Consider the following 72,089-nt stretch of genomic DNA (forward strand, 5'->3'; position numbering starts at 1 on the left):
CAGGTGACTATTCAACTCCTGGAGCTACTAGGGTTTGTGATAAATTATCCAAAGTCCCACCTTCTTCCAGTTCAAAGACTAGAATTCATAGGAACTCTGCTGGACTCCCAGACTGCTCATGCCTACCTCCCCGAGGCCAGGACAGACAATCTTTTGTCCCTGGTTTCCTGGGTACGAGCGTCTCAGCAGATCACGGCTCGGCAGATGTTAAGATTGCTCAACCACGTGGCCTCCACAATTCACGTGACTCCCATGGCCCGTCTCCACATGAGATCAGCTCAATGGACCCTAGCTTCCCAGTGGTTTCAAGCTGCGGGGGACCTGGAAGACGTGATCCAGTTATCCACAGTTTTTCTCAAATCCCTACATTGGTGGACAATTCACTCCAATTTGACCTTGGGACGTCCCTTTCAAATTCCTCAGCCGCAAAAAGTGTGTCTCTCCTGGGGTGGGGAGCTCATGTCAATGGGCTTCACACCCAGGGATGTTGGTCCCTCCAGGAGACAGGTTTTCAGATCAACCTCCTGGAGTTACGAGCGGTCTGGAACACGCTAAAGGCTTTCAGAGATCGGCTATCCAACCAAATTATCCAAATTCAGACAGACAATCAGGTTGCCATGTATTATATCAGTAAGCAGGGGGGCACCAGATCTTGCCCCCTGTGTCAGGAAGCCGTCGGGATGTGGCTTTGGGCTCGCCATCGTGGCATGTTGTTCCAAGCCATGTATCTGGCAGGCGTAAACAACAGTCTGGCCGACAGGTTGAGCAGGATAATGCAACCTCACGAGTGGCCCCTCAACTCACGAGTTGTCCGCAAGATCTTCCAAGTGTGGGGCACCCCCTTGGTAGATCTTTTTGCCACTCAGACCAATCACAAGGTCCCTTAGTTCTGTTCCAGACTTCAGGCCCACGGTAGACTAGCATCGGATGCCTTTCTCCTACATTGGGGGAACGGCCTCCTGTATGCGTATCCTCCCATACCCTTGGTAGGGAAGACTTTGCTGATCGCTCCATTCTGGCCGCGCCAGATCTGGTTCCCCCTTCTTCTGGAGTTGTCCTCCGAAGAACCGTGGAGATTGGAGTGTTTTCCAACCCTCATCACTCAGAATGAGGGGGCACTTCTGCACCAAACCTCCAGTCCCTGGCTCTCACGGCCTGGATGTTGAGAGCGTAGACTTTGCCTCCTTGGGTCTTTCTGAGGGTGTCTCCCGAGTCTTGCTTGCTTCCAGGAAAGATTCCACGAAGAGGTGTTATGCTTTCAAATGGAAGAGGTATGTCGTCTGGTGTGACAGCCGGGCCCAAGATCCTCGTTGTTGTCCTACATAGACCCTGCTTGAATACCTTCTGCACTTGTCTGAGGCTGGTCTTAAGACCAATTCTGTAAGAGTTCATCTTAGTGCAATTAGTGCTTTTCATTATCGTGTAGAGGGTAAGCCTATCTCGGGACAGCCTTTAATTGTTCGCTTCATGAGAGGTTTGCTTTTGTCAAAGCCCCCTATCAAGCCTCCTACAGTGTCATGGGATCTCAATGTCATTCTCACCCAGCTGATGAAACCTCCTTTTGAGCCACTGAATTCTTGCCATCTGAAGTACTTGACCTGGAAGGTCATTTTATTGGTGGCAGTCACTTCAGCTCGTAGAGTCAGTGAGCTTCAAGCCTTGGTAGCTCATGCTCCTTATACCAAATTTCATCATAATCGAGTAGTCCTCCGCACTCACCCTAAGTTCTTGCCAAAGGTGGTGTCGGAGTTCCATCTGAACCAGTCAATTATCTTGCCAACATTCTTTCCCCATCCTCATACCTGCCCTGCTGAACGTCAGTTGCACACATTGGACTGCAAGAGAGCATTGGCCTTCTATCTGGAGCGGACAAGCCCACACAGACAGTCCGCCCAATTGTTTGTTTCTTTTGACCCCAATAGAAGGGGAGTGGCTGTCAGGAAACGCACCATTTCAAATTGGCTAGCAGATTGCATTTCCTTCACTTACGCCCAAGCTGGGCTGACTCTTGAGGTTCATGTCACGGCTCATAGTGTTTGAGCCATGGCAGCGTCAGTGGCCCACTTCAAGTCAGCCACTATTGAAGAGATTTGCAAGACTGCGACGTGGTCATCTGTCCACACATTCACATCTCATTACTGCCTCCAGCAGAATACCTGACGCGACAGTCGGTTCGGGCAGTCGGTGCTGCAGAATCTGTTTGGGGTTTAGAATCCAACTCCATCCCCCTAGGCCCTTTTTTATTCTGTTCCAGGCTGCACTCTCAGTTAGTTGTAGTTGTTTAGGTCAATCTCAGTTATGTCCTCGCCATTGCGAGGCCCAATTGACCAATCTTTGTTGTTTTGAGTGAGCCTGGGGGCTAGGGATACCCCAATCGTGAGAACAAGCAGCCTGCTTGTCCTCGGAGAAAGCGAGGTTACTAACCTGTAGCAGGTATTCTCCGAGGACAGCAGGCTGATTGTTCTCACAAACCCGCACTCCTCCCCTTTGGAGCTGTGTCTTCCCTTGTCTTTGCTTTCTACTTGACTGAGGAGCACGCTCGCGCTGCGGGCAGGAAGACAGTCGCGCATGCGTGATTCACACGGGACACGCAAGAGCTAGCAAGCTTCTGTTGCTAGGAAGATCTTCCGATCCTGGGGCTGCCGTGGACGTCACCCAATCGTGAGAACAATCAGCCTGCTGTCCTCGGAGAATACCTGCTACAGGTTAGTAACCTCACTTTGGGTGCACGCTGCATGCTTACCACTTGGGTAGCACGTGAGACCTTACTGCTAAGTCAGTGGGTGGCGGTAAGGTTTCTGGCAGAAAATGGATGCACACTGGTTTTTATTTTGCCACACATCCATTTTCTGGTACTTTAAAAAAAGGCCCTTTTCCCAGGGTGCGGCAAAACCTGGCCCAGCGCGTGCCCAAAAGACGTGCTCGCACTGCCACAGACCACTTTTTGCCACGGCTTAGTAAAAGGGCCCCTTAGTTTTTTACGCTTCTGATGATTTTCAATCCATTCTGATGTTCAGTTTTGCTGATCTATGATTTTTTGGTATTATTTTATGCTGCTATTATGTTTTATAAATTTCCCCTGGTTTTTATTACATTCTTTTATTTTGCTAGTATCCCTTCACTTTATTAAACACATATAGGGCTAGATTGTATTTCTCCGAGGACAAGCAGGTTGCTTATTCTCATACATGGGTCGATGTCCGTGTCGGACCAGGAACTGGCATTTTGCCATAGCAAAGACAAAAAAAACTTTGCTAGAGTATTCTGGCGTGCGTTCACCACGCACCGCGCATGCGTGGACTGACTTCCCACCCGCTGTGTGAGCGCATACCTCAGTTTTCTTTTTTTCTGCGACAAGGTGTGGCAGGTTCCTCCTGTGCTCCTTGTTTTGGCCAGGGAAAAGAGTCTTATTTTTTCTGCGATTTTTCGCATCTGTTTCTTCCCCTTTTATTGTTTGCTTAAAAAAAAGAGATGTGGAGGGGCATAATTGAACGAAAATGTCTATCTCCATGGGCGTTTATCTCCGAGAACGGGTCCGTGAAGGGGCTGACCGAACCGTATATTCGAAAAAAATAGACGTCCATGTTTTATTCGACAATTTGTGAGCTGGGCGTTTTTGTTTTTCAGCGATAATGGAAAATGAAAGCGCCCAGCTCAAAAACGAATAAATCCAAGGCATTTGTTCGTGGGAGGGGCCAGAATTCGTAGTGCACTGTCCCCCCTCACATGCCAGGACACCAACCGGGCACCCTAGGGGGCACTTTTACAAAAACAAAAAAAAAGGTAAAAGAGCTCCCAGGTGCATAGCACCCTTCCTTTGTGTGTTGAGCCCCCCAAATCCCCCTCAAACCCACTGCCCACAAGTCTACACCATTACTATAGCCCTAAGGGGTGAAGGGGGGCACCTACATGTGGGTACAGTGGGGGGGGGGGGGTTGGGGGGTTGGACGACTAATAAGCATTAAGCAGCACAATTGTAACAGGTAGGGGAGGGATGGGCCTGGGTCCACCTGCCTGAAGTCCACTGCACCCCCTAATAACTGCTCCAGTGACCTGCATACTGCTGCCAGGGAGGTGGGTATGACATTTGAGGGTGAAAATAAAAAGTTGTGAAACGGCATATTTTGTGGTGGGAGGGGGTTTGTGACCACTGGGGGAGTCAGGAGAGGTCATCCTCGATTCCCTCCAGTGGTCATCTGGTCATTTAGGGCACTTTTTGGGGCCTTATTTGTGGAAAAACAGGGTCCAGGAAAAGTGCCCTAAATTCTCGCTAAAAACGCATATTTTTTTTCCATTATCGGCGAAAGGCACCCATCTCTGATCGGCCGATAACCATGCCCCAGTTCCGCCTTCACCACACCTTCGACACGCCCCCATCAACTTTGTCCGCATCCGCGACGGAGTGCAGTTGAAAACGTCCAAATTCGGCTTTTGATTATACAGCTTTATTCGCTTTTGTGAGATAAACGTCTATCTCCCGATTTGGGTCACAATATAGGCGTTTTTCTATTTCGATTATAAGCAGGATAGGATTCCTTTTTAAAAATCCTCAGTTCTTGTTTCCTAGTTTTAAGTTTTCTTTCTTTTTCGACGCGTGGTCAGGTTTTCTCCTTTTTTTTGTGCCCTTTTTTACTGGCACAGTCGAGTCCTTTGATTTCGCCGGATCCATTTTTCCTTCCATGTCATCGAAGACACCCAGCGGCTTCAACGTTGTACTACAGTTGAGGATGCCCAAAATCGGCTTTCGATTATACCGATTTGGACGACCCTGTGAGAAAGATGCCCATCTTCCGATTTGTGTTGAAAGATGGGTCTCCTTCTCTTTCGAAAATGAGCCTGACAGTGTCAAACGTAGGTCCCTGTTTACAAAACTGCAGTAGTGGTTGCTGGTGCGGTAATGCCAACACATTGCCTGTGTCAGCATTGCTGTGTGGCTTTGTAAACAGGGGTGTTAAAAATGAATCTTTGGCCAGCCTGCAATAATGCCCTATAAATGTCTCCACCTTTGCAATGTGGATGAATTTGTGATACCACTATGAAGTGTAATTCATCAAATTTATGTTAATAAACCACTTCTCTTTTTATTAATACTGGTCTGCTACTCTTGATGTTACTGATGTAAATTTGGCAGTAGAACTGTGGAACGCTACATTGCTAAAATCTTTAGATTCAGTAACTCCAATGCTAGAACATCAGCCTTTTACTAAGCTATGGTAAAAAGGGGCCCTGTGCTGGCAGCAGTGGCAATTTTTGCCATGCGCCAGGGCCCTTTTTACCTCAGTGGGAAAAAAGAACAAAAAAAGAAATGGCCATGTGGTAAGTTCACACTTGTTGCGCAGCCATTTCAGAGGGGAGTGCTTACTGCCACCCATTGAGGTGGCAGTAAGAGCTCCAGTGCTAACTTGGCAGTAACCGCCAACACGTGATGCTGCCCAGTTACCTCTGGAAATGGTGCACACTGGGGGTGGAACTACTTCTGGCACCCACATTGGGCCAGTGGTAGTTTTAGTTGCCTTGCTCAACCTTTTTGATATTGTAAGAAAGTTGATGCTCGGCTCCTGATGAAGCATGTAAAGTGAAACGGGTTTGGCCATCGTTGAGCCATAGCTAAGTGCTCAACAGCTTTTCATTTTTATTAGATATATAAAATACAAAAAGAAGAGAATGTTTGAGAATAAAGGAAGATTTGGAACTTTAAATACATCGTGTTGATAAATTTAATACACTGGACTCTTCACTTGTTGATGTTTAATTATTTGCGTTAGAGTTACAGCAGCCTTCCTCTTTTTGCTACCACGTAGTTAATTATAGGCCAATATCATCTTTACCCTTTCTTGTAAAACTTGTTAAAAAGCTAGTTTATGAACATTTTAGACATCAGAACATTTTAGACATGCATCAATTTGGCTTTCACTCTTTCCATGATACAGAGACGTTGCTGATTTCAATTGTTGATACAGTCAAGGAGAGTTTTGATAAGGGAAAACACTTTTGTTTAGTAAATGTGGACATTCCCACAGCATTTGATACAATTGATCACAAAATATTGTTTAATTGTTTGAAATCCATAGGTCTGAGTGAGCTTGTATTGACATGGTTTTCATTATTTTTAACAGTGAGGAAATTCTTAGTTTTAAAGGAACAGGTTAAATCCTCTATAGTTAAGTGTACATCAGGAGTTCCCAGCAATGTTGTTTAATATATTTTAATACCTCTTTGCAGACTGTTAAACTGTTTAGGTTTGAAATTTAGATTGTATGCTGATAATATTCAATTTCTGAGCAAAACTGATAAATCCATGGAGGATGCATTTCAAATGCTAAGGCCTTATTTAAGCGCAGTGAATCAATGATTATATGGTAATCATTTACAATTCAATATTGCAAAAACAGAATAGGGCCCTTTTACTAAGGTGCACTAAAATGGCTTACAGTAGTGTAGGCGCGGGATTTGGGTGCATGCCAATCCATTTTTCAGTGCGTCCGTATATTTTTTTATACACGTGTATCGGACACTTGCCAAAAATGAAATTACCATAAGAGTCACATGGTAGTTGGGCGGTAAGTCTATTTTGGCATGCGTAGACACTTATGTGGCTTAGTAAATGCTCTTATTGACTAGTTATCCATATGATGATATACCTAGAGATTTTGTGATTCCAGACTTAGCAGTCCCTATCATTAATGTAAATTTGAACTTAGGGGTTCTTTTTGAGTCTTATTTTTGTTGTTACATTTGTACCCCACACTTTCCCACTCATGGCAGGCTCAATGTGGCTTACATGGGCAATGGAGGGTTAAGTGACTTGCCCAGAGTCACAAGGAGCTGCCTGTGCCTGAGGTGGGAATTGAACTCAGTTCCTCAGGACCAAAGTCCACTACCCTAACCACTAGGCCACTCCTCCACTCTATGAAGCCACAAGTTACTAAATTGATTAGTCAAGTATTTTAAAAAATGAAGATGATAAAAAGATTATGGATCTTCTTAACTCTTCTAATTTTCGATTGTTTGTTAAAGTGTGGTGATGCCATGCTTTGACTATTGTAATGGTTTATTGGTAGGACTGAATAAAAATCTGTTAAAAGATTTACAAATAGCTCAAAATACAGTGGCAAGAACTGCGTAAGGTTTTTCATGGTTTCCGTCATATTGTGCCTTTATTAGTGGAACTTCATTGGCTCCTGATAGAACAAAGAATTATCAGCACTGATTAGCTTGTTTACCACCTGGAAATCTCAGTGCTATATATAGAACCCGGGACTAATGTTCTTGCATCAGTTCCGAAGATTTTTAAACAGAGTTTGCTATTAGACAACACATAATGATTCCAACTTTGTGAAGCTTTCTCTGTAGTTGGATAGCATGCAAGTGATGAGTTATGCAGCACTACTTCTAATACAGATGATAGCATTGTTTGCTATATAGAAGTGGCCGGTTCGGGTTCAAATCTCACTGCTGCTCCTTATGATCTTGGGCAAGTCACTTAACCCTCCATTGCCTCAGGTACATAGTTAGATTGTGAGCCCTCCTGGGACAGAGAAATATCCAGTGTACTTGAATGTAACTCACCTTGAACTACTACTGAAAAAGGTGTGAGCAAAATCAAAATAAATAAATAAATTTGAGTTGCACACTGTAAAATGTAGACATGCAGATCCATGTATAAACCCAAATGATTCCAATTAAGACTAATTATTGATTGTTAATAGCTCATTAACTAATTCATTTATACACAGATGTATGCTTCTCTTTCTATTTGCAGTCTTAGGCATTTGTGGATGATTTACTTGAAACAGCCATAGAAAAGTATTTCAGAGTAGCAGGGGATGCATGAGCGGGTGTCTGAGTGGATGGTTGAGCATAATGAGGTCAATTCTATAAAGGGTAGCCTATATTTAGGCATCTAGAGGGCACCTACTTGGAGACAATTCTATAAAAGAAAGTAGGCACCAACTTTTCTTTATAGAATAATAGCATAACTGTGTATATACACTCATATGCGTTTAGGCTCGAGCACATGTGTCTGCCATAGAGCTCATGAAAATGCTCACACATAGATTTGGGACATACACATATGGGGCCAGATTCTTTATATGGCACCAAAAAAAATCAGCGCCAAAAAAACACAGCGGTGTTCTATAGAATACGCATAGCAGCCGTTCTGTGACTAAAATTTAGGCACGAGCGGCTCAAGACGTGTTGGTGAGGAGCTGCTCAAAGGACCACCCCCTAACTCCCACCAAAAGGACTCTTTCATAACCTTAAAACCAGCACAAGCCGTGGGCAAAGTCTTCCTTACTCTTATAGATGACTATGGAGCTCATTTTTGAAAGAGAAAAACGTCTAAACAGTGGCATAAAGCAGCATTTGGACGTATTTCTCACAAAAACGTCCTAATCAATATTTTCAAAACCAATTTTTAGACATTTTTCAATGAAGTGCATTCAAAACATGGGGGGGGGGGGGGGGGGTGGGTGGCATGTCAGGCGTGTGTTAATGGCGGGATTTGGCCATTCCTAAGACTTGGACATTTTACAGCCATAATGGAACAAAACAAAACTGTCCAGGACTTAAACTAAGACGTTTTGAGCTAGACCTGTTTTTATAATGAATAAGTAACAAAAAGGTGCCCTAAATGACCATGACCACTGTAGGGAATCAGGGGTGACCCCCCCCCCCCCCCATACCCCCAGTGGTAACTGTGAATAAAAATATGACTTTCCAGCCTCTGGCAGCCTCAGATATTAGAGCCAGGTCTATTAGAGTGGCATACAGATTCCTGGAGTAGTGTAGTGGTCAGTGCAGTGCACCATGGCTTGGGGAACTCAGGTCCCTATTTCCCTCTACCTGTCTCATTTGTAGTGGATACTGTGAGCCCTCCAAAACTCACCAGAAACCCACTGTACCCACATATAGGTGTCCCCTTCACCCATAAGTGTTACTGTAGTGGTGTACAGTTGGGGGTAGTGGGTTTTAGAATTTTTTTTTTTTTTTTTTTGGGGGGGGGGGGCTCAGCATACAAAATAGGGGAGCAATGGTAAGATGTGTATCTGGGAGCATGTTTTCGAAGTCCACTGCAGTGTCCCCTAAGGTGCCCCATTTATCTCCTGGGAAGTCTGGAGGACAAGTCTACTAAAAATGCTGACTCCTTCTACATGCCAATGGCTTGATTTTGTGAGTTTTGCACTTGGACATTTTTTTTTTTTTTGAAAATGGATCAAAAAAGCCAAAATGTCCAAATCACAAAACCTTGTTCAAAACAGTATTTTTTTTAAATGACATTCTTTTTCTATTCAGATTTTGGACATTTTTTTGCAAAATGTCCAAAGTCAGATGTCATATCGAAAATGCCCCTCCACATCACCCGCTCCTCTCAGCCGCCATCAGGGAAATTGCCGCGAACAGAGAAAGCTCGATGCCGCGAGATAGAAAACAAAATGGCTGTGCCGCTGGCTTCCTCGCAATAGAGTTTGAGTGAAGCCCTGATTCCAGAACTGCCAGCTGCGGTAATTGCAGCACTAGACCTTTGCTTCACGCAGCTTTCTGACAGCTTGTACAGTTAGCATCAGAGTTGGCTCGCAGAATGGGAGAACTGGAGTGTCGGGTCTCTGATGTGGAGGACACCTCGCTAGCCCACACAGCCTACTTGGTCTATTTGGAATCATTGGTGGAAGCCCAACAAGCCAAAATAAATGATCTTGAAAATAGTGCGTTGAGATAACCTGCTCTTTGTGGGGTTCCCTGAATCTTTGGCTGATTCCAACTTGCTCCATACTTTGGAAACCTGGTTGATGGCATATTTCCAAAGCCTGAGGGGAGGCCCCAGATCCATTTGGAAAGAGCACATTGAGTAGACCCACGTGGGCCGGAGGCTAGGAATCCACGTGTGATAATTACTATATGTGCTGCGCTCATATAAAACCAACAAAGAAAAGGTGATTTTTGAAGATAGACCTATTCATATTTTCTAGGATTATTCTGCATTACTATCGGCGAGATGCAGGGAATTGGTAGGGAAAAATATGTGATTCTCACTACAATACCCGGCAACCTTGAGAGTTCTACATGAGGGGCACTGGCGGTCCTTCTGAACACATGAGAAAGCTCAGGAGTGGCTTAACATGCTGAAGACGACATGAGTTTAATGGTCATAAAGAACAGTGATTTGGCTATTAGACACTTGGAAGTACAATTGCCTGAAAAGTCAGTCCCCATGAGAAGAGTGTTTTATGGGGGACCATTTTCCAATTAGAGTTCTCAGAATCGGGAGCAACCTCCCTTTAAAGGTGAGATATGACTTTCCCGAGACTTTACAGCGCTGCTCTTCCTTTTTGACATGGGGAGAGACAGCGTTTTGGTCTGGTGGTGAGAGAGCATCGTTGAGTGGTTTGGATTGGAAGTTGACTGGGAGAGTGTGAGGAGTGTGAATGAGACCGTGGGAGATGATTTGGGGGGGGGGGGGGGGTAATTGTCATGTCCCCTACCTCAATGCAAGTGGCGTCCTCGGGTTGCACGGGGTCCCAGCGACATGCACACTTGACTGGCACTGCCTGAGCTATGTGTGTGTAGTCCTCTCTGGATTTGTTCAGAGAGCGGTGGTTGCAGGCTCCTTAATTGCTTTGCTTTCATGCACCTGTTTCTGCTCTCTCTCTCTGCCTGGCTTCCAGGCTCCTTGATTGCTTTGCTTCCACCCACCTGGGTCTGCTCTTCCTCTGCCTGGCTTCCCTTACTTCTCTCCTATTGGTCTTCCGGTTCCTCCTTCCCCTGCTCTTGTCCTATGGTTGTGCCCCTTGTCCCTGCTGATGTCAGACGCCAGCACTTTATCAGCTGAGCTCTCCCTGGACTCCATGCTTCGGCTTCTACTTTGGTAGGTGTTTCTAACTCTGTAGTCTGCTTCTTATCTACTGGTCCCTTGTTGCTGACTTTGCCTATACCTGGATTACCCTTCTGCCTGCCGCCTGCCTACTGACTTTCGCCTGTACCTGGATTACTCTCTTGCCTGCCACCTGCCTACTGACTTTCTCTTGTACCTGGATTACTCTCTTGCCTGCCGCCTGCCTACTGACTTTCGCCTGTACCTGGATTACTCTCTTACCTGCCGCCTGCCTACTGACTGCTGCTTGTATCTGGATTACTCTCTTGACCTGCTGCCTGCCTGGCTGATACATTCATCACCCCGCTTCCAGCTTCTTCCCGTAAGTCCTGCAGGCCACCCGCACCTAGGGGCTCAACCTTTGGGGAACAGTGGTCAGCGCAGGTGAAACCCGGGGTTGTCCAGCCGCCAAGCAGAACCTGGTCCGAGTACCGGGCTCAGCAGTGCTATACTTGGTACAAGAACTCACAAGTCTGACAGTAACCCATTGTAATGTAGATACTCTGATTACTGTCACTATAAGCTTGGCACCGAGGATCGCTATATCATCTTCCCCTACACGGCTGAGTGTGGATAATGCAGCAGTGAGAGTGTGGCTGTGATGCGGACAGAGTGAAGGGAAGTGGACATGGATGTTAAGTTGGATAGAAGTTGGGGGCAACCTGTCCGTTGGAAGGAAGCTAAGGAAACTTGGCTTGAGTGGAAGTGGTGAGTGAATATGGGTTCCTCTATGTGAGAGCGGCTCCAACTCTTGGGGAGCGTTCGTTTTTGATTTCTATTTTGGGGTTGTGTGAGGGGAGACCCTTTACATCAGATACGTGATCTGTTTCCTTTCTTGCTAGTGGGGAAGAAGGGGCTACAACTGTTGTTTTGGGTGGGGGGGGGAGAGAGGTGGGTGGAGGGTGTTGAAGTGGAGGGGGGATGGTCCAGTTGATACTGTCGGATTCCCTGGCTGTTGCTGGGGATTTACAATTGAAAAATGACATTGTTGCCGGGCAAAATAGTGGCAAGTATTGTAGAGAATAAAATTACAGAACATGTAGACAAACATGGTTTAATGGGACAGAGTCATCATGGGTTCAGTTAAGAGAAGTCTTGCCTCACCAATTTGCTTCATTTCTTTGAAGGCATGAATAAACATGTGGATAAAGGTGAGCCGGTTGATGTAGTGTATCTAGATTTTCAGGAAGCTTTTGATAAAGTTCCTAATGAGAAATCCCTGAGAAAATTAAAGAGTCGTGACATAGGAGGCAAGGTTCAGATGTGGATTAGGAATTGGTTATTGGACAGAAAACAGAGGGTAGGGTTAAATGGTTATTTCTCTCAATGAAGGAGAGGTGGAGTGCTGCAGGGATCAGTACTGGGACCGGTGCTATTTAACATATTTATAAATTATATGGAAATAGGAACGACAAGTGTGGTGATTAAATTTGCAAATGATACAAAACTATTCAAGGTTGTTAAAACACGTACAGACTGTGAAATTTTGCAGGAAGACCTTAGGAAATTGGAAGACTGGGCGTCCAAATAGCAGATGAAATTTAATGTGGGCAAATGCAAGGTGATGCACATTGTAAAGAATAATTCGAATCATAGTTGCCTGATGTGTCATCGTAGATAATACGCTGAAATCGTCTGCTCAGTGTGTGATAGCGGTCAAAAAAGCAAACAGGATGCTAGGAATTATTAGGAAAAGGATGGTGAATAATACTGAAAATACTATAATTCCTTTGTATCGCTCCATGGTGCGTCCACACCTTGAGTATTGTGTTCAGTTATGGTTGCCGTATCTAAAAAAAGATATAGTGGTTCAAAGAAGAGCAACCAAAATGATAAAGGGGTGGAACTCCTCTCGTATAAGGAAAGGCTAAAGAGGTTAGGGCTCTTCAGCTTGGAAAAGAGATGGCTGAGGGGAGATATGATTGAGGTCTACAAAATCCTGTGTGGTGTAGAACGAGTAGAAGTAAATTGATTTTTTACTCATTCCAAAAGTACAAGGACTAGGAGACACTTGAGGAAGTTACATGGAAATATTTTCAAAACAAATAGGAGGAAATATATTTTCACTCAATGAATAGTTAAGCTGTAGAACTCTTTGCTGGAGGATGTAGTAACAGCAGTTAGTGTATCTGGGTTTAAAAAAGGTTTGGACAGATTCCTGGAGGAAAAGTTCATAGTCTGCTATTGAGATAGACATGGAAAGCAACTGCTTGCCCTGGGATTTGTAGTATGAAATCTTGCCATGATTTGGGTTTCTGCCAGGTACTTGTGACCTGGGTTGGCCATTGTTTGGAAAACAGGATAATGGGCTAGATAGACCATTGGTCTGACCTAGTATGGGTACTCTTATGTTCTTATGTACTTCTTGGTGTTTTTTTCTCTATTTGGGCTCTTGGGATACAAAACACTTATGCTATGTTGTATTGTTGGATATGGACTCCTGGGATGGGGCTGGGAGCCCTGGGGTCTTGGATAGATTTTTTTCTTACACATGACCAGACACCTCCTAACAGATTATGGCTGATCTGGTGGTGCCCCATTTTATTTCTTGGAATGTTTCAGGAATAGGCTCCCCTATCAAATGCTCAAAAATTTTATCGGTGTTAAGGAGGCATAAGGCCTCCATAGCGTGCCTTCAGGAAACTAAGCTCTCCAATTTGGAGCATGCTAAACTTCGCCAACAATGGGTGGGAGAGTGTTGCTATGCTTCTTCTGGAGGCAAATGGGTTGGAGTGGCTATTCATATATGCAATGGCCTACCATGTCAATCCAAACTTTTGGCCAGAAATGAGGTGGGACGCATTGTGCTGGTGCATATGAACTATCTAAACTAACCTTTTTACTTGTTTGCAGTCTATGGTCTGAATGGCTATGATCTGTGATCTTTGCTTGCCTAACACAATTGGGTTTATGCTATATGGATGCCCCATGGATACGGTTGGGTGATTTTAACTAGGTCTTAGACATTGAATCCGACTGCTCGAGACTATACACACTACTCCCAGGTTCACCATACATGGTCCAGAATTGATAACATTATAGTAACATAACATAGTAAATGACAACAGATAAAGACCTGCCACCCAATCTCCGCTAAGATTCCATGGAACCATTCTTTCTAAACAGGATTCCTTTGTGTTTATCCCACGCATGTTTGAATTCCATTACCGTTTTCATTTCCACCACCTCCCACGGGAGGGCATTCCACATATCCACCACCCTCTCCGTGAAAAAATACTTCCTGACATTAATCCTGAGTCTGCCCCCCTTCAACCTCAATTCATGTCCTCTAGTTCTACCGCCTTCCCGTCTCTGGAAAAGGTTCGTTTGCAGATTAATACCTTTCAAATATTTGAACATTTGTATCATATCACCCCTGTTTCTCCTTTCCGCCAAGATATACATGTTCAGGTCAGCAAGTCTCTCCCCGTACGGTTTGCAACGCAAATCCCATACCATTTTTGTAGCTTTTCTTTGCACCGCTTCCAGTGTTTTTCTATCTTTAGCAAGATATGGCCTCCAAAACTGAACACAATACTCTAAGTGGGACCTCACCAACGACTTGTAGAAGGACATCAACACCTCCTTTCTTCTGCTGGTTATGCCCCTCTCTACGCAGCCTAGTATCCTTCTGGCCATGGCCATCGCCTTGTCACATTGTTTCTTCACCTTCAGATCCTCTGACACCAACACCCCAAGGTCTCTCTCCTGAGTCGAGCTTACTAATCTCTCCCCTCCTATCCGGTATCTCTCTTTTGGGTTTCTGCACCCCAAGTGCATCAGTCTACACTTCTTGGCTACTCTCAACCCTGGAGCTGGACTCAGGGATTGGGTCGAGAGGAGGTTGACGCTTTCCTTCTTATCTGTCAACTGATAGGGAGTTCTGAGAGTTTCTTATTTGGAAGTGGGTTCAATATGTTGATTTTAATCTTGCTCATAAAGACTCCACGATGCTGTTCTGGGAAGCCTTTCAAGCAGTTTTGAGGGGAGACATAATTGCATTCTTCAGCACCAGGGCTAAATGGCTAAAGCAAAGAATTCTGCACTTGAAGAAGGAATATAAAGAGTAGGATTCTTTCCTGCCTCCTCAGCTGCAGAGGCCACTATACCACCAGAGCAGGCGGCAAGGTAAGACTGTAGTATGCAGGAGGGAGATGGTGGCATTACTGAGGCGGTGGGAGGAGGCAGGTTTTGGCACAGTATAAGTCAGGGGGCAGATTTTAGCACAGTATAAGTCATCACAAGGACAAAATATAAGAAAACCAATGGATTGCATTAGGGACTTATAGCCCATTTAGTTATGTTTAAACAAATGAGACATCTGCATGAAAGAAAATATTTATTTTTATTATGTTGACTTATGAAAACCACCCATCCTTGAAACATACTCAAGACAGAATAATCCATTTCTACAAAAGAGATGAGGTGAAGATGTGATTCCATTAATTTTATTTCCAATCTGTACAACACCAGGCTTCCCAAGACAGATGACAACAACAGTTAAGATGAACCCATCAGTAAACATGATATCCTCACTGAAATTTGGCCATGTATTACTGTATTGTATAGAACAGTATAGAAAAAGGAGCACAAAATATAGCCTTTATTAGTTCTGTTTCCACCAGCTACAATAATTTTTAAAGCTGTTTTAGTGATATTCAGTTTTATTTCATCATATTTATATCTACATATGGGAAGCGTTAATAAATTAAAGAACTGTTGATTTAAAAAATCCTTTTGTTCTTCACCTTTTAAGGTACTGGGCTGAAAAAGGGTGCGGGGTGCTAGCTAGCATTATTTATTCACTAATATCAACTTTATGAGGTGTACCCCTCCCCCGTAGAAATCAGAGCAGTTTCTTTTGAATGTGACATAATATATACAAACTTAATGCCTTTATCTCCCTGCCATTTTTAGGGCACACACCATGGAAGCCTGCCTGGCATTGGCCTTGCTTCCCAATGACTGGAAATGCCATCAAAGCTTACTCCAGCCTTGGTCCTGATTTGTCTTTGCCATTTACAAGACCCCAGACTGTAGAAGTCTGCCCGGCATTGGTCTTATTTCCCAACCACTGGAGTTGCCATCAAAGCTCACTCCAGCCATGAGGTCTTTTAAGTCATGTGCACTACTTTCTGGGTAGCACAAGGTCCTGATATCAGGGTTGGTCCACATATATGGATTGACTGCATGTGTGTATCTGTGTCAGGGTTGCTGACAAAGTGTAATAATCTAATGGTTAGAGGTGCAGCCTATAAAGTGGGGAACTGGGTTCATATCCCACAGTGGTTCCTTGACCCCCCCTCCCCCATACCTTAGATTGTGAGCCCACTGGAGACACAGAAAATAGCTACAGTACTAATATGTTAGTTGCCTTTGAAAAAGTTATAAGCCATATAATTGCCTTTACATTCTAGCTTTATGTGTGCTTGTTGGGGGTGTTTCAGTCACATGTATCCTGTGTACAAATTTAAGTCTTCCTCTATCACCTTTGTCTGCCATTGTGCCAAGATGCATTGAATTTTTGCTTTTAGATGCAGTGCTTAGGTGTTCCTGAGATTGTCACTGACACATATTCATTCAGCTGCTGACATGTCTATTTCTCTGGCATATCCCATGTTCAGCAAGAATAAACAAGTCATTCAAGTGCTGCAGTCCAATTGTATCAGAAACACAGAGCAGCAAATACTGAGCCAGTAGCTGTTTATTTAAAAATCCTTTCACTTTTAAAAGGCAAACCTTATTAAAAGTGGAGACGTTGGTATGGATATGGAATAGACTACCCATAAATTTAAGAACGCAAACTGATTATATAAGTGGGAAGAAATCTGAAAACCTATTTCTTCAAAAGGTTTCTGGAAGTATGAGTTTTTACTACTGCTTAAATTACTTGATGTAATGTTTTTATTATCCTAATAATGTCTAGTCTTTTTTTTAAATATGATCTGTGTAGAACTAATTTTGGTATCTGAAGAATATAAGCCAAGCATCATACTGTATTTATTGATAACTACTCCCTTGAATGTCATCTCTATAGACAAAGCTAGAGACACCAACCAGCTTATTTTCGAAGGAGATCGCCGGCCATCTTCCGACACAAATCGGGAGATGGCCGGCGATCTCCTCAACCCGGCCAAATCGGTATAATGGAAAGCCGATTTTGGCCGGTGCCAACTGCTCTCCGTCGCGGAGCTGGCCAAACTTCAAGGGGGTGTGTCGGTAGGGTAGCGAAGGCAGAGCAGGGTGGGGGCGTGGTACGAGATGTCCGGCTTCACCCGATAATGGAAAAAAGAAAGCCGGCCTTGACGAGCATTTCGCTGGCTTCACTTGGGCCCTGTTTTTTCAGGTCCAAGCTTCAAAAAAGGTGACCCAACTGACTAAATGACCACCGGAGGGAATCGGGGATGACCTCCCCTTACTCCCCAGTGGTCGCCAACCCTCTCCCACCCCCCAAAAAATATTTTTTTGCCAGCCTCTATGCCAGCCTCAAATGTCATACCCAGCTCCCTGACAGCAGTATGCAGGTCCCTGGAGCAGTTTTTTGTGGGTGCAGTGCACTTCAGGCAGGTGGACCCAGGCCCATCCCCCCCCTACCTGTTACACTTGTGGTGGGAAATGGGAGCCCTCCAACCCCCCCCCCCAAACCCACTGTTCCCACATGTAGGTGCCCCCCTTCACCCATAAGGGCTATGGTAGTGGTGTAGAGTTGTGGGTAGTGGGTCTTGGGGGGGCTCAGCACATAAGGTAAGGGAGGTATGCACCTGGGAGCAATTTTTGAAGTCCACTGCAGTGCCTCCTGGGGTGCCCGGTTGGTGTCCTGGCATGTCAGGGGGACCAGTGCACTACAAATGCTGGACCCTCCCACAACCAAATGCCTTGGATTTGGCCGGGTTTGAGATCGCCGGCATTAGTTTCCATTATCGGCAAAAACCAATGCCGGCCATCTCTTACATTTGGCCGGTCCGAACCATATTATCGAAACGAAAGATGGCCGGCCATCTTTTTCGATCATATGGTTCGGGACTGGTCTTTGCGGCGCCGGCCATATAGATGGCCAGCGCTGTTCGATTATGTCCCTCCAAAGCTCTGAATAAGTGTAAATGGGGGGGGGGGGGGGGGGGGGGGGATTGAAGAAAGTAGGAACTAAACTGGAACCCCAGGGAACTCCATAATTTACTTATCCAGGTATAGATGATTAGGAGTTCCAGTTTATCTAGAAGGACTTATATGATAGGAAGGAATTAAACTGGCTTAGGACAGTGCCTGCTAGGCCCAGTAATTCCAATTAAGGTAACAGAAGCTGGTGATCAATCAGGTTGAACCACTTACAACTAGATGTACCATAAAGGTATCACTGATGGAGCCTGTATTCAATCTGATTCTGTTAATTATAAATATTAATTCAGTTTCTGTTGTGTATCCTGCTCTAAAGTATGATTGGTATGGGTAGAGGAAGTTTTTCTAGGAAATATATAAGTTGGGCTGTGGTCTTTTTTTCCCCTGTGCTAGTAGGATAATGTTTTCATGAATGTATTTATTTTTGTTATATATATTTTTATATATTACAACATTTTAATTATTTACTGAGTTGTTATGTTTTATTATCTGTTATGCTGTCACTGGAAAACAGGAATCTAAGTTACTCCTGCAACACAACCAACCATTAAAACAGAAAAGAGCTTAGCTAGACTCCATTTCACCACTAGCCTCTCAGTTTCTAAAGACATGTTCACAATATAGTTCATATTCTACAGGGAGCACAGAAAATAGAACCACATCATAAATAAGACCTGAAGTTTTATTTAATTTTTGTTTTCTTAAACTTCTGTTGTTTGTTCTTGCTAGATCAGAAATTGATAACAATATTATATCAAACTTTTGAGATGCATTTTGGGCCAAACAAATGTCAAGCATGACAAAAAGAGAAAGTATCATGGGGAACATCACAATATGAGGAAGATTGATATTTAAGGAAAGATTTTGTGTTTGTGTAGAATGACAATATATAAAAATGATGGATGGAGAAAAAGTGATAAGATATAGCAGCAGGGGATTCATGCGTAAATGTAATGTGGCATATACTGATCAGACTGTAGATTTTTGAGAAGTAGAAATAATATCAGTTTATGGTGCAACTCAGAGCATTCACTGGTAAACATATTGCCCCAAATTCTATATATTGTGCCTCAAATTCTGCGTGGAAATTAAAGCGTATTCTATAATAATGGGTGTAACTTAATTGATTAACTAGCTAGTTAGCGCTGTCAACTGCATGTTAACAATCAATTATCAGCACTAACTGGCATTAATTATGATTTATGTGCATAATTCACTAAAGGGGTTGTTTACTAAAGCTTATCTCGAGTTAACTGCAGCAGGGCCCTTAGGAATAAAATGGGCCCTGCTGCAGAAAACTTGAGTTAAGCTTTAGAAAACGGGGGGGGGGGGGGGGGGGGGGGGGGGGGGGGGGGGTTATATTCTGTAATATGGTGTGCATAAATTACGAGTCAGTCAGTTGAAAAAGGGGTATGGTTATGGGAGCGGAATGGAAGTTTCTAAAATCTATGTGCATTATTATAGAATACACCTCCATGTCTAATATAGGTTTTGGGATTTCCACCAAGTAAAAATTGGCCTAAATGAACGTGACCAAATTTGGTCACATAGAGAGGCGCTCAGCGTATTTTATATACCACATGGAAATTTAAGCCTATTCTATAAAATTTAGGCATATTTTAGAGAATATGCCTAAGTGTATTTCTTTACCGCACAGATTTTTCAGGCACCATATATAGAATTTACCCATTATTACCACCATCGACAAGACATCTCAAATGATTAACTACTTAAGTACATATACATAAGTACATAAGTAATGCCATACTGGGAAAAGACCAAAGGTCCATCGAGCCCAGCATCCTGTCCCCAACAGCGGCCAATCCAGGTTAAGGGCACCTGGCAAGCTACCCAAACATACAACATTTTATACAAGTTATTCCTGAAATTGTGGATTTTCCCCAAGTCCATTTAGTAGCGATCTATGGACTTGTCCTTTAGGAAACCGTCCAACCCCTTTTAAAACTCTGCCAAGCTAACCGCCTTCACTACGTTCTCCGGCAACAAATTCCAGAGTTTAATTATGCATTGGGTGAAGAAAGTTTTCTCCTATTTGTTTTAAATTTACTACACTGTAGTTTCATCGCATGCCCCCTAGACCTAGTATTTTTGGAAAGCGTGAATAGACGCTTCACATCCACCTGTTCCACTCCACTCATTATTTTATATACCTCTATCATGTCTCCCCTCAGCCGTCTTCTCCAAGCTGAAAAGCCCTAGCCTCCTTAGTCTTTCTTCATAGGGAAGTCGTCCCATCACCGCTATCATTTTTGTCTCCCTTCACTGCACCTTTTCCAGTTCTACTATATCTTTCTTGAGATGCAACGACCAGAATTGAACACAGTACTCAAGGTGCGGTCACACAACGGCATTATAACATCCTCACATCTGTTTTCCATACCTTTTCTAATAATACCCAACATTCTATTCGCTTTCCTAGCTGCAGCAGCAGCACACTGAGCAGAAGGTTCCAGTGTATTAGCAACGATGACACCCAGATCCCTTTCTTGGTCCGTAACTCCTAACGTGGAACCTTGCATGACATAGCTATAATTCGGGTTCTTTTTTCCCACATGCATCACCTTGCACTTGTTCACATTAAACGTCATCTGCCATTTAGCCACCCAGTCTCCCAGTCTCGTAAGGTCCTTCTGTAATTTTTCACAATCCTCTCGCGAGTTAACGACTGAATAACTTTGTGTCATCAGCAAATTTAATTACCTCACTGGTTACTCCCATCTCTAAATCATTTATAAGTATATTAAAAAGCAGCGGTCCTAGCACAGACCCCTGAGGAACCCCACTAACTACCCTTCTCCATTGTGAATACTGCCAATTTAACCCCACTCTCTGTTTCCTATCCTTCAACCAGTTTTTAATCCACAATAGGACATTTCCTCTTATCCCATGACCCTCCAATTTCCTCTGTAGCCTTTCATGAGGTACCTTATCAAACGCCTTTTGAAAATCCAGATACACAATATCAACCGGCTCCCCTTTGTCCACATGTTTGTTTACTCTTTCTAAGAATTGAAGTAAATTGGTCAGGCAAGATTTCCCCACACTAAAGCCTTGCAGACTCGGTCTCAGTAATCCATGTCCTTGGATGTGCTCTGTAATTTTGTTTTTAATAATAGCCTCTACCATTTTCCCCGGCAGCGACGTCAGATTCACCGGTCTATAATTTCCCGGATCTCCCCTGGAACCTTTTTAAAAATCGGTGTTACATTGGCCATCCTCCAATCTTCCGGTACTACACCCAATTTTAAGGATAAATTGCATATCACTAACAGAAGCTCCACAAGCACATTTTTCAGTTCTATCAGTACTCTAGGATATATACCATCCGGTCCAGGAGATTTGCTACTCTTCAGTTTGCTGACGGAAGTTTACGTCCTCCAGGTTTACTGTGAATTCAGTAAGTTTCTCTGACTCGTCCGCTTGAAATACCATTTTCGACACCAGTATCCCACCCAAATCTTCCTCTGTGAAGACCGAAGCAAAGAATTCATTCAATCTCTCCGCTATGTCTTTGTCATCCTTGATCGCCCCTTTTACCCCTCGGTCGTCCAGCGGCCCAACCGATTCTCTTGCCAGCTTCCTGCTTTTAATATACTGAAAAACTACTGCATCAAGATTTAGTATTATAGTGAGTAATTCTATAAGGAACCACGTGAAGTTTTATGAATGTGTGTAAATGCCAGTATCCTAGTCATTATCCTCAAGATTCTATAAAGATTGCCCAGATTTGTGCACCAAAGTTTGGCTTGATCCTGAGATATGTGCACAACTTAGTTGTTTAACATTGGGCTCTCTCTCCAACCCCCACCCCTCCAAAACACCTGTAGGTATGTACGTAACTTTATTATACTTTCCATTGGTACAAATAATATGCGCAGGCAGCAACCAATTTACAAATAATATTAAAACATATAATATTATTTACTGTAAATTCCAAATAGCCAATTCATTTTCACCAACCTATGCTCCCCTGTTTACCAAGCTGCACGGCAATGCGGACAGAGCCCATTCAAAGTGAGTGGACTATGTCGGCATTAGCGCACTGCCAGCGCTAGTGTGGCTTAATGAACAAGGGGGTATGATTGCTGTTTATCCAAGATGTTTGCTATTCATCCCAATCTGCTTATTCTTTTCAAATTAAATTTATTGACATTAAATCTGACATATGATTTACTGTCAGACTATTTCTCACTCTATATACCAATATACCCACTACTGGGAAACTGGAACAAGCTGGACTGTTACAGATTCCTCCACAGACACTACATGCCGGCAGAATCCTTCACCTCAGTCGCACATGCAGAACACGGATAGACCCTCAACTGATACAAAATAGGGGGACCACAAAAACATATAGACAAAAACTGACGATCCCCCCCTCCCCAAGAAAGCCAGATTCTATATGCAGTGAAAATACTGGTAAAAGTAACAGAAATATATTCTCTTCCATACTCTGCTAAATACAAAATTAGACAAGATATATATTTCCAAAAAAGCAAACATCCATGAGCAATGTATTTCCAAAAAAGCAAACAACCATGAGCAACATATCCCCTTTTCCTTTCCCTCCCATTCATGAGCAACCTGTCCCCCTCTCCTCTCCCTCCCATGTGATGCATTTCTCCCTTTTCCTTTCCCTTCGGTGTCGGAAATGGTATTTCAAGCGGACGAGTCAGAGAAACTTACTGAATTCACAGTAAACCTGGAGGACATAAACTTCCTCCAGCAAACTGAAGAGTAGCAAATCTCCTGGACCGTATGGTATATATCCTAGAGTACTGATAGTTTGGGGGGGGGGGGCGAGGGGGGCATTGCCCCCCAAAATGACTTAGTCTTACCCAGTGCTTTTTTTGTGCCGGTACTGGTGGGCGGCGGTAGTAAAAGCAGCAAGCAGGCAGGCTCGACTCCATCCTTCGCTTCCCTGCCCTCTCAGCGGCTCGCCCGCCCGAAAGAAAATGACATCAGAGGAAGGCGGGACGCAGAGAGGGCAGGGAAGCGAAGGGCAGAGTCGAGCCTGCCTGCTTGCTGCCTTTACTACCGCCGCCTGCCAGTTTGCCGCTGCAACTTCGGCACTACTACTACTTAACATTTCTAGAGCGCTACTAGGGTTACGCAGCGCTGTACAATTTAACAAAGAGAGACAGTCCTTGCTCAAAGAGCTTACAATCTAATAGAAGGTACTAGAGAGTGGAGTGGAAGTGAGCCAGCCTATCTAGTCCACTGTAAGGAAGGAAGCCATTTGGTAAATCTCTGTTTCCACTCCCCCGCGCAGCCGTCACCATTCACTCAAAACACAGCAAGCAAACCTGTTAGCTGCTGCATCCACGTTGTTGTTCTTTATTGTTGGTCCATCTTTAATAAGTCTAACACTGTTTTTGTTGGGTAGGCAGTGCCTTAGAAGGTGGAGGAGAAAATAAATAATTGAATATCACTAAAACAACTTCAAAAATTATTGTGGCTAGTAGAAACAGCAATTATAAATTCTATAGTTTGTGCTCATTTTTCTTCACTCTTATTCTATACAATTCAGATGGCCAGATTTCAGTGAGAATATTCTGTTTCCTGATGGGTCCATCTTCACTGTCTGTTTGTAATCTGCCTTGGGAAGCCTAGTGTTTATAAAGACGATGGAATATATTAAAATTAAATGGAAGTAGAATTAAACTCTCCTTTCATTGGGGCACATGGAATCACATCTTCATCTGTTTTGTAGGTTTACCCTGGACATGGATGGGAGGGAGGGCAGGGGAGAGAGGAAAGTTGCTGGACATGGATGAATGGAGGGGAGGGCAGGAGAAATGTTGGAGGGAAGGAAAGACAGAGAAAGGAGATACACACAGATGGAGGGGAAGGGAGAAAGGAGAAATGCTGGACTTGAATGGAGGAGAGGGAAGACAGAGGAAGGAGATGCACAAGGATGGTGGGAGGGGAGAGAGTTGAAATGCTGGACATGGATGGAGAGGAGGAAAGAGAGAGGAAGTGAGATGAACATGGAAGGAGGGGAGGGGGAGAGGAAAAATGCTGTACATGGATGGAGGGGAGGGAAGACAAAGGAGGGAAGCCGGCAGCGGTGTGTGCAGCAGGAGCACAGCCCCGCGCACGTTTGTATTATGCTTTGCCAGGGAGGGTGAGGGAGAGAGTGAGTGAGCGAGAGAATGAGAGGCAGAGAAAGAAAGGGAAGAGCATGAAAATTCACGGTTCCTCCAGGCTGCCAGTAGGAGAGAAAAAGAGAAAGAGAGAGAGAGAGAGAGAGAGAGAGAGATGGGAGATGCTGCAAAGGGGGAGAGAGGGGGGGATGCTGGATAGAATGGGGAAGGGGATGGAAAGAAACAGGATGGGCAGGGGAGAGGGGAGAATTTCTGGACAACAGAAATTGATGGAGAGGACAGGGGAGAGAGGAAATTTGCTGGAGATGGATGGAGGAGACGACAGGGGAGAATGGAGAGTTGCTGGACATGGATAGATGGATGGAGAGAAGGGCAGGGGAGAGAATAGAAATCGCTGGACATGGAGCGGAGGGCAGGGGAAGGAGGAGAATTGCTGGACATGGATGGATGGAGGAGAGGGCAGGGAGAATGGAGAGTTGCTGGACATGGATGGATGGAGAGGAGAGCAGGGGAGAGAGGAGAATTGCTGAATATGGATGGATGAATGGAGGGGGCAGGGGAGAGAGGAAATTTGCTGGATATGGGTGGATGGAGGAGAGGGCAGGGGAGAATGGAGAGTTACTGGAGGGGAGAGAAGTCAGGAAGGATATGCACATGGATGGAGGGGAGGGAAGAGAGGAGAAATGCAGGACATGGATGGAGTGGAGGGCAGGGAAGAGAGGAGAAATGTTGGACAAGGATGGAGGGAAGGAAAGACAATGGAAGGAGGTGCACATGGATGGAGGGGTAGGGAGAGAGAGGAGAAATGTTGGACATAGATGGAGGGGAGGGAAGACAGGAAGTAGAAGCACATGGATGGAGGGAAGTGAGGAGAAATGTTGGATATGGATGGAGGGAAAACTGCTGAGTTTAAGGGCTGGTTTGGAACACATTGAGGGCAGATACTGAAACTCGAGGAAGGATAGGGAAAGGGCTACAGATGGTAGACAGGACACATACTGTAAGGACACAGGAGGATGGTGGACATGGTGAGAGAAAAATATCAAATGGAAAGAAGACACTGCATAAAACAGAAGACACTGGGACCAAAGTGAATAGAAAAACTAAATGATCAGACAACAAAGGTAGAAAAAAGTATTTTATTCAGAATTTATTAATTGGAATGTGTCAGCTTTTTGAAATGTGCATCTGTGATATTTTGTATGTAAGGTTCAATTTTTCTGGTATTGCTGCATGCTGAGTCTGACTTCTTGAGTTAACTTTCCAGTTCAGTATTTTGCCTTCATATTTTTTGATTTCTAGTTCCTTGTGTCATGTCTGTTGTGTCATGTGTTTTTCATGTGTGATCAAGGTGCAGTATTCTGCTAGCATGTAATATTTGCAGCCCTTTTTGTTTTGCTTTTTTCATGATGTAGTATATTGTTGTTTTAGAGCCTGGTGTAATTACAGTTCTGCCTTTTCACACATAAGGTTGTAGCTCGTCCTGTCGTTGGAATTAGTGCTGTTATGGTTTAGTAAGGTTATGAGTGTGTTTTTGCAAAAGTTTGTACATAAGTACATAAGTAATGCCACACTGGGAAAAGGCCAAGGGTCCATCCAGCCCAGCATCCTGTCCATGACAGCGGCCAATCCAGGCCAAGGGCACCTGGCAAGCTTCCCAAATGTACAAACATTCTATACATGTTATTCCCGGAATTGTGGATTTTTCCGAAGTCCATTTAGTAGCGGTTTATGGACTTGTCCTTTAGGAAACCGTCTAATCCACTTTTAAAATCTGCCAAGCTAACCGCCTTCACCAGGTTCTCCGGCAACGAATTCCAGAGTTTAATTACATGTTAGGTGAAGAAAACTTTTCTCCGATTTGTTTTAAATTTACTACACTGTATTTTCATTGCATGCCCCCTAGTCCTAGTATTTTGGAAAGCGTGAACAGACACTTCACATCCACCTGTTCCACTCCACTCATTATTTTATATACCTCTATCATGTCTCCTCTCAGCCGTCTCTTCTCCAAGCTGAAAAGCCCTAGCCTCCTTAGTCTTTCTTCATAGGGAAGTCGTCCCAACCCCGCTATCATTTTAGTCGCCCTTCGCTGCACCTTTTCCAATTCCACTATATCTTTCTTGAGATGCGGCGACCAGAATTGAACACAATACTCAAGGTGCGGTCGCACCATGGAGCGATATAATGGCATTATACCATCCTCCCACCTGTTTTCCATACCTTTCCTAATAATACCCAACATTCTATTCGCTCTCCGAGCCGCAGCAGCACACTGAGCAAAAGGTTTCAGTGTATTATCGACAATGACACTCAGATCCCTTTCTTGGTCCATAACTCCTAACGTGGAACCTTGCATGATGTAGCTATAATTTGGGTTCTTTTTTTCCACATGCATCAGCTTGCACTTGCTCACATTAAACATCATCTGCCATTCAGCCGCCCAGTCTCCCAGTCTCGTAAGGTCCTTCTGTAATTTTTCACAATCCTGTCGCGAGTTAACGACTTTAAATAACTTTGTGTCATCAGCAAATTTAATTACCTCGCTAGTTACTCCCATCTCTAAATCATTTATAAATATATTAAAAAGCAGTGGTCCTAGCACAGACCCCTGAGGAATACCACTAACTACCCTTCTCCATTGTGAATACTGCCCATTTAATCCCACTCTCTGTTTCCTATCCTTCAACCAGTTTTTAATCCACAATAGGACTTTTCCTCTTATCCCATGACCCTCCAATTTCCTCTGTAGCCTTTCATGAGGTACCTTGTCAAATGCCTTTTGAAAATCCAGATACACAATATCAACCGGCTCCCCTTTGTCCACATGTTTGTTTACTCCTTCTAAGAATTGAAGTAAATTGGTCAGGCAAGATTTCCCCACACTAAAGCCATGCTGACTCGGTCTCAGTAATCCATGTCCTCGGATGTGCTCTGTAATTTTGTTTTTAATAATAGCCTCTACCATTTTCCCCGGCACCAACGTCAGACTCACCGGTCTATAATTTCCCGGATCTCCCCTGGAACCTTTTTAAAAAATGGGCGTTACATGGGCCACCCTCCAATCTTCCGGTACCACGCTTGATTTTAAGGATAAATTGCATATCACTAGCAGTAGCTCTGCAAGCTCATTTTTCAGTTATATCTGTACTCTAGGATGAATACCATCCGGTCCCGGAGATTTGCTACTCTTCAGTTTGCTGAACTGCCCCATTACGTCCTCCAGGTTTACCGTGAAGTCAGTAAGTTTCTCCGACTCGTCCTCTTGAATTATCGTTTCCGACACCAGTATCCCACCCAAATCTTCCTCGGTGAAGACCGAAGCAAAGAATTCATTCAATCTCTCCGTTATGTCTTTGTCTTCCTTGATCACCCCTTTTACCCCTTGGTCATCCAGCGGCCCAACCAATTCTTTTGCCGGCTTCCTGCTTTTAATATACCAAAAAAAATGTTTACTATGCTTTTTTGCCTCTAATGCTATCTTTTCTTCGTAATCCCTCTTGGCCTTCTTTATCTGCGCCTTGCATTTGCTTTGACACTCCTTATGCTGCTTCTTGTTATTTTCAGACGGTTCCTTCTTCCATTTTCTGAAGGCATTTCTTTTAGCCCTAATAGCTTACTTCACCTCACTTTTCAACCAGGCCGGCTGTCTTTTGGAGTTCCGTCTTTCTTTTCTAATTTGTGGACTATGTTTGGCCTGGGCCTCCAGGATGGTATTTTTGAACAGCGTCCATGCTTGTTGTACAGTTTTTACCCTCTCAGTTGTCCCCTAAGTTTTTTTTCCACTGTTCTTCTCATTTTATCATCGTCTCCTTTTTTAAAGTTAAACACTAACGTATTTGACTTCCTGTGTATAGTTACTTCAAGTTTATGATCACTGTTATCAAGTGGCCCCAGTACCATAACATCCCTCACCAGATCATGCGCTCCACTAAGGACCAAGTCTAGAATTTTTCCTTCTCTCGTCGGCTCCTGCACCAGCTGCTCCATAAAGCTGTCCTTGATTTCATCAAGGAATTTTACCTCTTGAGAGACTTAGCCCATAGAAAGTATACCCAGATAGAGTTGAAGCTGTGACCTCTACTACAGCCAAGCCTGGGAACTATACACCTTGATTTCACCTGAAGAATATTACAGCCTTCAGTAAAGTCCGGAACTTAGAATTACAACAGGAGACATTTCAGAACCAGGAACTCCTGCACAATACAGCCAAGCCACTCAGGAGATAATTAATTTGAGATTCATAGTTGCTATTTATGGACATTATGGACTCATATTTTGATTTATTTTTAGTCTAGCATTAACCCTGTCTATTGGAAAGGTTCTATTTTATTTTCCTATTACTCCCTTTTTAGGCTAATTTATGTTGCTAGTGACACAGTTTCCATTGTAGAAGGATATTTGTAATTCAACTCTTATTGTCTTTAGATTTAATTTCCTGTGTACTTTCATTTAGACATAATTATCCTTTGACATGTACTTTAACACTTACCTACCCAATGCACCTTTATGTTAGTCGTATCCAACCCTGCCTTCATACTGTCAAGGCCAGTTTGCCTTAGTCCAAGTAGTTATTCCCATCACCTCTAGCCCTCTCCAGGGAGAAACTCTATTAGAGTTCCTAGGGGGGGATGCCAGATGATTTTAAAATACTCAATTAGGTTGCAGCTGACTTTAAATCCACAATGATCTATTGGCTGGATTAATTATACCATGTATGCATATATGCAACCTATCCTACTAAATGGTATCGTATATGTTGACATATACCTTTCTCTCATTGTTCCCTATGTTGTAAATACAAAAGATTCTTTTTAGATTCTTTAATTCAACATGCTGTTGTTTAAATTTTAACACTGATTGCTATGGTACCATGGGAGTGATTAAGCTACTCTGGAATGATAGCAATAATGGAAAATTTGCACTTTCAAATTTGCCCGAGGGAGCTAGCATGCTTCCGAACTTGCTAGGTACTTAGACAGGTATTACAAATCCTGATTTCTTTCTTTGAAGATTTATGTACCTATAGAAAATGTTGCTACCATGTTACTCTGTGATAGAAGCCCTAACTGTTACCCTCAGCCTATTCTTAGCTACATCATTGGCAATCTTGAACATAAAGACTCCCCTTAATAATGTCTCGCATACTTATACTTACTGTCCACCTCCCTGGTGCTCAGAAAGATCGTTTGGCCATGACGGGTAAGGAGGACTAAGTGTCCCAACCTAAGACAGCCTTCGATCAGGGTACTAGTCTTATTGTTCTGAGGTGTGACCATAAGGCCTAGATGATTGACTTGGCCTACTATAAATTGTCAAACCATATATTGTTGAAGCCCTTTCCTAAAGGCCTTCAAAGGGGGGAGATGTATAAAAATGCTACAGCTATGAGCTTTGGTCCCCTGCCTAGACTTTGGTTCAGGCTCTAAAATGAGGGAACAGCTTACAGGCCTGTGTGGCTCTTGCTTGAACTCCCAGTGTTGGAGCACTGCAGAGAACAACAGGAAACACAAAGGTGGGGGTCCAAAGGACAGAGTGACATTGTGGTCAGCCATGGTCTTGCTTAAGATTTGTGGTCAAGCGAGCTAAAGACAAAACCATGTTAGCAAGATAAAAGCTACTCATTAGTATGAGCCAATCAGTGTTAACCATGACATTAGCATAGATCCAATCAGGTATATCTACTGTCATATTATCCATATCCTGAGGGCACCTATAAAAATCAGAGTATTTCCTGGTTTAAGTTAGAGAGAAGGGTTGCCACTCTCTCTCTCTCCAAGGGAAACTAATGTGACCAGCAGAATTGACAAATTACCTAATTGCTTTCCCTTGTAAAACCTTTAATTGGTAAAAGAAATTATAAAAGATTAGGAACTAATTATCACCTGTTTGCAGCTGGATTATTATATTCCTATAATTGATCGATTGTACTTGCCTGTTGTCAATCACTGATTTGACTTGTATCTTGGCAAATAAACTCCTCATCCCAAATGATGTTCTGTGGACTTCACTTAATGATCAAAGGCTGTAAGTATAAATGCATTTGCTCTATCAGGCTCTCTTTCGCTGCATTGTATAACCTGTAGCCTAAATCCAGTTTGTTATAAGGCTGGTATCTTTCCCTTGCCAGTGCTGAGAGGCGGACTAACGTCTCTCTCAGTGGCAATTCCTTTTAGAACTTCACAACTTCTTGATTACCTCAGTACTAGTGCTTTTTAGAGATGGAGTCAGATTTAAGGTCACTCCAGCCTTCTTGGGGGGCTCTCTCTGCCACTGGACAGCTGAGCTCCAGTACCAGACAGAACCTAGGGGTCTCTGAACCCTAAATTAAAACACTCTCTAGCATGTCCCGATGTTACATTTACCCAGTCTATATTTGGATTATTGAAGTCACCCATTATTATCACATTGCCCATTTTGTTTGCGTCTCTGATTTCTTTTATCATTTCTGCGTCTACCTGCTCATCCTGGCGAGGCGGACGGTAGTACACTCCTATCACCGTCCTTTCCCCTTTTATACATGGAATTTCAACCCATAATGATTCAAAGGTGTGATTTGTGTCCTGCTGAATTTGTAATCTATCTGAGTCAAGGCTCTCGTTAATATACAATGCTACCCCTTCACCAGTGCGGTCCACCCTATCACTACGATATACTTTGTACCCCGGTATAACAGTGTCCCACTGGTTATCCTCCTTCCACCAGGTCTCAGTAATGCCTATTATATCCAATTTTTCATTTAGTGCAATATATTCCAACTCTCCCATCTTATTTCTTAGACTCCTAGCATTTACATATAGACATTTCAAAGTATGTTTGTTGTTCCTATTTGCATGATGCTTAGTACTGGACACTACTGATTTGCCATCTTTTGTCTGATCTTTAGTTTTATTTAAAGGCACCTGGCCTACCACGGGCTGTTGCGCAACCTCACTATCCAGAAACCCTATCTTCCCTGTTTGTGAGGTATCTTTGCAAGATACCTTATCCCGAACCATGCGCTTTTGAGTGACTGTTGGCCTTCCCCCCATTTCTAGTTTAAAAGCTGCTCTATCTCCTTTTTAAAAGCCGACGCCAGCAGCCTGGTCCCACCCTGGTTAAGGTGGAGCCCATCCTTTCGGAATAGGCTCCTCCTTCCCCAGAATGATGCCCAGTTCCTAACAAATCTAAAATCCTCCTCCCTGCACCATTGTCTCATCCACACATTGAGACTCCGGAGCTCTGCCTGTCTCTTGGGCCCGCGCGTGGAACAGATAGCATTTCAGAAAATGCTACCCTAGAGGATCTGGATTTGAGCTTTCTACCTAAGAGCCTAAATTTGGCTTCCAGAACCTCTCTCCCACATTTTCCTTTGTCATTGGTACCCACATGTACGAAGACAGTGGACTCCTCCCCAGCACTATCTAGAATCCTATCTAGGTGACGCGTGAGGTCCGCCACCTTCGCACCAGGCAGGCAAGTCACCAGGCGATCCTCACGTCCACCATAGCATTTTGCAGTGGAGAGATTGTGTGTTGGCCTTACTGAGGTGGCACCAAAACATCAGAAAGGGTGTAGAGCCTAAATCATGACACACTACCTCTTGAAGGATCTACATATAGAGCCTATGCATTTCTAAGGTCAACACTGGCATGGCATGGGAAAGGGGGTGGGGAAATACTACTGGAGAGGAAGAGGGAGTGCTGGGTAAGGAGGAAAGAAGTAAGGAAGGGAAAAAGAGCTGGCTTGATATCTCATACATATTCATTATAGTTATTCCCAAAAAACCCCAGCTCGTTTTCCCTTCCTTCCTTCCTCCATATTAGCATATTCATTTGCATATATATATATATATATATATATATATATATATATATATATATATATATGCAAATGAATATGCTAATATGCTCCGCCCCATCCTTTGCCCCCCCCAAATGAAACAGTCAAACTACGCCCATGCTCCATGTACAACATGTCTTCCTCTCCTTACTGTTCTCTCCCTATCACCCACGTTCAGCTTGTCCCTTGTTTCTCTCTCATCCACATGCAGCTTGTCTTCTTCTCTCTCTCACATCCACATGCATCTTGTCCCTTTCTCTCCCTTTGATCCATTTACAGTTGACCCCTTCTCCCCCTGTCATCCACGCAGCTTGTCCCCTGTCTCTCTCTCTCATCCACATACAGTTGACCCCTTCTGTTTCTCTTATCCATGTGTAGTTTGTTCCCCTTCTCTCCGTCTCATCCACTGTAGCTTGTCCCCTTCTCTCCTCATCCACTGTAACTTGTCCTCTTCTCTCCTTTGCGAGCTGGTTGTTGTGGCAGATCAGCTGGGGCAGGAGTGATCCTCCTATGTATACTCCTGCTCATGTAATCTCCGCTCTCCATACAGAAAATGGTTGTCATGAGTTTCTGCAGCAATCTCGTAAGACTGCTGTGAGTTCCCGTGGCAATCTCACTAGACTGCTGCAGAAATTTACAGCAGTCACTTTCTGTACGGAGAATGGATATTGCATGGGCAAAAACGTACGTAGGAGGACTGCTCCTGCCCCTGCTGATCTGGCACAACAACCGACTTGCAAAATTAAAGAAAAACTAACAACCGACTCTTGCAAACCAGTGTGAGCATGCTCCAGCATACCACTGTTAACAATCCAATTTATGGCAATAATTGGGTGGTAATAATCAATTATCAACATTAATTTTCTCCAATTAGGATTTGAGCACGCTTCTGCCTGCGCACTATTCTATAATCCCATAGCGCACAATCTAAAAGGAGGCATATATTACAGCAATGGCATATGCTTTGCTTATAACAAATGTAAATGCCTGCTTTTTCTCTATTCTGATGCTGACAAAATAAAATTGCCACAGTTTGGCATATATCCTTCAACTTTACTTTATAAGAAACATATATCAAAAGACAGAACAATTCACAGATGAAGAACAAACCAAAAAACTTTACTGAAAATGATCCAACATGACCACGTTTCGCCTGAAGGCTATGTCAGGGGCATTTGTAAAAAAAAAAAAAAGTTTAAAATAAAAGCAAGAACAAAGCCATCTCTTACTTATCAAATGTAGAAAGTACAGGTGTGGTTACATGTACTCAAGAAGTGTAACTATTTAAAAAGAAAGTGCAGTGTGCTTTAATACAAAAACAGTAAGTGCATAATATGGAATGCTTTATTGTTTTGTGGGACAAAACACATTTTTTACATATGTGTTTGGTGTAGTGAGATGTATATCATGAACCACTGTCTTTACTTTGGTTCAGGGCTCAAGTCCTCCTAAAAGCTGACAGGCCCTAAGTTTGTATAATACTGGCCTGAGCTTCAGATCAGTACCAAGCCACATGATCAGTTGAGAAACCTAAGTGCAAGCTAGAATGAGGAACGGGCATAGCTGGACAGACAGATTAACATAGTGCAACATCATAGTGGTCACAGATGTTCTGCAGTTGCAGAACCAGATAACTCCAAAGGAAGGTGACTTCGAGGGGCATAATCGAACGTGAATGCCCATCTCCATGGGCGTCTATCTCTGAGGACAGGTCCGTGAAGGGGCGGGCCAGACCATATTTTCAAAAAAGATGGGTGTCCATCTTTTGCTTCAATAATACGGTTGGTGCCAGGCAAATGCATCGGATTTGGGCGGATTTGAGCTAGGCGGTATCGGTTTTCAGCGATAATGGAAACCGAAGGCGCCCAGCTCAAAAATGAACAAATCCAAGGCATTTGGTCATGGGAGGGGCCAGGATTCGTAGTGCACTGGTCCCCCTCACATGCCAGGACCACAACCGAGCATCCTAGGGGGCACTTGTAACAAAAACAAATTAAAATACCTCCCAAGTCCATAGCTCCCTTACCTTGGGTGCTGAGCCCCCCAAATCCCCCCCTAAAACCCACTCCCCAGAACTCTACACCATTACCATAGCACTTATGGCTGAAGGGGGGCACCTAGATGTGGGTACAGTGGGTTTTGGGGGCGGTTTGGAGAGCTCCCATTTACCAGCACAAGTGTAACAGGTAGGGGGGGATGGGCCTGGGTCCACCTGCCTGAAGTCCACTGCACCCACTAACAACTGCTCCAGGGACCTGCATACTGCTGTGATGGAGCTGGGTATGACATTTGAGGCTGGCATACAGGCTGGCAAAAAAAGTTTTTAAAGTTCTTTTTTTGGGGGGGGGGGGGGTGTTAGTGACCACTGGGGGAGTCAGGGGAGGTCATCCCCGATTCCCTCCGGTGGTCATCTGGGCAGTTGGGGCACTTTTTGGACACTTATTCATGAAAAAAAAGGGTCCAGAAAAAGTGACCGTCTCGCTTCTGGCGCCCTTCTTTTTTCCATTATCAGCCGAGAGCGCCCATCTCTCCTCGGCTGATAAACACGCCCCAGTCCCGCCTCCGACATGCCCCCGTCAACTTTGTCCGTTCCCGCGACAGACTGCAGGGAGCTGAGAAGGAAGAGGATGTTACGCACGCTGCAGGTCACCACGAAGTCAAGACCTGCAACCATATTTATTCAGTGCCGAGTCAACTCACCGCCGTGCCGAGTCTGCCCAAAAGGTAGGTGGGACTGGGAGATCAGCTGAGCGAGCCGCGGCGCGACGACGGTAGAAATGAATTAGTGAAAGGCTGCTGCTTTGGCTTTGCTCTGTGCACTTTAAGTCAACCGCGCTTAAAACTGGGTCGGCGGGCCTGAGCCGAGATTGGATGAGCCTGGGCCCACTCAGGCCCGCCCGTAGCTATGCCCCTGGTCCCCATAACCAGCACCAAATGACACACTGATTACAATTTCTAACAAATTGCTACTCTACCTATGAAAAGATACTCCCTTATTATACTTCCTTTATGTACATCTGTATACTGCACAAGCCAGCATGTTTGAAGATATGTGAGATTAAATAAAAAAATGCTACCAACAATAAAGAATGACAATGTGGATACTGCAGCTCATAGGTTTGCTTGCTTTGTTTTGAAGGGGAAACAGATAAAAATGAACCTATTGGCTTCAACTTGTTTCATTTCATCTGTCTCCCTCCTGTTTCCATGCAATCTCTGCAGCAGCCATGACAAAAATAAAAAAGCGCGGGGCCACAGCAGCCTTAAGGTATGTGCATCGGCTCTGTGCCCCCGCTGACGTCATCTTCAAGTTCCAGGGGCACAGGGCCAGCAGAGCCGACCGCGCATACCTGACGGCTGCTGTGGCCCTGCACATTTTTATTTTTGTTGTTATTTGCTGGAAGAAGCAGCAGCGGCAATGAGAAAAACAGCAATTCAATCTCAGCGGGAGACTGTCCCACTTTGGCGTGAGATGACCCATCAAAGCGGGAGTCTCCCACTGAATGCGGGAGACTTGACAGGTCTGTGATCGTATCTGCCAAGTCTGTTTGCAAACCACCAAATTGGATCCTTTTCCACTTTCATGCAGGGTCCCTCAAGATTTTGTTCTCTCACCTTTTATTTTTAATTTGTTTCTTGGTTAATTAGCCACTTTCATCCAAGATTCCTCTGTCGTGTAGTCTCTCTCTCTCTCTCTCTCTCTCTCTCTCTATATATATATATATATATATAGTGCTGGGGGTGGGTCTGAGGGCAAAGAGTGCTAACTGGTTAGTGCAACTACATTGCCACATACTAACCGATTAGTGCTTGCTTAGCATGTGAGCCGTTACCACCTACATAATGGGTGGTGATAGGGGCTAACCCACTAATGGCCACGTGCTAATGGGAAAATTAGTGTATGACCATTAATGGGGGAAAATAGAAAAGCCTGCCATTTTACCTCGGCAGTAAAAATGGTTTTGACATGCAGGAATGACCTGCGTAAGGGCACACTAAGGTCACTTGTTACAATCGTTTGGTAAAAGAAGGGCCTTTTAGAGTGGTGATTGGTAGGTTTCAGATGATTATTAGGGCCCTGTTTACTAAGGTGCACTAGCATTTTTAGTGCATGCTAAAATTAACGTGCGCTAAATGCTAGAGATACCCACAGGAATATATGGGTGTCTTTAGCATTCAGTGCACGGTAATGTTTAGCACGTGCTAAAAACGCAAGTGCACCCTTAGCGCAGCTTAGTAAACAGGGCCCTAAATCTGCTAATGAAAATATGATGGAAGCCAAAGACTTTTCCCCCCCAAGGAAGCAAGGGAAAAGAGTCCTCTGGAATTAATGGTAAAATGGTTGTAACAAGCTAAACAAAAAATGAGTGGTGAACAATATGAACTACTACAACTACTACTACTACAAAACAAAATCAATAATGCAATTTAACTATTTTAAATTGATTTTATATGTAGTCCCTAAAGCAAGTACTTCTACAGACTGAAATATTGATTCCTGGGATTTGCTGCTTGTACCTTGATGAGGAGTACCATTTACTTTACCTGTAAAACTGTAGATTCTTATAGGAAAAATATATATTTTAAAGTGTTAAAGTGAAACTGGCACTTTCATTATCATATTTTCTAAGGATGTTAATATCCAGTACAAATAAAATTTTTGAACTCCTAAAATGGCAAGACTTTAATAGAGGAAAAGGGGAAAATATAGCAAGATGTTTTAAAAAAATGAAGCCTTCTAAATCACAAAATAAACTCCTGTCATTTCTGACACATAACACTTTTTTTTTTTTTTATATAGATTGGGAGGTTTCCTGCAGTGAAAATGATTCTAAATGATTCTATATGTTAGACATTGTTTTGCATTGCTTATGGAAATTAGTGCACTCTGGTTGACTCACCCAAACATATGTGAAGGTGAATTTATATAGAATCAAAATTAAGCCATTCAAATCAGGATATCTCAAATTCCACTTTTCGTTTCCTATTGTTTGTACTGTCAACACTTTTGCAAGTGCTTTAGATGTTTTGTTCAGCAATCAATCAATAAATAAAATCTGCCATCATAAAGGAGTGGATATGTACGTACCAGCTACATGCAGCGAAAGCACCCATTTTGCAAAGGTCATGTTTAGAATATCAATGGAAGCAAGATAGCAACATATACATATATGAACTGTTCTAGGCAAAGTATACTTGTTTTAGGCAAAGTATAGTGTAGTTTAAACAGCCAGCATAAACCATTCCCAAGCTGAGGCTTCACCAGTAGACTTTCAATTCTTAAGCAAATCTTCTTTATTGTAGTACTGAGAATAAACAAAGAAAATCCAACTTATAGTAGCTTGTAATAGAATTGTGGCCTTATGCCCATAGAGTCTGTATCTAGCCGCCTCAGAGGCAAGGAGATGGCCAGAACCTAAGCCCAGCTGAAAGGAAAAGTTGTAACACTCAAGGAAAATAAGGGGAAGAACTCAGAGAAAATTAATGGGGAATGATTTGGGGTAATGCCTTGGGAAAATCCTTAGGGCAATGACTTCAGAAATACCTTGGGGAATAGTGAAAAATCTTGATGGAATTACAGTACATTAAGGTGAGATCAGCCCCTAGAACAGCTGCTGATCACAAAGGCATGCTAGGCTCTCTCACACAGCCTGCAGGGGCAGAGAGAGAGGGCTGGCCCTAGCTCAGAGCTGACAGCAAATAGGAAAAGCTCACAAGGAGCCAATCATAGGAACTACAAACTATAGCAAAAGTAGTCCAAATACACAGTGCTATCTATACATAAACAATGCAATTAAATACAAGTATATTAAATATATACAGCAGTATGCTCTATGTGCCAGTACATACACATGCATGATGGTGTTTTAGAACAGAACTCCAATAAAAGTTTTCCTATGTAGACTATTATACCATAGTGGTGCAGCTCATCAACCTTAGCAATCTTATATTGGCAAGTCTCACCCACCCACCCACCTCCTCATCGGCCCTGCGGGTACAATCAATATTTAAATGTTATAAATCTTCTTATAATGTCTTATAAAAATTGCTCTATGTTAATATATATCATTAATTATAGTTTTCCATGCAAATTTTAAAATAGCAAAAACTCATCTTTTTAGATGAATCATGCTGTAATCAATCAGGGGGTGGTTGTTTCTGAAATAGACTATGCTTTGCTAATATGCTATATGAAGGTATTCCCCCTACAAACCAAAGGAAATAAAACGGATTTAATATTATTCCCCAATGGTAATTAAACCTCTCTATTTAAAGCATACCATACCATTATAAGCACCTGCATCTCAAAGCCTCCAAATTTACTGCTCCTATTTATCTATCACGCAATAATCACATGACATTCCAACTAACCATTGGATATATTGTGGACCAATAGCACAGCTGCCTGTCAAACTAATATTATCCATTCTATCTCCAGATTTAGCTCAAATGGAGTAACTGAATTTAAGTGAAAAATCCAGCACAGTTTCTTTATGCGGAGTATATACGTAGCTTATATGTTTTATGCATTCCAATATTTTAGCATGCTTTATTTTGTGAATTTCCTGTGTTTTTAACATAATTCAATCAGTCAAGGGCTTTTAAAGCATGTGCTGAAGTATCAGCTTTTATATAAGTTTTATATTTCTGCTGCTGCTTTCAAATAAAAGCTAGATCTCATTGCTATACTATTTTTGCTCCACATTTTGTGAGATTGGAGGATGAAGAGGAAGTAGAGAATTGACTGTAATGTAAATAGTATTTTTAAATTTTTTAGCCATTTCTTTTTATGTTCTAAGGTGCACTGTTTTTAGATAAAGGTGATTTACAGATTAGACAATTAGCCAAAGTTCATTCAAAGTGCCATAATAATTGAACACAAGGTGCCAATCCAAAATCTGAGTTTCAGAAAATTTTCTTAGAAACTACTACTCATTAATGTTACAAAAGTAGAACTTCTTTGATTTCAGATGATAATATTGGGCTGGTAATTTGTTCTCTGTAAATCTATCTAAATTGTTTAAGTTTGGCCAGCAATAATCAAGGTTGAAGTTTAATATTCCTGATTATTTAAGTTAATCTATCACGATTGAAGTTTAATCCAATACCTTTTATTACTTATTATGAAAATGAACTTTCTTTATCTGACTACCTAATCCACTGTGTTACCTCCATTTTACTATGTATTTCTCTTTTCCGGAATTGGTAATCACCATTGCGGAACAATGTAAGCCACATTGAGCCTGCAAATAGGTGGGAAAATGTGGGATACAAATGCTACAAATAAATAAATAAATATGGAGATACCCCAATCCCAGAGTATTTAGGCCCAGGACCTGCTTCATGGACCTCACTGACCAGCAATGCCATACTAGGTACTGCTTTGATAGGACTACTACCATATAGAACCTCTGTGACCAGCTACAACTCCTCCTCCAGGCCGGGACATGCAGGAATAATCCAGTGCCAGTCCACCTTAAGGTCACTGCCTCTCTCACCTTTCTTGCCCCAGCACTTTTCAGTCAGTGTTAGCAATTAATGCAGGCCTCACCCAACCCACCATTTCCAACTGCCTTGCCAATTCCTCAATGCCTTCCTTACCCACACCTCACACTCTATTACCTTCTCCATTACCACCCAGGCTCTCCAGAACAACATGGCTCAGTTTGTCATAGACAGCTTCCCCTCAGTGCATCATCAACTGCACCCACGTCACACTCAATCCCACCTGGGCACATGAGGAGTTCTATAGGAACAGAAAATCATCTCACTCCATGAACATGCAGGTTATGTGTGATGCCCAGGGGGAGATTGTGGACATTTATGCTTGCTACCCGGGGACCACCCATGATGCATGTATCTTACAGTATTCTGGAATCTATCACAGGTTTTACCAAGGGGAAATCAGCAACGGCTGGCTTTTAGGTAAGCAGTGCTGGTATTCCTAACCCCATACTCATTCACCCGTCCTTATGTCACCACCGTATCTCCCTCAACATGCCCCCAGAACTCTCACCCACGACCCGCACTCCACAAGGTCCATATACAATTGCACACCTATGTCTGTGAATCCTGCTTCCCCTCAGGTGAAAAAGGCTACCCCCAGCAAAACTGGCTAATGACTCCCATTGTTCACCCCCAAAATGAGCTAGAGGAGGAATATAACAAAAGTCAAAAGAACATCTGCACCAACATTGAATGCATCTTTGGTCACCTGAAAAACAGATTTAGATGTCTCGACCATTCCGGAGATGACCCCTCTCCCTGGCCAAAGAGCTGACCAGGAACCATACCAGCTGGGGGTTCACACCAGACAAAGATTCATACAAATCAATTTCCAGTAAAGGTCAGTGCAGTATTTATTTGCACTCACTATATCTTATTCTATCCTCCCACCACCACTGACCGCCTCCACCTAGGTCACACAGCCAACCCCCTACCCCAGCATACCCCACCCCCCTCCCAAAGCATAAACACACCCACCCATCCCCCCAGCACATACCACCACAGCTTGGTGCCTTACAGCCCTAACTCATCCTCCCCCTCCTCTTACCCCATGGAGACCTCCTCTCCGACCCCTTCTACCTGCTGGGGATGGTCCAGGCCTTCCAGGATCATACACAGTGTCTGAGTCCTCCCCTGTGGGGCTGCCACTGCCCTCAGAGGTGCCAGGAGATGCAACTGCTTCTGCTGCTCCATGGAAATTGAGCCTCCTGGCGGGCCTGTGGCTGATTTGCTACTGAGCCCAGCACCCAGCAAGGCAGTTTGTGCTGCCTCAGAGGGGTCTGGCTGCAAGATAAACCCATAGGCCTGGGGTCCTTTGAGTCCCATCCATACCTGCTTCGATGCTGGTTGCTTGGCAGGAGCTGAGGAGGTTGCTGTGAAGCTGGCCTGGGTGGTATGGGCACTGGTATGGAGGGTGGTGTTGCTGGAATGCTAGGAGGATTAGGTGCCTACTGGGTGGGCAATGTACTGGATAAGGCCTCTGTGTAATCATGCAGATCTCGCTGGATTTCCAAAAGCTGCAGCCATATATTGTGCCTAACATCCCTACTCTCCTGCTGCATGGTATGCAGTACAGGCAGTCATCCTGGGCTTGGAGCCTCTACTGCTGAACCTGAATCCCCTCAAGCAGAAGCTTTAGCTTCTGGTGCCTGTAGTCAGCCAGCTGCACATGTTGGCCAAGAGTTTGTTGGTCAGTCACCCAACCTACTGCCTGTGGCAGGACAGTCCCCTATGGACCAACTGTGGATCCTTTTCTGGCTCTTCAGCGTCTACAAGGGCATTTGGCATATCCAGGTGGGGGTGTGTGAATTCAACCAATAATTAGTCCTCCTCTTTCTGCCCTGCAGGCAGATCCTGGCTGGTGTCTTCAGCGGGATCTTCTGCTGGCACAGTGCCCTCCTATGACTCTTCTGCTGCCACTGACTCCCCCTCCTCCACCTGAGGCACCTGTGCTGCCTGCTGACTGCTGGCAGCCTCTACCTCCGACTCAGTCCTGTATAGGGAAAGTAGAAGAAATGTGTCTGTCACACTAGCTAACCTGTCAGTCTGTGCAGCCTTCCCAAACTTTTCACTCTATGTGCATTCATATACCACATGAGACAAGGACTGCCACTGTCATTCCACTACATCCCAAAATGCAGGAGGCAAAGGATATGGTGCACTGTGGACCTCAGAAACCATGATACCAGCCAACCACACAGCCAGGTGGGTAAAGGAGAAAGGATAGTGGAAATGGTCTGGTGAGCATAGTGAAAGGGCCACAGATGCCTTGAAAGCAGGAAAAGCTACTGGTTGTTGATGGGACGAGAGAGAAGGGGGAGTGGAAGAAGGCCCAAAAAAATCACAGATAAGAACTCGAACAGACAACCTGCGAGCTCCCAGACCTAACCTCTGACCACTACTTCATGCTGATTTGTTAAGACATGGACTTTGATCACCAGCTTTTCTGTCTGGAGTGACTTCTTTTTCCCTCCCCCACCTCTCTGAGAACCTCTAGTATAGATGGGTTTCCTATCAATTCCCCATACTGTCCAAGCTTGTTGGAGAGAGGGTGAAATAGAAGCAGCAGCCAACACATTTTTATTCCCCAAACCTGACCTGATTCCCCAGCTTTTGCAGAGGTATTCTGCGTTCCCAGGCCATGAATGCTATCCTTAGGCATGAGCATCTACACCATGTGCTCCATAGGGGTGAGGTTCATAGGGTCTGCATCTGGCAGGTTGGCTCCAGCCTTCTACTTGTCAAGCACATTTAGCTGACTTCATTTTCTTTTAATGTTTTCTAGATCTCTGTATGCGTGGTGGACTGCATTAAGCCGCTGGCATATTCCTGCTTATAATCGAACAAGAAAAACGCCCAAGTTCCGACCTAAATTGGGAGATGGACGTTTATCTCACAAAAATGAATAACGCGGTATAATCGAAAGCCGAACTTGGACGTTTTCAACTGCACTCCATCGCGGAAGCGTACAAAGTTGACGGGGGCGTGTCGGAGGCGTGGTGAAGGCGGGACTGGGGCATGGTTATCACCCGAACAGAGATGGGCGCCTTTCGCCAATAATGGAAAAAAAGTATGCGTTTGTAGCTAGAATTTAGGGCACTTTTCCTGGACCCTGTTTTTTCACGAATAAGGCCCCCAAAAGTGCCCTAAATAACCAGATTACCCCCAGAGGGAATCGGGGATGACCTCCCCTGACTCCCCCAGTGGTCACTAACCTCCTCCCACCACAAAAAAATGATGTTTCACAACTTTTTATTTTCACCCTCAAATGTCATACCCACCTCCCTGGCAGCAGTATGCAGATCCCTGGAGCAGTTGTTAGGGGGTGCAGTGGACTTCAGGCAGGTGGACCCAGGCCCATCCCCTCCTACCTGTTACAATTGTGCTGCTTAATGCTTAGTCGCCCAACCCCCCCAAACCCACTGTACCCACATGTAGGTACCCCCCCTTCACCCCTTAGGGCTATAGTAATGGTGTAGACTTGTGCGCAGTGGGTTTTGAGGGGGATTTGGTGGGCTCAACACACAAGGGAAGGGTGCTATGCACCTGGGAGCTCTTTTACCTTTTTTTTTGTTTTTGTAAAAGTGCCCCCTAGGGTGCCCGGTTGGTGTCCTGGCATGTGAGGGGGACCAGTGCACTACGAATCCTGGCCCCTCCCACAAACAAATGCCTTGGATTTATTCATTTTTGAGCTGGGCGCTTTCATTTTCCATTATCACTGAAAAACAAAAACACGCCGCTCACAAATTGTCGAATAAAACATGGACGTCTATTTTTTGCGAAAATACGGTTCGGTCCGCCCCTTCACGGACCCGTTCTCAGAGATAAACGCCCATGGAGATAGACGTTTTCGTTCGATTATGCCCCTCATTGTCATCCATTTGTTCTGCTTGGTGTAAGCACAAATAGTTTGCCCCTTTTCAGCAAACAGATTGGCATGGCATGCCACTACCTCCTTCATTATGAGTTCTATTTCAGCATTGCTGAAATTGAACTTCCTACTAGGGGTCTTCTTTTTGGATGCCATTGAAAGTATGGGCTATGTAGGCTTGAAAAACACTTTACATATTATCAACTGCGAGCACTTCATAATATGCTCCCAGGAACATAGCTCCCTTATCTTATGTGCTGAGCCCCCCCAAAACTCACTACTCACGACTGTACAGCACTACCATAGCCCTTACGGGTGAAGGGGGGCACCTATATATGGGTACAGTGGGTTTGTGGTGGGTTTTGGAGAGCTCGCTGTTTCCTCCATAAATGTAACAGGTAGGGGGGTATGGGCCTGGGTCCGCCTGTCTGAAGTGCACTTCAGTACCCACTAAAACTGCTCCTGGGACCTGCATGTGCTGTCATAGACCTGAGTATGACATCTGAGGCTGGCATAGAGGCTGGCATGACATATTTTTAAAGATGTTTTTTGAGGATGGGAGGGGGTTACTGACCGCTGGGGGAGTAACGGGAGGCCATCCCCGATTCTCTTTGGTAGTCATTAGATATCTAGGGGTCATTATTGATTCTGCATTAACTTTTGAGGAACAAATATCTGATGTAGTGAAAAAATCTTTTTTTCACTTAAGGAAGCATTGTTCAATTAGAAATCTAATAAGTAAGGACTCTCTTAAAACATTCACATATGCGTATATCACCTCACGCCTAGATTATTGTAATGTTATTTATGCAGGGATTACTAAAGCTAATTTAAAAAGAATACAAAGAATACAAAACACAGTGGCTTGCATTATTTGTAGGGCTCGGAGGGATGATAGAATAACACCTCTATTATACCAACTTCATTGGCTTCCGATTGAAGCAAGAGTCAAATTTAAAGTACTCGCTCTGACACATAAGGCTTTTCATTCACTTATTCCTAGCTACCTATCAAATTTGACGATTCCCTACTCTCCTATGTGGACACTTAGATCATTAACAGATAATAGGTTAGTCATTCCTCCGCTTTCTAAGGCTCGTTGGGAATCTACATAGGGATCAGCTTTTTTCTCTGACACACCCCCTTGAACTTTGGACGTCCTTGCGACAGACTGCAGTTGGAGACGTCCAAAATCGAGTTTCGATTATACCGATTTGGACGTCCCTAGCTCTGCCTGCCTGGGCATGGAATGGGGAGCATTTCTGAAAATGCTACCCTGGAGGATCTGGACTTCAGCTTTCTACCTAAGAGCCTAAATTTGGCTTCTACATTGAAAAATGTGGCATATCTCGTATCTTCATTTGACCATATCCCCACTGTTTACTAAGCCGTGCTAATGCCAACACAACCCACTCACTTTGAATGAGCTGTGTTGGCATTGCTGTGCGGCTTAGTAAACATTGGAGATATGGCCAGATGAAGATACAAGATATATGCCATATTTTTCAATTGATGGGAATAAGTTCTCATTAGATCTACAATCAATAATTCTAGGAGTAGAAATGGATAATCTTCTAACAATGCAACAACATGCATCACTGACTTTGAAAAAAAATCTATTTTGTCCTTATTATTGTAATCTTGTTCTAATTGGATGCTCTAAATCTTTACTTGATCGGTTACAAACTATGTAAAATATGGCTGTTAGATTAATTTTTGGCTTATCACAATATGATTCAGTCAAGAGATATTACCTAAAACTACACTGGTTGCCAGTTATGGAGCATATATATTTTAAGGTGAGAATAACAATATTTAAAATTCTATCTGATAAAGCTCTTCCTTATATGATAGATCTTGTGTCACTATTGCACAGAGCTAGCATTTGAAATCAAATTCTTTTGCAATTTCCAACTGCCACTAATTAAAATCATTTAAACATTTTCCTTTATCGCTTTGATATCAGATGGCTATGTTTTAGAATTCATTATCCCTATTTTTGCGACGCTGTCAACTCTATCTGTTGTTTATGTTAACATAGAAAGTGACATCAGATAAAGACCTGACTGCTCCATCCAGTCTGCCCAACATTCATATATACATTCTCAATTCAAGATATTATATACTTGATCATGGTCTTTCTTTGTTGTTTCTGGGGCACAGACCATAGAAGTCCGCCCGGCTCTGTACTTATGTTCCAACTACTGGAGTTGCTGTCAAAGCCCACTCCAGCCTATCTGAATCCATCTTGTCATTTGTGGGACACAGACCGTAAATTCTGCCCAGCACTGTCCTCACATTCCAAATTGCTACTGTTTCAATCGATGCTCTCTACAGTTCATCCTAAACTGGATTGCTATATGTGGAACTCAGACCATACAAGCCAGCCCAGCATTGGCCTTAGTTGATACACCAACTTACTCTCAAACAGGGGATAATCTTATATCAACCAGAGAAATTAAATCTACTTGTTACAAAAAACTCCAGTCATAAATCTAAATACCACTATATCTTTTATTGCTTCCGTATGAATTTATACAGAAAACAATCTCAATATATAATAAAATCTACCCTTCCACTCATTCATACCTCATACCTCATTCACTCAGTCACCCACCCCTTCAAATCCACCATCATATGTGTTTACAAAGTCATGCAATAGTATGTCACTGGAACACAAACTGATGATCCCAATGATCTATCATACATATTTATACACTTAGCAGTTATAAAATCCAACTGTTCCACAACTTGCAAATAATAATGTCTGTTCCGAGTTCCTCTTGTTTTTTAACGCCGTGCAGCAACTCCGTGCTGAGTTCACATAGGCGCTTGACCCGGAAACAGATACCGCTGTCAAACATACATCAACGGATTAATTCCTTTATATTCCAGTATGGGTGAGAATGAATGGGTAACCGAAAAACACCTTCAGGACAGATATGCTGCTCCTATTACCGGTTCCCCAATGCTGGACCGCATTTCGATTGTCTTCCTCAGGAGGAACCACTCTTCATCTGTAACGTTACAATCTCTTATCATTATCTTAAACCACTTATTGACATACCAATGAACCTCATATTATATCAATTTAATACACTTACTGTTACTCCCATAATTGGCAGCCTGCCCGACGGACACTGACACAAAACAGGTGTTGAACACCACACCACCGAGTTACACAGCATATCCTCACACTTCCTGCTATAAATATCCGGCAGTCATCCCCGCCCTACATCATTTAAAGGGACCCTATCTTATATCCACTCAAGCTCATGATTGAGACCATGCGGGGTCACCATCCCCCACGTGAATATATATCGTTGTTCGATATTCAACAAGCGAGCACTAATGTCACCTCCTCTTTTCAAGGGAGGGATCTGCACTAGTATGACACACCGCAGTTGCTCAATAGAATGATTAAATTCATTCCAGTGAGCGATTAATGCGAAGAAATGCAAAGTGATGCACTTAGGGAGTAGAAATTCAAGGGAGACGTATGTGTTAGGCGGGGAGAGTCTGATAGGCACGGGCGGAGAGAGGGATCTTGGGGTGATAGTATCTGAGGACCTGAAGGCGACGAAACAGTGCGACAAGGCGGTGGCTGTAGCTAGAAGATTGCTAGGCTGTATAGAGAGAGGAGTGACCAGCAGAAGAAAGGAGGTTTTAATGCCCCTGTATAAGACGTTGGTGAGGCCCCACCTGGAGTATTGTGTTCAGTTTTGGAGGCCGTATCTTGGGAAGGATGTTAAAAAAATGGAAGCGGTACAAAGAAAAGCTACGAGGATGGTATGGGATTTGCGTTCCAAGACGTATGAAGATAGACTTGCTGACCTGAACATGTATACCTTGGTGGAAAGGAGGAACAGGGGTGATATGATACAGACGTTCAAATATTTGAAAGGTATTAATCCGCAAACTAATCTTTTCCGGAGATGGGAAGGCAGTAGAATGAGAGGACATGAAATGAGATTGAAGGGGGGCAGACTCAGGAAAGATGTCAGGAAGTATTTTTTCACGGAGAGGGTGGTGGACGCTTGGAATGCCCTCCCGCGGGAGGTGGTGGAGATGAAAACGGTAACGGAGTTCAAACATGCGGGGGATATGCATAAAGGAATCCTGTGCATAAGGAATGGATCCTCAGAAGCTTAGCTGAAATTGGGTGGCGGAGCAGGTGGGGGGAAGAGGGGTTGGTGGTTGGGAGGCTAGGATAGGGGAGGGCAGACTTATACTGATATTGTACACGACATTTGCATTATTAAATAAATACATTTACAAATGAGTACAGGTGCCCTGTTTATAATACTTACGTCGAGCCCTGAGGCGCCGTCACACTCTCCTTACTATTTCAGGGCTCTCCCTCTGTATCTGCCTGAACCTGCGCCTCAGGGACTCTAAGTCCCTTCGTATGCCAAATCTTTTGCAAGATACAAGTTTGTACACCAGGAGTTAGGGGATGGCCCTTCTTGCCTTCAGCACACAAATTCATTTGGAAGCCAAATTGGAGAGACAGACAACACTGATGGGGGGGGGGGGGGGGGGGGGGCAACGCCATTACATTGGTACAGGTGATGTCATTGAGGTGGACATGAGGACAGAGATTACTGTTTGTGTGCAGTATTGTAAGGATGTGGGAATGGTTTTCCTTTCTAGTACATTGATTCTATTAATGAATGTGCATGTGCACATATGACTGATTACACTTGAATACAGACTACAGTTGATGCTTCAGGAGGGGGGGCCTGATAGCCCATGCCTAGTGCTGGAGAGGGGGGGGGGCATTCCCAAACAGTTACCTTTCCAGAATGTTCCTTATTAGAGTCCATGCTTTAATGGATATGGTCCTCGGGGGCAGGTGTTGGTGGTGCATAAACAGGCACCTTCTGTGCCTCAGGCAAAGGCGCACCAGGCACACGTTTACCTCCTCGCTGAAATTTGGTTCATATCTGAGAGCCATGTTTCTCAGTGAATAACCATTGTAAAATGTGCATCGCCTTATATGGACGTCATTACATTCACAGTTCCATATATGGACGTCCATCCCATATATGGACAGGTAAGCACATGTACATCCTGGCCCATATATGGTAGGTCAGCACATGGACGACCATCATGATGGACGTCCATCACGTTCATGGACTGTCTTCACATGTGCGGGGCCTTATATGGATGATTATGTGTTCGCACGTGCCGAGCCTTATATGGATCATTATCAAGTGTGCGAACCTCTTCATATATACAGTGAAATTCCTTATATTTCCTGTATCTGGATGTTCCGCAAGTACCACTACATGTGGTTGCGAAACATCCAGGTATGGGAAATATAAGGAACATTCATAATGCAAAGTACAGTAAAACGGACGTGTTTCTCGTAGAACTGCTGAAGGACGTTCATAAGACAAATGTTAGCAATGACCTTTCAAAAATGCCCCTCAACGTCTTTTTGAAAACAGCTCCTCCACCTTCCCAGGCAATAACTGGAGGCTAGGTTGAAGTAAATAACAGGCAACCCTCAGGGGGAGGAATGCTGGCTTCGGCCTAACCCCTGGTAAGCCTTTCCTCAGCTGAGAGGTGCCCAGCTCTACCACCGGCTGCCTTTCAGGTGCTGCGGAGGACTTGCAGTTCATCTGCATATCCTTACAGCCTTCTCCGGGGTGACACCCAGGTCCACTCCGATCCACCCAGGGCCTCTGCTCTAGGTGCCGCGTGCCTAACGGCGCGCAAGGCATTTTTCTCTTTACATCTAATCTTCTTCCCAGTTGCTAAAGTACCTCAGTTGTTTATGGCCCCTATTCACATTCTCTTCCTAGCCCTGTCCCTTCCTAATCTTTTCCCTCACCCCCTACCTCTCTCCGCTACAGGAACTCACTGCCCATCCATCGATTTCATCACCTCACCTTCTCTCCTACCCTCTTCCTCCCTCGTGGCTTTTAATCTCCGTCTCTTTCTTCCCTCCATTTTACCTTCCCCATTCCACCTAAATACCTCTCGCCTTCGACGCCTTCGTGGTCACATCTCCCCTACTCTCCTCCGCTCTCTTTTACTCCTTCTCTTACTCTCAGCCGGTGACATCAATCCCAATCCTGGCCCTCCTCACCAACTATTATCCCAACTCTACAGATCTCACCGCGACCTCTCTAACCTCATCTCTATTCCTCTAATCCCCTCCTCTTCTCTGCCCTTCTCTTGCGCCCTATGGAATGCCCGCTCTATCTGTAACAAGCTCCCCTATATCCAGGACCTCTTTATCTCGCGTCACCTCCATCTGCTCGCCATGACAGAAACCTGGCTCTGCCCTGATGACTCTGCTTCAGTCGCAGCCCTCTGCCATGGCGGTTATCTTTTTTCACATACTCCTCGCCCTGCTGGTCGCGGGGGTGGTGTTGGACTACTTCTCTCTCCCTCCTCCAGACTTCAACCCCTTCTTCCACCTCAATCTCACTGTTTTTCCTCCTTTGAAGTCCACTCCATCCGCCTTTTCTCTCCTCTGCCTCTTCGAATAGCGGTCATTTATCGTCCCCCTGATAAGTCCCTTTCATCCTTTCTCAGTGACTTTGATGCCTGGCTTGCCTTCTTCCATGATCCTTCCTCCCCCTCTCTCATCCTTGGTGACTTTAATATTCCTGCTAATGATCCTTCCGACTCTTATATTTCCAAGTTACTCGCTTTAACATCCTCCTTTAATCTCCAACTATGCTCCACCTCCCCCACTCATCAAAATGGTCACTGTCTTGATCTCATCTTCTCCTCCAACTGTTCACCCTCTAGTTTCCTTGCCTCTGATCTTCCCCTCTCTGATCACCATCTTATAATTTCACACTTAAATCTCCTCCCTCCCAGTCCCGTCCTATCCTATCTAATTTATCTAGGAATCTTCACGATATTGACCCTTCATCTCTATCCTTCCATGTTTCTAACCTCCTCTCTACTGTGGCACCATCCACGTCTGTCAACGAGGCTGTTTCTTCTTACAACAATACTCTATCCTCTGCCTTAGACACTCTTGCACCTTTGATGACCTGCCCTATAAGGCGTACAAAACCCCAACCTTGGCTGACTTCTAATATCCGCTACCTATGTTCCTGTACCCGCTCCGCCGAACGCCTCTGGCGGAAATCTCGGGTCCTTGCTGATTTCTTACACTTTAAGTTCATGCTGACCTCCTTCCAATCTGCTCTTTTACGCGCCAAACAGGATTATTATATCCAACTGACCAAGTCTCTTGGCTCTAACCCTCGACTTCTCTTCACCACATTGAACTCTCTCCTGAAGGTGCCCCCTCCCCCAACTCCCCCTTCATTATCTCCTCAGACCCTTGCTGAATTCTTTCACAACAAGGTTCAAAAGATAAACCTTGCATTCTCTACCTCGCCACCTCTCCCTCCACTAGTCCGTTCCCCTCTCTCTCCTTCCCCTCATTCCTTTTCCTCCTTTCCTGAAGTTACTATAGAGGAAACTACACTTCTCCTTTCTTCCTCAAAATGTACCACCTGTTCCTCTGATCCCATTCCCACCCACCTTCTTAATGCCATCTCACCTGCTCTTATTCCTTTTATCTGTCACATTCTCAACCTCTCACTTTCCACTGCAACTGTCCCTACTGCCTTTAAACATGCTGTGGTCACACCTCTCCTTAAGAAGCCTTCACTCGACCCTATTTGTCCCTCTAATTACCGACCCATCTCCCTCCTCCCTTTTCTCTCCAAATTACTTGAGCGTGCTGTTCACCACCGCTGTCTTGATTTTCTCTCCTCACACGCTATTCTTGACCCACTACAATCTGGTTTTCGCCCTCTCCACTCAACCGAAACTACACTTACTAAAGTCTCCAATGACCTATTACTGGCTAAATCCAGAGGTCTCTATTCCATCCTCATTCTTCTTGATCTTTCCGCTGCTTTTGACACTGTCGATGACAGCATACTTCTCGATACCCTGTCCTCACTTGGATTCCAGGGCTCTGTCCTTTCCTGGTTCTCTTCCTACCTCTCCCTTCGCACCTTCAGTGTTCACTCTGGTGGATCCTCTTCTATTTCTATCCCTCTGCCTGTCGGCGTACCTCAGGGTTCTGTTCTTGGTCCCCTCCTCTTTTCTATCTACACTTCTTCACTTGGTTCATTAATCTCATCCCATGGCTTTTCCTACCATCTCTATGCTGATGACTCCCAAATCTACCTTTCTACCCCTGATATCTCACCTTGCATCCAAACCAAAGTTTCAGCATGCTTGTCTGACATTGCTGTCTGGATGTCTCAACGCCACCTGAAATTAAACATGACCAAAACCGAGCTTCTCATTTTCCCCCCCAAACCCACCTCCCCACTCCCCCCATTTTCTATTTCTATTGATGGCTCTCCCATTCTCCCTGTCTCCTCAGCTCGAAACCTTGGGGTTATCTTTGACTCTTCTCTCTCCTTCTCTGCTCATATCCAGCAGACCGCCAAGACCTGTCGTTTCTTTCTTTACAACATCCGTAAAATCCGCCCCTTTCTTTCTGAGCACTCTACCAAAACCCTCAGCCACACCCTTGTCACCTCTCGTTTAGACTACTGCAATCTGCTTCTTGCTGGCCTCCCACTTAGTCACCTCTCTCCTCTCCAATCGGTTCAAAACTCTGCTGCCCGTCTCATCTTCCGCCAGGGTCGCTCTCCTCAAGTCACTTCACTGGCTCCCTATCTGTTTTCACATCCTGTTCAAACTTCTTCTACTAACCTATAAATGTACTCACTCTGCTGCTCCCCAGTATCTCTCCACACTCGTCCTTCCCTACACTCCTTCCCGTGGACTCCGCTCCATGGATAAATCCTTCTTATTTGTTCCCTTCTCCACTACTGCCAACTCCAGACTTCGCGCCTTCTATCTCGCTGCACCCTACGCCTGGAATAAACTTCCTGAGCCCCTACGTGTTGCCCCATCCTTGGCCACCTTTAAATCTAGACTGAAAGCCCACCTATTTAACATTGCTTTTGACTCGTAACCACTCGCCTCCACCTACCCTCCTCTCCTCCTTCCTGTACACATTAATTGATTTGATTTGCTTTTTTTTTTTTTTTTTTTTTTTTTTGTCTATTAGATTGTAAGCTCTTTGAGCAGGGACTGTCTTCTTCTATGTTTCTTCTTTTTTCGATTATCGGCCGAGAGCGCCCATCTCTGCCCGGCCGATAACCCGCCCCAGCCCCGCCTTCACCACGCCTCCAACACGCCCCCGTCAACTTTGCCCATTTCCACGACAGATTGCAGTTGAAGATGCCCAAAATCAGCTTTCGATTATACCGATTTGGGCGCCCATGGGAGAAAGGCGCCCACCTCCCGATTTGGGTCGACATCTGGGCGCCCATCACTTTCGAAAATAAGGCAGAAAGGCTGCTTAAGTCTAGTTGATTAAAGACCCTCCTTGAAGTACAGTTGTTTAAAGGTCTGAAACCGTTTAGTAATTCACCCAATTGAATCTAGAAAAGGATTAAAAGACTAGTTTATAAATTACTTACTTGAAAATTAGGATGTTAGAATAATTTATGTTACTTTTTTTTAATAAACGTTAATTTGTAACATTTACCTTAATCTGACAAAGGCTCTGGTAGTTTTTTTTTTTGCGGGAAAAACCCTGTGACATTTTCAGGGCTTGTTCCTTGAAGTGAGCACTTATGACATCATAGTGGGGGTCTACATCTGGAACTCATTGCCAGAGGATGTGGTATGAACGGTTAGTTTATCTGGGTTTAAGAAAGGTTTGGATAAGTTCCTGTAGGAAAAGTCCAGAGTTTGCTATTGAGATACACATAGGGAATGCCACTGCTTGTCCCTTGGATCCCTTTCTACTATTTGGGATTAGGTCAGGTACTTGTGACCTGAATTGGCCACTGCTCAAAGCAGGATACTGGGCTAGATGGACCATTGGTCTGACCTAGTATGGTATTCTTATGTTCAGTGAGCCTTTTGCAAAATAAACTGCAAATTTTAAACATTCCTACTTAGATATACCTTTTTCCAACCTAGATGACCTATTCAAAATTGGTCTTCACAGTGCTTAATTACTGCTGCTGCTACACCATCTCTCATTAAATTGCCTGCTGGTTCAGTTTGGATATTACTGTATTGCACATCTCTGACACTTTTCTAGCTACAAAATTAAAGGGCATTTGCTCTTCAGTTGTCATTCTCATCAGTCAAAAATCAATCTCTTTTATATTGCAATCCATATTTGTGTCATTGAATTTCTGCCACAAAGTACTATTGATAATCCAACATAATAAGCACTATCAAAGCTGAATTCAGGAGACTGTGAAGAGAAAATATTGGTTTCACAAATAGGAGGAGAAGGCACCACTAATAGAAGCTCCATTTACATTTTCATCCATAGCATACCCACAAATATGTTTAAATAAATAGATGCTCTTTTTTTTTTTGGCTGAGGGAGCATTCAAGTACAAACAAATTTATATCTGCTTTAAACTAGATTATATCTAGCAGGAACTTGTCAGCTACTACATAGCTTTTAGTTTATAATGTGACCATTTTTTTTCTTTTACCACCGTGAAAACACATTTCCATTCCTATAATCAGTAAAAATGGTGGAATAGTGGATTTAAATATATTTTGAAATAGATACCCCAACATTGACATTTGCACTCACCCACCCCTTACCCAGATAAATAACTACATATTAATGAAAACGTATCACAACTTGCATGTAGCAAAACAGCTGGCCGCAGCTTTATTTAAAATTCAAAGAACATCCTTGTCCTCCCACAATTCCCCAAACACAAAAAAACATCATGTCATATTGATGGCACCAAAATAATTGGACTTAACACAAATAACTCCCAATGTCATGGTTTATGGTAATGTAGAACCTTGCTCTTGTTCCCAGAGGCCTCATGATGGTACTGTACATGAACCCATTGTTTCCTGATAACTTCCCAGTTCCACAAATACTCAAAAATATTTCCCCAAATTATGCCATTCAACATGGAATAACCACAGTGTTTCTGCTGCGAGAAAGGCAGCCTATCCCACTCCAAACTGTACCTAACATATAGTAACATAGTAAATGACAGCAGATAAAGACCTGAACGGTCCATCCAGTCTGCCCAACAAGATAAACTCATTTTACATGGTATGTACTACTTTATATGTATACCCGAGTTTGATTTGTCCCTGCCTTTCTCTGGGCACAGACCATAAAAGTATGCCCAGCACTGTTCCTGTACTAAAAGTTCTGAAGCTAACGTTGAAGCCCCTTAAAATTTACACTCCAGCCCCTCCATTTCTATTCAGTCACGATCAGGGCACAGACCATAGAAGTCCGCCCAGAATGTTTTTACTCTCCAATTACTGGCGTTGCCACCCAATTTCCGTTAAAATTCCGTAGATCCATTCCTTCTAAACAGGATTCCTTTGTGTTTATCCCAAGCATGTTTGAATTCCATTACCGTTTTCATCTCCACCACCTCCCATGGGAGGGCAATCCAAGTATCTACCACCCTTTCCATGAAAAAATACTTCCTGACATTACACATGAGTCTGCCCCCTTCAACCTCAATTCATGACCTCTAGTTCTACCACCTTCCCGTCTCCGGAAAAGGTTTGTTTGTGGATTAATACCTTTCAAATATTTGAACGTCTGTATCATATCACCCCTGTTTCTCCTTTCCTCCAAGGCATACATGTTCAAGTTGGCAAGTCTCTCCTCGTACGGTTTGCAACGCAAATCCCATACCATTTTCGTAGCTTTTCTTTGCACCGCTTCCAGTCTTTTTACTTCTTTAGCAAGATACGACCTCCAAAACTGAACACAATACTCCAAGTGGGGCCTCACCAATGACTTGTAGAGGGGCATCAACACCTCCTTTCTTCTGCTGGTTATACCCCTCTCTATGCAGCCTAGCGTCCTTCTGGCCATGGCTGTCGCCTTGTCACATTGTTTCTTCACCTTCATATCCTCCGACACCAACACCCCAAGGTCTCTCTCCTGAGTTGAGCTTACTAATCTCTCCCCTCCTATTCGATATTTCTCTTTTGAGTTTCTACACCCCAAATGCATCACTCTGCAGTTCTTGGCATTAAATTTTAACTTATGAATATTCCAGAAACCAAATTATGAAGTTATTAAATCAAGCCTTTGTATGCGTGATCCCTGTGTCTCCAAGGTCTCGCGGATATCATCAACCGAGGATTGCAACTTAGACAGTCTATCATCCAGAACCGCTGTGAGCTGTTTGGTCAGCTCTCTGACCACCTCTGACTGCAATGTTACAAGTGGCATGGCTGTCTGTTCGGCCGCCATCTTGGGATTCGTGTTTGGCGCCCGGTCCTTTGCTTTGCATGGAGTCTTGGTCAGCATTCCACTCACTGCCTATGCAAATCGAACCACACCATCATCTGGAGGGTTCCTGAGGTGTTCCAGTACCCTCTTACTAGGATTGGGGCAGCTTAGTCCACGATTTAATGTAGTTTATAGTAGCATTGAGCAGCGAGGAGAGTGGAACGAGGGATCCTGGCAGCCACTCAGCAGTGCTGCATCACAGGACCCCCCCTGCATTTTTCATTTTAATTTTAGTTAAATGTTTCCATTTGCTTCTGTATTACAATTAATGTGTAGGAATGCTAACATGCATTCTTATGATTCAAGTTGTGCCTGGAGGTTACTGTAAGTGATACCTGCTGTCACGAAATGCCTAGCACCCACCTGGGGTAACCTAAAGGGTCTATCCCATCACTGCTCAGGCCTGCTTTCCCTGTGTACGTGCTCTACACTGGTATACCCTCCACCCCATCACACTTGGGTTTCTCTTGCCTTTAGGCGAGTCTCCCACCCGCAAGTTATCTTGCCGGTAGTTTCTAAGGACACTGGGGCCACAATCTCAGAGGTCCCACAGCTCTTAGAAAATACCTACAGACCCAAAACACAAACCACCAGGATTCATACTCAGTCCAGGACAACAGAGCTAATAAACTAATAGGTTTATTATTAGAAAAATGGAACAGTGACAGTGAAAAAGATTTAACCAGCAAACAATAACAGATAATTATACAGATTTCAACATTAAAACTAACTACACACTTTATTACTACCTGAATAGCACCTGGGGAGTTAAGAAAATTAACTGCTTACAGGTTTTGAACAGGTTCTCAGTGCAGAGATGTTTACCCTCCGCACTCCCTCTCTGAGACTAAAGATTTCCAGCATACTCTGGATGGATTTGTGAACTACAGGGCCAATCAGAACCCAGAGCATTAAAACTGAGGGTTTTCTGGCCAACAACAGTGCAAATTAATTTCCTTCAGGGCTTAAGCTAGAAAGAAAAAGTCACCTCTGCAACAGCACTTAAAGCAGAGGACAGACACCACCTGCTGGCCAAACAAGGGAAATACATGTCTTAAAAAATAAAACAGATCACAAGCAGGTCACTCCCTTGTTTCGCCACACCACACATTGACACATGTCAAATAGGGTTAACTCAGATGTATTTTATTTACTTATTGTTTACTTATTTCATTTATCCCACATTATCCCAATAAATCAGGTTCAATGTGGCTAAAAACTTATTATAACGCATAGACCATCTTGTTTGTGGTTTTTGCAATTGAAGAAAGCTATGAAGTTTGAAATTTAGTACCTCGAGGTTATAATTAATTTTCTGACTCCATTTGTCCATTATGTACTCTTTCAGACTGAATCAAGAACCCTATATGAGGTGGCACAATTTTACCCCTCCTCCTTTTTCAAAGCTGTGCTAGAGGCTGCCAATGCGGTAATGCCAACACAGTCCATTTAAAGTGAATGGGCAGTGTCAGCATTACCGCGTGGCTTTGTAAAAGGGGGTAGAGTGTTAAAATTACATATAAAATCTAGGCTATTTCAACACTGCAATCACTCATCTGTCATTTCAGCAGTGAAATGCTAATGTGACATCTGTTATGCCCTGTTCCAGTACATATTGAGAACCTTTCTGTATGCATATAATTTATCATGGCTATGGTATCAATTTTGTGTTGAATATAAAATCACAAGAAGCATTAAAGAGCTATTAGTTATGACAACTGAACATTAAAAACAAATAGTTTTGTGAGATAAATGTAAACACCTGGATCTTTTACCATGTTTAAAGCTATAGAATTCTACACAAACAAATTGGTAGCTCAGTAATGGTAACTACCTTTATGCAAATACATGAAAAAAAAAGTTTACCAGGAGTTTGGGAGGAGGTCTGGGGCAGTATTCACTCTAAGCTGTGTGCATGTGCGTGCACATATGGGTCAGAAAGGGAGTGTACATGCCTAGCAACTGTTCACACAAAATTTTTGTTGTCTTCCTTTATTGTGAGCATAGGCTAGGCTGTACACATTTAGGGCCCCTTTTACTAAGCTGTGGTAAAAGGGGTCCTGAGCTAGCAGCAGCAATTTTTGCCAAGCACAGAGTTCTTTTTTACCACGGCGGGTATAACTAGACATGCCTCTGATGTACTGTCAAATATAAAATATTAAAATCACATCTTCTTCAACTCATATTATTACAATACATTACTATGGTTTTAAGAATGTATGAAATTAAACTGATCTCCCAAGAAGCCAGACTCTGCATACAATACAACACTGCATACAATACAACGTACAATGGGGCCGGATGGAATACATCCCAGGATACTGAAGGAGCTCAGAGAGGTCCTGGCGGGACCTCTTAAAGATTTATTTAATATATCTTTAGAGATGGGAGAGGTTCCGTGAGATTGAAGACAAGCGGATGTGGTCCCTCTTCACAAAAGTGGAGACAGGGAAGAAGTGGGAAACTATAGACCGGTAAGTCTCACATTGGTGTTAGGAAAAATAATGGAGTCGCTGCTGAAAGAAAGGATAGTTGCCTTTTTTAGAAGCCAATGGGTTACAGGACCCGAGGCAACATGGCTTTACCAAAGGAAAATCCTGCCAAACGAATCTCATTGACTTCTTTGACTAGGTGACCAAAGAACTGGATGAAGGATGTGCGCTAGATGTAATGTACTTGGATTTCAGCAAAGTCTTTGATACGATCTCCCACAGAAAACTCGTGAATAAGCTAAAAGGGCTGAACTTAGGATTGAAAGTTGTGAACTGGATAAGAAACTGGTTGACTGACAGGTGGCAGAGGGTGGTGGTAAATGGAATCCGCTTGAAGGACAGGAAAGTGAGCAGTGGAGTTCCTCAGGGGTCGGTGCTGGGGCCTATTCTGTTTAATACATTTGTGAGAGATATTGCTGAAGAGTTGGAAGGAAAGGTTTGCCTTTTTACGGATGACACAAAGATAGCCAATAGAGTGGATACCCTGGAGGGAGTAGAAACGATGAGAAGGGATCTCCAAAAGTTAGAATAGTCGAGGGTCGGGCAGTTAAAATGTAATTCTCAAATATGTACTCAGAGCAAATTCATATATCAAAAAACAAAAAACAAAATGGGTTACACAATCATTGACTACTCTAAGGTATACTAATAATCAGGGCTGCCGAGAGACTAGGCCCTGCCGCCCTCACCGCCCCGCCCCCGAGGTCGCCGCCGCCGCTCCCCCTCCACCCCCGAGGTCGACACTGCTGCTCCCCCCTCCGTCCGCCACCGGGGCGGGCCCCCTGCATTGAAATCACAGTCTCACCTCCATGAAAGCAGCGCTGTAGGCAACAGAACGCCTCCCTTCGGCCCTCCTTGTGTCCCGCCCTCGCGGAAGTTACGTCAGACGAGGGCAGGACACAGGGAGGGAAGGAGGGCCGAAAGGAGGCGTCCTGCTGCCTGCAGCGCTGCTTTCACGGAGGTGAGACTGCGATTTCAATGCAGGGGGCAGACAGTTGACGACGGAGGGCGAGTGGAACTGTGGCGCCGGGGGAATTTTGTCCCCCCTACCCCCCCTCTCGGCGGCTATGCTAATAATGTGCTCAGTCCTTGCCTATTCCAGCCATTATATCCCCAAGGGAATATGTGGCAGTGTCAAAGATGGAACCATCATAGCACATTAAATGTTCTGCCTCCTAAAGATTGTTTGTACATACAGTATGATGTAATCCAACTTGTTTTTTCCAGAAATAGTACAAACACATATAATTAATTTTCAAGTACTACCACACATTCTAAATACTTGTATGCATACACATAATACATATTCATATAGTTTCATATAATAGTATTTGTTAGTATCATATATATGAACCTCACCCATCAGGAGATTTCCAGAACTATGCCTCAGTCTCTTGTCAAAAAACAGACACTGCCTAACAATAGATGTAGTTTCCTGCAGGTGATGGCAGTAGTATACATATACTGGCTAATGTTAAGAAACACAAATCCCCACCATATGCCTAAAGTAATATTTGTAACTGACTGAAAAACACAGCTATACAGTTTTAAACCCCTGATTAGTCAATCTAATAGTCAACCAACTTACCAACCAAGTCAAAAATTTAGTAAAGGTTACTCTCGCGGCCACAGTCCTCGAGCGGGAGCAAAAGACAGGGCCTAAGCCTCCATCGGCGCGGAGCAAGTGGCATCACCGGCCCCATGCACTTTAAATAGTTGTACGAACTGCATACAAAAGGGCTGGTAATGCAGACCGTTACTGGCTGCTGCACCCCGGGATGCAACAAGAGAGTAAATCCTTAGTGTGTGTACTCCCTTTTTCTAGGATGTCTAATGTCATTCGTCTTCTGATTCATAAATACTGGCATATTTTCAGAATTCATGCACCATTTTGTGAATTACCTTGTTTTGCGTACAGATGTGGGCAGAACCTACGTGAGCTATTTTCAAGTCCTAAAAGAAGTTATGAATGTAACAGATGCATCTACTGCCAGTATGTATCGGAAGGGAATAACATCAGGCTTCTGCACAGCGACAAGATGTTTTGGATGCACAGTAGGACTAATTGTGACTCAAAGGGGGTGATATATTGCATTTGGTGTCCATGCAAGAAGATTATTTATTTATTTGTTACATTTGTATCCCACATTTTCCCACCTATTTGTAGGTTCAATGTGGCTTTCATAGTATCGGAGAGGCCTTTGCAGGCTCTGGTGTGAACAAATACACGGTGATGTTGCGGTAAGATCAAGTTCATGTGGCACAGCCACATTAGGGTATCAGAGATGTTTCCTGCTCAGAAGCAGTAAGACCTTCTTTAATGCTGTAGTGTCCTCTTTATTTTTACTGTAGGGGCTAACTTACCAGCGGGTGCAGGAATTTGGAGCGGGGCTGGTGTTTGGGTGCTGGGGCTAGTTCTGGGCAAGACTTCTACGGTCTGTGTCCTGAAAATGGCAGATACAAATCAAGGTAAGGTATTCACAAGAAGTAGCACATATGAGTTTATCTTGTTGGGCAGACTAGATGGACCGTGCAGGTCTTTTTCTGCCGTCATCTACTATGTTACTATGTTAGTCATGCACAGCTCCCTCTTAGAAGTTTTGTGAAGATGAATAGTCGGAAAGTGTTAGCAGTTAATCACGGTAAGTCAGATTTAGTCCTCAGTCACCATGAGTTGGGCAATTGTGATCTTTTTGTATGTGCAGTTAGTCAAATGTCTTAAAATCCCAAATGCCTCAGAGTTAAATTCTTTTTATGGGTCTGCCAAGCTCCTTCCTTCCTTCCTTCCCATTTCTTTCCCACCTCCTCTTGCTACCCTGCCCTAGTGGAGGAGTAGCCTAGTGGTTAGTGCAGTGGACTTTGATCCTGGGGAACTGAGTTCAATTCCCATTGCACACCACTCCTAAAATCAAAACCCGCATAGGTGAACACATTAGTAATACTCGTACCTGTAAGCTTGAAGCACCATTGTCTGCACACTGGCAGAAAAGCCATCATGACATTTCAGATGCATGATACACTGTTCTTTTACAGATTTCATTAATAAGAGGGGAATCCGTGAGTGATTTACTTATTCAGAAGGAACAATGGTTTATTTTCTCCTGGGATACTGTGCACCCTCTGGGATTAAATCGTGAGGTGGAGTGGTTGTAAGCATATTTATATTATTCATTGTCCCTTGTGAGATGTGTTTGGGAAAAATTGCGGTTCGAGGTTTGTATGGGTCTGGATGAATCCCGCCTGACTTGTTCAGGCAAAAGGAACACGCTTCAGATGCGCATTTGAGAATTAAGGGGTGGAGTTTGAAGAACTATTTAAAGTGCGCGGGGCCGGTGATGTCACTTGCTCTGCACCGATGGAGGCTTAGGCCCTGTCTTTTTCTCCCGCTCGAGGACTGTGGCCGTGAGAGTAATCTTTACTAAATTTTTGACTTGGTTGGTAAGTTGGTTGACTATTAGATTGACTAATCAGGGGTTTAAAACTGTATAGCTGTGTTTTTCAGTCAGTTGCAAATATAAATTTCCTTTACTTTATATAGATTCTCTTTCTGATGACGTGATGCGAAACTCGGCCAGAGTAAAAGGGAAATAAGGTTTCGAAAATTGAGTTTGAATATGGAAGAGAGGTGCATATGTTAAGTTTGAACACCAGCATTACTTATTCTTAAGGGAAGTATACATCTTTATGTAGTCTCTACATTACTTTAGGCATATGGTGGGGATTTGTGTTTGTTAACATTAGCCAGTATATGTATACTACTGCCACCATTTGCAGGGAACTACATCTATTGTTAGGCAGTATCTGTTTTTTGACAAGAGACTGAGGCATAGTTCTGGAAATCTGTTCGGTGAGGTTCATATATATGACACTAAGTACCATACTGGCAAAGACCAAAGGTCCATCGAGCCCAGCATCCTGTTTCCAACAGTGGCCAATCCAGGTCACAAATACCTGGCAAGATCCCAAAAATGTACAAAACATTTTATACTGCTTATCCCAGAAATAGTGAATTTTCCCCAAATCCATTTAATAACGGTCTATGGACTTTTCCTTTAGGAAGCCGTCCAAACCTTTTTTAAACTTGCTAAGCTAACTGCCTTTACCACATTCTCTGGCAACGAATTCCAGAGTTTAATTACACGTTGAGTGAAGAAAGATTTTCTCCGATTTGTTTTAAATTTACTACATTGTAGCTTCATCGCATGCCCCCTAGTCCTAGTATTTTTGGAAAGCGTGAACAGACGCTTCACATCTACCTGTTCAACTCCACTCATTATTTTATAGACCTCTATCATATCTCCCCTCAGCCGCATTTTCTCCAAGCTGAAAAGCCCTAGCCGCTTTAGCCTTTTCTCATAGGGAAGTCGTCCCATCCCCTTTATCATTTTCGTTGCCCTTCTTCACCTTTTCTAATTCCACTATATCTTTTTTGAGATGCGGCGACCAGAATTGAACACAATATTGGAGGTGCGGTCGTACCATGGAGCGATACAAAGGCATTATAACATCCTCATTTGTGTTTTCCATTCCTTTCCTAATAATACCTAACAATCTATTTACTTTCTTAGCCGCAGCAGCACACTGAGCAGAAAGTTTCAACGTATCATCAACGACGACACCTAGATCCCTTTCTTGGTCCGTGACTCCTAACGTGAAACCTTGCATGACATAGCTATAATTCAGGTTCCTCTTTCCCACGTGCATCACTTTGCACTTCCTCACATTAAACGTTATCTGCCATTTAGACGCCCAGTCTCCCAGTCTCGTAAGGTCCGCTTGTAATTTTTCACAATCCTCCCGCAATTTAACGACTTTGAATAACTTTGTGTCATCAACAAATTTAATTACCTCACTAGTTACTCCCAACTGTAGGTCATTTATAAATATGTTAAAAAGCAGCGGTCCCAGCACAGATCCCCGGGGAACCCCACTAACTAACCTTCTCCATTGAGAATACTGACCATTTAACTCTACTCTCTGTTTTCTATTTTTTAACCAGTTTTTAATCCACAATAGAGCACTACCTCCTATCCCATGACTCTCCAATTTCCTCTGGAGTCTTTCATGAAGTACTTTGTCAAACACCTTCTGGAAATCCAGATACACAATATCAACCGGCTCCCCTTTATCCACATGTTTGTTCACCCCTTCAAAGAAATGTAGTAGATTGGTGAGGCAAGATTTCCCTTCACTAAATCCATGGTGACTTTGACTCATTAATCCATGGTTTTGAATATGCTCTGTAATTTTGTTCTTATTAATAGTCTCTACTATTTTGCCCGGCACCGACGTCAGACTCACCGGTCTATAATTTCCAGGATCTCCTCTGGAACCTTTTTTAAAAATTGGCGTTACATTGGCCACCCTCCAATCTTCCGGTACCACGCTCGATTTTAAGGATAAATTACATATTTCTAACAATAGCTCCGCAAGTTCATTTTTCAGTTCTATCAGTACTCTGGGATGAATATCATCCGGTCCAGGAGATTTGCTACTCTTCAGTTAGTAGAACTGCCCCATTACATCCTCCAGGTTTACAGAGAATTCATTAAGTTTCTCTGACTCGTCAGCTTCGAATACCATTTCTGGCACCAGTATCCCATCCAAATCTTCCTCGGTGAAGACCGAAGCAAAAATTCATTTAATCTCTCCGCTACGGCTTTGTCTTCCCTGATCGCCCCTTTTACTCGGTCATCTAAGCGGTCCAACTGATACTATTATATGAAACTATATGAATATGTATTATGTGTATGCATACAAGTATTTAGAATGTGTGGTAGTACTTGAAAATTAATTATATGTGTTTGTACTATTTCTGGAAAAACCAAGTTGGATTACATCATACTGTATGTACATACAATCTTTAGGAGGCGGAACATTTAATGTGCTATGATGGTTCCATCTTTGACACTGCCTCATATTCCCTTGGGGATATAAAGACTGGAATAGGCAAGGACTGAGCACATTATTAGTATACCTTAGAGTAGTCAATGAGTGTGTAACCCATTTTGTTTTTTGTTTTTTGATATATGAATTTGCTCTGAGTACATATTAGGAAATATTTTTGACCCAGGGAATTGTTTGAATTACTTCCATGTGTTTAGTGTTTTAGTTAAAATGTAATGCCAAGAAGTGCTGAGTGATGCATTTGGGGTGCAGAAACCCAAAAGAGAGATACCGAATAGGAGAGGAGAGAGACCTTGGGGTGTTAGTGTCCGAGGATCTGAAGGTGAAGAAACAATGTAACAAGGCGACGGCCATGGCCAGAAGGATGCTAGGCTGCATAGAGAGGGGTATAACCAGCAGAAGAAATGAGGTGTTGATGCCCCTCTACAAGTTGTTGGTGAGGCTCCACTTGGAGTATTGTGTTCAGTTTTGGAGGCCGTATCTGGCTAAAGATGTAAAAAGACTGGAAATGGTGCAAAGAAAACCTACAAAAATGGTATGGGATTTGCGTTGCAAACCGTACGAGGAGAGACTTGCCAACTTGAACATGTATACCTTGGAGGAAAGGAGAAACAGGGGTGATATGATACAGACGTTCAAATATTTGAAATGTATTAATCCACAAACAAACCTTTTCCAGAGACGGGAAGGTGGTAGAACTAGAGGTCATGAATTGAGGTTGAAGGGGGCAGACTCATGTGTAATGTCAGGAAGTATTTTTTCATGGAAAGGGTGGTAGATATGTGGAATGCCCTCCCACGGGTGGTGGTGGAGTAATTGGAGAGTAAAAACATTCTGGGCGGACTTCTATGGTCTGTGCCCTGATCGTGGTTGAATAGATATGTACAGGAACAGTGCTGGGCAGACTTTTACGGTCTGTGCCCAGATAAAGGCTAGGGACAAATCAAACTCGAGTATACGTATAAAGTATCACATACCATGTAAAATGAGTTTATCTTGTTGGGCAGACTGGATGGACCCGTTCAGGTCTTTATCTGTCATCGTTTATTATGTTACTATGGCCCTGGTGTCCCGCCTTTTGATGATGCATTTCCTGTTTCTGCGAGGGCAGGACACTGTGTGAAGAGGGAAGGGAAAAGCTGGAGGTGAGCCTGCAGTGCCTTCTTCTTCTTCACTGACATCGCTGCCACGGAGAGTAAAAGGGTTAAACGCGTGGGGGGGGGGGGGCAAGAAGGAATGGAGAGGAGGGCTGTCGGGAAGCTGAGGGAGGGCAGGGAGAATCGCTGGACATGGATGGGAGGGGAGGGCATGGCAGGTGAAGAGAAGAGATTGCTGGACATGGAGAGGAGGGGAGGGCAGGGGGAGAGAAGAGATCGCTGGAGAGGTGGGGAGGGCAGGGGGAGAGAAGAGATCACTGGACGGAGAGAAGGGGAGGGCAGGGGGAGAGTAGAGATCACTGGAGAGGAGGGGAGGGCAGGGGAGAGAGAAGAATTGCTGGACATGGATGGAGGGGGCAGGGGAGGGAGGAAATTTGCTGGAGATGGATGGAGGAGAGGGCAGGGGAGAATGGAGAGTTGCTGGACATGGATGGATGGAGGGGAGGGCAGGGGAGAGAGGAAATTTGCTGGATATGGGTGGATGGAGGAGAGGGCAGGGGAGAATGGAGAGTTCCTGGACATGGATGGAGGGGGGGCAGGGGAGAGAGGAGAAATGCTGGACATGGATGGATGGTAGGGGCAGGGGAGAGAGAGGAAATTTGCTGGATATGGATGGATAGAGGGGAGGTCAGAGGAGAGGAGAATTGCTGGACATGGATGGTGTGAAGGATCCCTCTCCTCTCAGGAAAACTCTGGCCTCTGGCTCAAGTTTTCTATATAATATTCCACTTAGGTACAACTTCCTGTAATCCTCCAGGTGTATCCTCCGACCTGAGGTACGTCAGCAGAGCTCCCGAGATATCCACCAGGGATCCACACTGAGCCCGCAAAGAGGTGGGAAAATGTAGGATACAAATGCAAACAATAAATAAATAAATAAATAAATAAATTATCCCAGCGGTTTCAAGAATGAAATCCCAAAAACAAACAGTTTAGAAAAAGTAGTTTTAATAATACAGTTCCAAAAGCAAAGCAGTTCAGGAATCTCTACAGCTTCAAAAATGCAGTTCATAAACCAACAGGACATGAATCTCAGCAGTCCCAATGATGCAATTCAAAATAAGTAATCCCAAAAGCAAACAATGTTCCACAAAAAAAAAAAAAAAAAACAAGCAGGTTAAATAAAACAAGCACTTCCAAACAGGCAGTTCAAACAAACAGTTTAGAAATCCCATCAGCAGTTCAGAGGCAGAGAGTTCCCAGGGGTCCCCTCCTTCCTCTGGCCAGCTCTATCTCCTGGCTTCCTCCCACTTGACCCCATCACTCCCTGGCTCCTCAATGATAGCCACTGCCTTCCCTTGTTTACCAAGATCCCGCACCAAGCGGTTACCTGCTGTCTGAACCTTTTACTTTTGGATCTTGCCAGAGCTGCAATCTCCATCGGCTCCTCTTGCCTCAGTTCTTCCTCCTTTTATTCCCCCTTCCATTCCATGGGCTCCTCGCCCCACCCATTCCCCAGCTGATCCTCCTCCCCCTGATTAGCTCTGCTTAGAGGCGCCCCCTCCATTCCTGGCCTCCCCTCCGTGTCTTGGGTTTCACCTCTACCTGCCTTTCCCTTGGGCTCCACTGGGGGCTGCTGGGAATCGTAGTTTTTACCCTGCCTCCAGCCCTCTGGGGAAAATGATCTATGCTTTCTCCTGACATATGGAACTCCCTGAGCAAAGAATCTGGGTTGTCCCCTCCTCTGGACCTTATCTTCTCCACCGGTAGCCCCCCTCTCTGTTCCCTTATCCCCTTCTTCACATACCCCCCCCATGGGTGTAGACTGGGGGGGCGAGGGGGGGCATTGCCCCCCCCAAACGACGACGACCCGCAGCGGCGAACGGGCGGCCAGCAGTAGTAAAGGCAGCAAGCAGCAGACAGGCTCGACTCCGCTTCTCTGCCCTCTCTGCATCCCGCCTTCCTATGATGTCATTTCCTTTCGGGCGGGAAGCAGAGAGGGCAGGGAAGCGGAGTCGAGCCTGTCTGCTGCTTGCTGCCTTTACTACTGCTGGCCACCCGTTCGCCGCTTCAACTTCGGTACCAGGGGCTGTTGGTAGCGGCGCTGCAGCGATTACAACAGTCTGCCTCGGAGCCTCAGCCTTCCCTGCCACACGTCCCGCCTATGTGGAACAGGAAGTTGTACCAGAGGAGGCAGGACATGTAGCAGGGAAGTCTGAAGCAGACTGCTGTTATTGCTGGCTGGCTGCAGTGCCGCTACCGACAGAGATCAATGCAAGTGAGTGAGGAGGAAGGAAAATGGAGAGACGCTGGAACCGGGATTGGGGAGGAGGTGAGACAAGGAGAAAAATGGAGGTACTGTTCAGCTGCACCTTTGGGAGGAGCGAGGTAATGGAACCATGTGGGTAGGGGTGAATGGTGGCAGGAGGAGGATCTACAGGATGGAGGGAGAGAGGTGCAGGTCTGCTGTGCTGGATATTTTTTTTTGGGGGGGGGGATGATGAACAGAGAGGAAGAGGTGATGGATTGATGGATTGGGGGGGGAAGGGATTGTTAGATGTGGATTAGCTGGTAGGAGGACGGGAAGAGAAAAGAGAGTGTCAGGGAGACAGAGAAGCGAGATTCTGGTCATTGAGGGAGCATAGAGACAGGGACACAAAGGGACAATGCTGGACAGAGAAGGGATAAGGGCATACAGGGACAATGCTGGGAGGGCAAAAGGGATATTGGAAGATGCAGGACATAGGGTGGGTAAGAGGACAGGGGAGATGCTGGAAATGGGGCGTAAGAAAATGATGGGGGGGGTGCTAGACATTGTACGGGGATGGGGACAAAGAGGGGATATGCTGGACATAGGAGAAATAATGATATAATGGAGAAGCTGACATGGAAGGGAAGGGGACATGGAGGGATGCTGGATTGAAGTAAGGGAAGGAGGATATGCTGGCAGAAGAGGGTGAGAGAAAGAGAATATACTGGTCAGAGGAGTGAAAATAGGGAGAGAGGGTGCTGTATAGAAGGGAAGAAATAGAAAGAGAGGGTGCTGGAAGAGGGGAGAATTAGCAAAAAAAAAAAAAAAACAGGAATAACAGGATGAAGATTGGGGTGAGGGACACATTGAGGGCAGATACTGAAACTCCAGGAAGGGTAGGGACAGGGCTACTGCATAAAGAAGGCACTGCATAAAACAGAAGACACTTGGGACCAAAGCGAATAGAAAAACTAAATGATGAGACAACAAAGGTAGAAAAAAGTATTTTATTCAGAATTTATTAATTGGAATATGTCAGCTTTTGGAAATGTGCATCTGTGATATTTTGCATGTAAGTTTCAATTTTTCTGGTATTGCTGCATGCTGAGTCTGTCCTTGGAATTAGTGCTGTTATGGTTTAGTAAGAATATGAGTGTGTTTTTGCACAAGTTTGTGTATAGCGTTTTGCAGTGGAGAGATTGTGTGTTGGCCTTACTGAGGTGGCACCAAAACATCAGAAAGGGTGTAGAGCCTAAATCATGACACACTACCTCTTGAAGGATCTACATATAGCCTATGCATTTCTAAGGTCAACACTGGCATGGTATGGGAAAGGGGGTGGGGAAATACTACAGGAGAGGAAGAGGAGGTGCTGGATAAGGAGGAAAGAAGGAAGGAAGGGAGAAAGAGCCGGCTTGATATCTCATACATATTCATTATGGTTATTCCCAAAAAAAGCCAGCTCTTTTTTCCTTCCTTCCTCCCTATTAGCATATTCATTTGCATATGTATATATGCAAATGAATATGTTAATATGCTCCGCCCCATCCTTTGCCCCCCCCAAATGAAACAGTGAAACTACGCCTATGCCACCCCCCCTTAAGTGCTCACCCCTTCCTTGGCCCCTTTCCTCCTGGCCTGGTTTCTCCATCCGTGATAAAGCATCCACATTTCCCAATCGCCTACCCGGGCGATGCTCCACCGAGTAACAGAAGGGCTGTAGTGCCAGGTACCACCGCATTAAATGGGCATTGCTATTTTTCATTTGGCTAAGCCACTTCAGGGGTGCATGGTCCGTTACTAGTTTAAATTCCTACCCTTCTAAATAGACCTGGAAGGCTTGGACTGCCCACCGGATAGCTAGACATTCTTTCTCAATGGTTGACCTTGGAGGAGGCAGTATAAGGCCTGGAGTGTTGTATGGAGGCCCAACATTGGGCCTGCTGAGTCTGACTTCTTGAGGTAACTTTCCAGTTCAGTATTTTGCCTTCATGTTGTGTCATAAGTACATAAGTAATGCCACACTGGGAAAAGACCAAGGGTCCATCGAGCCCAGCATCCTGTCCACGACAGCGGCCAATCCACAAGCTTCCCAAACGTACAAACAATCTATACATGTTATTCCTGGAATTGTAGATTTTTCCTAAGCCCATTTAGTAGCGGTTTATGGACTTGTCCTTTAGGAAACTGTCTAACCCCTTTTAAACTCTGCTAAGCTAACCGCCTTCACCATGTGTTTTTCATGTGTGATCAAGATGCACTATTCTGCTAGCGTGTAGTATTTGCAGCCCGTTTTGTTTTGTTTTACTAGGTTGTGTACTGGTGTTTTAGAGTCCGGTGTAATTATAGTGCTGCCTTTCCAAGCATAAGGTTGTAGCTCGTCCTGTCCTTGGAAATAGTGCTGTTATGGTTTGGTAAGGTTATAAGTGTGTTTTTGCACAAGTTTGTGTATAGCGTTTTGCAGTGGAGAGATTGTGTGTTGGCCTTACTGAGGTGGCACCAAAACATCAGAAAGGGTGTAGAGCCTAAATCATGACACACTACCTCTTGAAGGATCTACATATAGCCTATGCATTTCTAAGGTCAACACTGGCATGGTATGGGAAAGGGGGTGGGGAAATACTACAGGAGAGGAAGAGGAGGTGCTGGATAAGGAGGAAAGAAGGAAGGAAGGGAGAAAGAGCCGGCTTGATATCTCATACATATTCATTATGGTTATTCCCAAAAAAAGCCAGCTCTTTTTTCCTTCCTTCCTCCCTATTAGCATATTCATTTGCATATGTATATATGCAAATGAATATGTTAATATGCTCCGCCCCATCCTTTGCCCCCCCCAAATGAAACAGTGAAACTACGCCTATGCCACCCCCCCTTAAGTGCTCACCCCTTCCTTGGCCCCTTTCCTCCTGGCCTGGTTTCTCCATCCGTGATAAAGCATCCACATTTCCCAATCGCCTACCCGGGCGATGCTCCACCGAGTAACAGAAGGGCTGTAGTGCCAGGTACCACCGCATTAAATGGGCATTGCTATTTTTCATTTGGCTAAGCCACTTCAGGGGTGCATGGTCCGTTACTAGTTTAAATTCCTACCCTTCTAAATAGACCTGGAAGGCTTGGACTGCCCACCGGATAGCTAGACATTCTTTCTCAATGGTTGACCTTGGAGGAGGCAGTATAAGGCCTGGAGTGTTGTATGGAGGCCCAACATTGGGCCTGCTGAGTCTGACTTCTTGAGGTAACTTTCCAGTTCAGTATTTTGCCTTCATGTTGTGTCATAAGTACATAAGTAATGCCACACTGGGAAAAGACCAAGGGTCCATCGAGCCCAGCATCCTGTCCACGACAGCGGCCAATCCACAAGCTTCCCAAACGTACAAACAATCTATACATGTTATTCCTGGAATTGTAGATTTTTCCTAAGCCCATTTAGTAGCGGTTTATGGACTTGTCCTTTAGGAAACTGTCTAACCCCTTTTAAACTCTGCTAAGCTAACCGCCTTCACCATGTGTTTTTCATGTGTGATCAAGATGCACTATTCTGCTAGCGTGTAGTATTTGCAGCCCGTTTTGTTTTGTTTTACTAGGTTGTGTACTGGTGTTTTAGAGTCCGGTGTAATTATAGTGCTGCCTTTCCAAGCATAAGGTTGTAGCTCGTCCTGTCCTTGGAAATAGTGCTGTTATGGTTTGGTAAGGTTATAAGTGTGTTTTTGCACAAGTTCGTGTATAGTGTTTTGCAGTGGAGAGATTGTGTGTTGGCCTTACTGAGGTGGCACCAAAACATCAGAAAGGGTGTAGAGCCTAAATCATGACACTCTACCTCTTGAAGGATCTACATATGGTCGTTAATAAAAGGAGCTCATTGTGAACACTATCCACCCTAAAAGGGTGTTTTGTGGCTCTACATGAGAATTGTGATATTGAGGGGCATAATCAAACGGCACCGGCCATCTCTAAGGGCGCCCATCTCCGAGGACAGTGCCACGAAGGGGCGGGGCCGACCGTATTTTTGAACGAGATGGCCAGCCATCTTTCGTTTCAATAATACGGTTGGGGCCGGCCAAATATCAGAGATGGCTGGGTTTGAGATGACCAGCCTTGGTTTTCACCGATAATGGAAACCGAGGCCGGCCATCTCAAACCCGGCCAAATCCAAGGCATTTGGTCATGGGAGGAACGCATTTGTAGTGCACTGGTCCCCCTGATATGCCAGGACATCAACCGGGCACCCTAGGGGGCACTTCTAAAAATTAAAAAAAAAATTAAAATAGCTCCCAGGTGCATAGCTCCCTTACCTTGGGTGCTGAGCCCCCCAAATCCCCCCCCCAAATCCCACTCCCCACAACTGTACACCATTACCATAGCCCTTATGAGTGAAAGGGGGCACCTACATGTGGGTACAGTGGGTTTTGGGAGGGGGGGTTGGAGGGCTCCCATTTACCACCAGAAGTGTAACAGGTAGTGGGGGATGGGCCTGGGTCCACCTGCCTGAAGTGCACTGCACCCACAAAAACTGCTCCAGGGACCTGCATACTGCTGTCAGGGAGCTGGGTATGACATTTGAGGCTGGCATAGAGGCTGGCAAAAAATGTTTTTTATTTTTGTTTTTTGGGTGGGAGAAGGTTGGTGACCACTGGGGGAGTAAAGGGAGGTCATCCTCGATTCCCTCCGGTGGTCATCTAGTCAGTTCGGGCACCTTTTTGAG

Source organism: Microcaecilia unicolor, chromosome 2, assembly GCF_901765095.1.
Source record: "Microcaecilia unicolor chromosome 2, aMicUni1.1, whole genome shotgun sequence".
NCBI classification, from domain to species: domain Eukaryota; kingdom Metazoa; phylum Chordata; class Amphibia; order Gymnophiona; family Siphonopidae; genus Microcaecilia; species Microcaecilia unicolor.